This window comes from Halictus rubicundus, unplaced genomic scaffold, assembly GCF_050948215.1.
Source record: "Halictus rubicundus isolate RS-2024b unplaced genomic scaffold, iyHalRubi1_principal scaffold0019, whole genome shotgun sequence".
NCBI lineage: Eukaryota > Metazoa > Arthropoda > Insecta > Hymenoptera > Halictidae > Halictus > Halictus rubicundus.
The window spans coordinates 8,043-80,131 of record NW_027488560.1 but is presented as its reverse complement, the minus strand read 5'-3'; the positions used below and the strand labels follow the sequence as shown (position 1 = coordinate 80,131).

Genomic DNA, 72,089 nt, shown 5'->3' with positions numbered 1-72,089 from the left:
GGAGGGGAAAATGAAGATGAGGGAAAAGGGAAAGGGAGTAGGAAATCCAAAGATAAGAAGATAAATGCAGAAGGAAGGAGGTTGTGCGGGTATTTAGAGGAGAGGGGTGGAGGATACTAAATGGGAACGTAAAGGGAGATGAGTTAGGGGAGTGGACGTTCATAGGAAAGAGGGGGAATTCGGTGATAGATTATATATTGGGAGATGAAGATACGAGGGATGGGGTGAAAAGGATGGAGGTTGGGGAAAGGGTGGACTAAGATCACCTGCCCCTGACGGTATGGCTTAAGGGAGAAAGGGTAGGGGGGAAAAGGAGGGGTGAGGGAGGGAGGAGAAGGCTGATGGGGTGTTGGACGGAAGAAGGGGTGGAGGAGTTCAGGGGGAAATTTGGGAAGAAGGATGGGGAAGAGAAGGGAGTAGAGGAGGATTGGAGAGAATTGAAGGGTAGAGTAAAGGAGGCATTAGAGGGAATGGGGAAGAAGAAAAGAGGGGAGAGGAAAGGTTGGTGGGATGAGGAATGTAAAGAAGAAAAAAAGAAGGTGAGGGAGGAGTTGAGGAGATGGAAAAAGAGGGGAGGAGAGGGGATAGAAGTAAAGGAGAAGAAGTTAGCGTACAAGAAACTATGCGAGGAGAAGAAGAAAAAGGAGAGGGAAAAGTGGGAAAGAGAGGTGGAGGGCATAAAAACGGAAAGGCAGGTATGGCAGCTGATAAGGAAGGAAAGGAGGAAAGGGCCACGGGTGGATGAAAGAATAAGGATGGACGAGTGGGATAAGCATTTTAGGGAATTATTGGGGGGAGTAGAGTGGAGGGTGAGGAAGGGAGAGGCAAAAAGGAGAGGTGAGGATGGAGAAGAGGAAATAGAAAGGGGAGAGATCAGCAGGGTGGTGAAGGGTTTGAAAGAGGGAAAAGCGGCAGGTGGGGATGGGATACCGAACGAGGTGTGGAAGTATGGAGGGGAAGAAGTGGAGGAGTGGCTATGGAGGGTGTGCAATAGGGTATGGAAAGGGGAAGGATGGGCGGATGACTGGACGGAGGGGGTAGTGGTACCAATAGCGAAGAAAAGGAAAAGTAGAAAGGTGGGGGACTACAGGGGAGTAACGCTAACGCAAACGGCATATAAGGTGTATGCAGCGATTTTGGCAGAAAGATTAAGAAAAGAAGTGGAGGGGAAGAGGATACTGCCAGACAGTCATACGGGTTTCAGGAAAGGGTTGGGATGTATGGATAATATTTACGTGCTTAATCATATAGTGAATAGGCAGGTGAGGAGGAAGGAAAGAAAGTTGGTAGTGTTGTTTGTAGACCTGAAAGCGGCGTTTGACTCGGTGGATAGGGATGTATTGGTGGGGGAGTTGAGGAGAAAGGGGGTGAGGGAAGGGTTAATAGGGAGATGTGAGGAGATTCTAAGGGAAACGAGAGGCAAGGTAAGAGTAGGGGACGAAGAAGGGGAAATGTTTTGGACAGCAAGAGGGGTGAGGCAGGGGTGTCCGCTAAGTCCTCTGCTGTTCACGCTGTTATTGGCGGACATAGACGAGGAACTCGAAAGGGGTGGATGGGGAGGGGTGAAAGTGGGAGGAAGAAGAGTATACACCTTAGCGTATGCGGACGATATAGCGATGCTGGCGGAAGAGGAGGAAGGGATGAAAGGGATGATAGGGGTGCTGGAGCGCTATATGGATAGGAAAAGGCTGCAGCTAAACGCGGAAAAGTCAAAGATAATGAGGTGTAGGAGGGGAGGGGGAAGGTGGAAGAAGGTGACGTGGATGTGGAAAGTTAAGGCACTAGAGGAGGTCAGTAGGTATAGGTATCTAGGATATGTAATAAAGAGGGATGGGGGTCAGGAAGAGCAAGTGGCGGAAAGGATAAGGAAGGGGGCGGCAGTGATGGGACAAGTGTGGGGAATAGGGAAGAGGAGGTTTGGAAAGGACTGGGGTAGGAGGATTTGGCTTTTTGATAAATTAGTGTGGCCAGTGATGAGTTACGGAGTAGAAATATGGGGGTGGAAGGAAAGGGAGGGTATGGAAAGGATGCAGGAGAGATACCTAAAGTGGGTGTTAGAAGTAGAAAAGTGTACGCCAGGGTACATGGTTAGGGAAGAATTGCAAAGAGAGTTAATGAGGGGCAGGGCGGGGTTGAGGGCATGGGGGTATGAAAAGAAGTTAAGAGAGGGCAAAGGAGGGGAATTAGCGAGATTGTGTTGGGAAGAGATGAGAGGGAGGGAAAGGAGGGGAGTAGTAAGAGAAGGGTGGGAGAAGGAAAGACGGGATTTCTTTGAGGATAAGGGGTCGACAATACAGGAGATGGAGGAAATGATGGAGGAGAGGAGAGAGGAGGTAAGTGGGGAGCTGGTAAAAAGAGAGAAGGAAAGGCAGAGGGAGGAAAGGTGGGAAAAGATAAAGAAATCAAGGTATAATAAGTGGTATGGGATGGTAAAGGGGGAGGGTCTGCCGGGCTACTTAAAGAAAGGATGGGGGGAGAGTAGATGGCAGAGGGTGGCAAAGTTTAGGTTAGGAAATGGTATGAAAGAGGGAAAATATTGGATGGATGAGGAGGAGAGAAAATGTAGAGTGTGTGGATGGATAAGTGAGACGTGGGAGCATGTATGGGAGGAATGTATGAGGGTGGATGAGGAAAGAGGTTGGGAGGAGATGATGGGGGAAGTGTTGGATGATGAGGGGGGAGGGGAGAAGTGGATGAGGAGGGTGGAGGAATGGAGGGAAGGTGCGAATGGAGGATTGGGATGAATGGTGAGCGACCGGAAGAGGTGGTCCGCGGGTTAGTGTGTGTGCGTGTGGGTGTGTGAGAGAAAAGAGTGGTATGCTATGTTTTATTTGTTTGTTTTTTTTTTGCTGATGACAAATTTACGGCAGTTATTTATTTTATTTATTTTACATAAATGTATTTTATTTTATTTTATTATATTGTATTTATGGCGAGCGTTATGGCGAGCGTTATGGTTGATTGGTTTTATTTCATTTTATTGTGATATATTGTTATTATTTTATATTTTTAAGTCTGTTTTTATTATGTTATTATACTTATTATATTGAAAAGCGACAGTAGCTCTCTCTCTCTCTATCGGTGTAATTAGTGGTCTGCGATTTTGCGAGTTGAAGGAGATGTGATGTAATGGGATTGTAACCCTGAGGGGAACAATAAATGAATACATACTAGAAGTAAGAAAATCGATTGATGATGGAACACTAATTGATTTAATTGCAACTAGCCTGCCTTTTGTAGCTGACAGGATTGATAGAGAAAAACTAAGAAAAACAGAAGACTTATATAACGAAATAGGTAAATTGGAACATTTAGTTCACAAGAGAAACTTTGAAATAAGAAAGAATAAGAATTATATTAATAAGGTGAAGACAGAAAGAACACCATGCGAGACTTGTAAAAATAAGGGCAAAGGCATACGCTTCCACCCTGCAGCTGAATTCTGGTTTAAGGATAAAGAGCACAAAACGAAACATATAAATAATTCAGTATTAGAAGTACAACTAAGTGATGAAGATCCAAAAAACTAATAATTCCACCATTAATCAAACTCAAAATAACATTAAACAACACTCTAGAAGTATCCGCTATTCATGATTCAGGCTCAAATGTCTCACTAATAAATTCAAAATTAGTATATTTAAAACAAAAAAGAATTAATCTGAGACAAAAAGTTAATTTAAGAACGAATAATGGTGTGTATAAATCAGAAGAATTGATAAAAATTAAAGCAAAAATATTGAATATAGAGGAATACATAGACGTATTCATAATTGATAATGAAAATTTCAATTATGACTTTCTAATGGGATTAGATTGCATAAAAAAATTTAAACTAATACAGAATGAAAAATTAGAGATAGAACAGAAAAACTCCCATTCAATGGAGAAACAAGAATATCGAATTAAGGGGAGGGAACCGAACCTGACCAGGGCAAGCTCCGAATGCCCCGACACAATAATGATCGTCACGCTATGAAAGAACGAACGGCCGCTAGAGGAAGCTAAATAGTAACATTTCTGTCCAGTAGGGGAGCTAGGAACGTTTTCCAAAGTTCAGTATCGAGCAACACACTGTATTGGTAAAACAGAGGAAGAGAGAATGCACGGACGTACGACAACGTGGATGGCGCTGTCGTAGCTTCGTTCGAATAGCCGTGCCGCGGCACACTCACACACCGCCTGATCAGCGTGTACGTGTGACGACGGCGATCGCAAGGGTCAGGGATGCCTGGAAATATTTCCCAATAATGCAGTCACGGGACTTGTCAATGGTGAAAAGAGCTAGATGAAAGTTCTATCTAGGGTGGAAAGGTCCTCAGAAGTCGTACTTTTGCATCATCGAGAAATGGTTAGCAATATTCGGTAGCACGTCGTTTCTCAGGGAGGCTATGGGAACTGACATGGCGACACACTCACACAGGGAGTGGATGCCTCTAACCATATCCCAATAATGCAGAGTCGGGACTATTTCATAGTGAAAAGCGCTTTAGCCAATTAGCATCTTGGAAGGTTGGATAATACAAGGATGTGAATTTTCAGTAATGGCACTAGATAAAAAGATCAACCTGACATACTGAATCCCTCAAAAATCCCTAAAAATTACTGTTCGCGAAATGTAACAAATAGTTGGACAAACTATATTTATCAATTGATTTTTTCTAGTTTTTATCTCCAGATAAAAATGAATATATTCTAAATATTTTCTGTGAAAATTTGATTTCAATATCTCTAATGGTTTGAGAGCAACCTGTTGCGAATTAGTATCTTGCGTCGATGGCCCGCTCCATAGCATTGACACTGGAGGGTGTCATAAAATAGCCCTCCCACGACACTGTCTCGCCGAAGACGAAAGGACTGTCCTGTAACCTCGGTGCAAAACATAGTCTTTCTCTAAAGTCTGAAACACCGCCGCTTCGCACGAATGTACGATTGCCTAGTAAATATGATCCAAATTATATCATGTTTGGTGTCAATTTTATCAGGAAAATGACACGAATGTGTTGAGAGAAGTTTCATGAACATATAATGAAAAACAAAAAAATTGTGACATTGCATTAGTATTGTCTCACCGATATACCTGACCTTGCACAATGTTACACCCTTCGGCAGTCTAGCTTCTGGGCCTTTCGACAGGTAGACACTTGAGGGTGTCATAAACTAGCCCTTCCAATATAACACCGCATAAAAGAGCTAAGGGGCACAGAATGCCTGTAGAATTAGGATGTTTGTTGCGTTCATTGAGAACGAACGAGCGGCAACCTGTCCTCTTGCCCTACTGTTACGACGTCGCTGCAGTGAAAGGTGAAGGGTTGTTTCAGGAGAGAGAGGGAGGGGGGGGAGGGAGAGAGACCACAACGATTTTTTTATTTTTACTGTTGCATTTATTCATAAGCAGAACGTAATACAATGGCAAATATATGGGAAAAGGGGATTTTTTATAAAGTGTGTGTGTGGGGGGGGGGCACATATTTGGGGCGCGTGAGGAGGGATTATGCTTTTCTTTCGCGGGGCGGCGTCGATGGGCGGCGTAGGAGCGTCCTCCTCGCTGTGGACATCGTAGAGATAGAGCTTGGTCGTCTTCGCTTGGCTGCTCCTTTTCTTTGTTGTTGTTGTTGCGGCTGTGAGGAAGGTTTGAGGACAGTCCTCTTCCTTCAGTCCACATGATTCGTTGCTAGAAGTGACACAAAAACAAAATAAACTAAATGCGAAAAAAATTGGAATTTACTCGATAATATAAAAGGTAAAAGTGGATTGCTCTGCTTACATTGTGAGCTGCTGCTCCATCCATTGTCGGCTCGAAATCTGCGTAGTGGGGGATGACAGTCGGCCAGAAAAAAAGAAAATAAACATAATGTTCAAAAAATTGGAATCCACCTTGAAATATAAAAAGTAAAATTGTGTTGATCTACTTACATTGGCAATGCTCCGTCTATTAGCGCCTTAGAATCTGCATGGTGTAGGACAACTCTCGGCCAGTATCGTCCATCATCGTGTCGACGAACAAACAGCCCACATGGTTCGAGATACATGAAAATAAACAAAATTTGACAAAAATTAGTTAGTATTTATACTGCTTGAGAATATAAAATCTGAAATTTCATTCCCGTACTTACATTGGGAGCTGATGCCCCATCCATTGTTGTTTCGGAATATTTTGAATATTTTTCATTTCATTCAATCGCTGATACATACCAGCGATTCTGCACACTTATCTGCAAGTGTGCACCCGATGTCGGACAGCAATTTTCTTCTTCCAACTGATCGAGTCAGTGGCGTTGCACCAGTAGGTGTATCTCGACGTGGCGTAATACTCTTCTAACACTTTGTCCTTTCTCTGGCTTCGAGAATATATTGAGGTTCCCGAATGGGCATGCCTCTTGTTACTTTGTTACTTTATTCCTCCGTGTTACGTTGCCAAAATTCGTCGTCTCTCTCAACTTTAATTGTCTTGATTCCTTTCTTCGTCCACAGGCAAAACAGGCAGTATTTTCTACCAGTTGCGTGTAGCTGCCCTTGTACTTGGTAGAAGTACTCGTGGGTTTTATTCAATGCACTACCTGCACTGTCTGCAAATATTTTCTTGACAGCTGGCACTGTGCTTATTGCCTCTTCTGGCGTTAAATTCTCTGCGGTTTGTGGGCATTTTATTTCTACAATACCGTCGTTATCTATCACACCGTCTGGCGATGCTCCCAAGTAGGGAATCGATGGATCGATGAAAAGGCCACATCGTCGAATTTGAATGTTTTCTTTTCTCGCTAATTCTTCACGAGCAACATCTTCATTCTCCCTTCCATACTGTAGAGCGGGAACAGTTAGCAGGCGTGGGTACAGCAACGTCTTCACCAGCTTCGAACACAACGTGGTTTTTTCCGGTGGCACACGGCGCGGTAGTGGGACGCAGTCAAAAGCTTCGACCTGTACGTCATCCAATTTGTGTTTGCGCTCTGTCCAATGGTATCCTGCTCGATGTTTTCTCGGTCCTTCTGCCAATTGTTTAGCATTTCCATATGCTTTTCTGTCTGCAGATCAAACATGCATTTGTCCATGTCTTCCTTCTGCGCGTTTGGTCCATAATCCGAATCTTGGACTGCGCGGAACGGCTTCTTCGTGCTCTTCGTGGTCCTCTTCTTTTCGACATTTTCCGAGACTTTCTTTTTGCGTCGTTCTTCCATATTTTTCAAAGCTTGTGGCGGCTCTTTTCCCATAGCTTTGCATAAGCGAGACAATGCTTCGCCTGTATTATATTGTACCACGGCAGCGGCACATCTTGCGAAGTACGATCCTCTTTGACCGAAATGTAGTCTCTTTCCGCCAATATGTTTTGCAACAACGGAGTTGAAGCTCTCCACCGCGTTGTTGTTGGTTCGGTAGAGGAGGCTTTCGGAATACGCCGATAGTATCCGGATGATGTCCTTGATGGTTCCGTAGACACCAACGGTTGATACTTGCGGAACAATATTCGCTTCGTCCATCTTCGGTGTTCCATCGCAGAAGTATCCTAATTCTCTGCATTTCTCGTGTTCGCCAAAAACGTGGCTGGGTACATTCCTGATATCTGCAACCAAACACACTTTCTGAGGCATCGGCAGGTTCGGCTGCTGGAATCTGTATTCTGCAGCTTTCATGATGTCTGTGCGCATCCGCAGAATATTGTTCTCCACGGTTTTCCTCAGCTTTCCGGGCGGAGTCTTCTTCGCAACATCTTTCATCGTGTTGCAGAAGTTGCGCATCAAATGATTCGTGCATTCAATTTTCTTGACACGAACTAAATTTTTGTATGGATCGCAGTCTATTATTTTTTTGTATACGCTGCTGTCGCCGTCAGCAATCAGTGTCGAATATACATGTCCTCGTTTTTCGACACTGGTGTTGAATCCCTCTGCAATGGCTTCGCTCTCCATTCTGGTGGATGTCCAGTTTGCGCCCCAATTCTTGAAGCACTGGTGTTGCCTTGCTTCTTTTCCCATTTTCGCCGCAGCTTGGCAAATGCAGCAAGTCTTGTTCTTGACTGCAATGAAGAGCACTTTCTTCGTGTGGTAGCCCATGATAGCGCCCACACCAGACATCGAGTCGTATTTCCCTGTCCGGTACGACCGCTTCATCCAGCTTCCGTCAGCCACGACGGGAATGTGTGGAATTCTACATGGGAGGACGTCGCCTCTTTCAACGGCTAGCCTCCTCTCCTCTTCAGCCGCTGCCATCATTTCCTCTTCCGCAGCAGCGCCGAATCCGTTGACGATGTAGTCGTGACAGTTGCGGTACTGCCTGTTCGACATGCACGGAACGTTTATCGCTGGGAGAAATTCTTCCATTTTCCCGTATCCGCCTCCGGTTGTCATTATTCCGGCGACCGCGCTTCGGTTGATGTCCATGGTCTCAGCATCTCCAGGCTGACTATGGACCTCGGTTCTGTAATTGCACATCTTGCATTCTATGAATCTCTTGAGATTTTTTATTTCCAAATGTCTGGTCGAACACTCGAATGTTCCCGAATGTTCGCCTATCAGCTTCATTTGCTGAAACACGTGGTGCATGTTCACGATGCTCAAACCGTCAGAGAGGCACAATGTTTCCTCGACTGTCGTTTCTCTTTCCACGACAAGGTTCTCATTTTCGCCGGTTTTTTGCGCCTCTTCTTTTTTTGCGCCTCTCGCTTTTTGCACCCTGAAGTCTCTTCTGCAGAACTTCTCGAACAATTCTCTCTTCGCCCTCTTGTATTCGTTCTTCGGCCCCTTGCTGTGTTTCTTCGGCTTTGTGTGCCATTTCTTCATGTTCTGCTATTTCTTCATCCTGTTCCATTTCTTCAGAGTGTTCGGTGTTACTCTGGGGAGGGTCGCACAACATTTCCTCTTGTAATGCACTCGATGACGGCACTACATTGTCTGCTGCCCCTGTGTCTTCATGTCCGGGGAGACGGCGTGAAGCTTCCTCCTGCGCGAGCTCCGCCAACTTCCGCAGTCTGAAAACATAATTGAAAAAAACCGATTAACTACTGTTACGAATGTGTCGGAGATTATTATTCCATCACATCTACAGAGATTTAAATAAGTAATGAAACTTGACTGAACTATAATAAAACTGTACCTGTTCAGCTGGGCTCTCCTTCTGCTGTAACGTCTCGCAGAAGCACGAAGTTTTTTTCGGATCCTGCTCCTTTGGCCGAACGCTTCTTCTGCATTCGTCCTGTGTCCACCGACGAAGTGGTAGGCTTCATTTTCAGTGACACAATAAACCTTACTGCACGGCTATTCGAACGAAGCTACGACAGCGCCATCCACGTTGTCGCGCCGCTCATACTCCTACAGGCCTCTCTGGCGGACAACATGCTGCCGAATATTGCTAATCATTTCTCGATGACGCAAAAGTAGGACTTCTGAGGACCTTTTCACCCTAGATAGAACTTTTATCTAGCTCTTTTCACTATGGAAAAGTCCCGTCACTGCATTATTGGGAAATATTTCCAGGCATCCCGGACCCTTGCGATCGCCGTCGCACACGTACTCGCCGACCAGGCGGTGTGTGAGTGTGCCGTCATGCCAGTTCCCATAGCCTCCCTGAGAAACGACGTGCTGCCGAATATTGCTAACCATTTCTCGATGATGCAAAAGTACGACTTCTGAGGACCTTTCCACCCTAGATAGAACTTTCATCTAGCTCTTTTCACCATTGACAAGTCCCGTGACTGCATTATTGGGAAATATTTCCAGGCATCCCTGACCCTTGCGATCGCCGTCGGCAGAGTTGGGCAAAATATTTATCTAAATAAAAATTTCGAATAACGAATAAAAGATAAAAATATTTTTATTCGTTATTCGAAGGTTCGAATAAAAAAAGTATCTTTATCCGACGAGTATCGGATAAATACTTTTATTCGACGAGAATTTATCCGACGAATAAAGATAATTTTTTTTATTCGAAGCGGATTTATTCGAACTTCGAATAATTTTTTCATCTTTTATCTGTATCTTTTATTCGAAGGCTTCGAATAAATCTTCGAATAACTTTTGCCGAGCGCCGAGCATCAAAGACCCAGCGACAACAGACGACATACAATGTAAGCGGATGGAGAATCGCGCACGAATGAAAGTTTAAACTTTTAGATTTTTCTACATACCCTCATAAAATTGTGACGAGCGAATGCAGGGGATTTTTCTGATTAAAATGAGGTCAAATTCGAGTGTAATCGAACAAGTTTCACTGATACCTAATTTTACGATACAAATTACAGTCTCATTAAAGACAGTCCAAATGATGTCGTGTTTGGACTCATTTCGATCGGAACAAGCTCTACAACTCGTTCGTCTTAACAATATTGTTCTGATTAAAAACATACAAGCATAAATTGCCAATAATGCGCGATTCTCCATCCGCTTACATTGTGTGCCGTTTGGCAGTCGCTGGGTCTTCGACGTTCGGCGCTCGTCGGTCCTCGTCGGCCGTCGTCGCCGTTTATTCGTCGAGCTGGCAAAAGTTATCCGAAGATTTATTCGAAGCCTTCGAATAAATCTACGGATAAAAATGCTAAATACAGTCCAATTTGTACCGTGTTTAGTGTCATTTTAATCAGAAGAATGCCACGAATTAGTTGGCGCAAGTTTCACAAAAATCATGAAAAACAATGAAGTTTTGCAATTGGATTGGTAGTTGTTTCACACCGATATCGCGCGCCCTGCGAGCTCGGAACTTCAAAGACCAGCGACCGACCAACAGCCTACAATGTAAGCAGATGGAGAATCGCGCATTATTGGCAATTTATGCTTGTATGTTTTTAATCAGAACAATATTGTTAAGACGAACGAGTTGTAGAGCTTGTTCCGATCGAAATGAGTCCAAACACGACATCATTTGGACTGTCTTTAATGAGACTGTAATTTGTATCGTAAAATTAGGTATCAGTGAAACTTGTTCGATTACACTCGAATTTGACCTCATTTTAATCAGAAAAATCCCCTGCATTCGCTCGTCACAATTTTATGAGGGTATGTAGAAAAATCTAAAAGTTTAAACTTTCATTCGTGCGCGATTCTCCATCCGCTGACATTGTATGTCGTCTGTTGTCGCTGGGTCTTTGATGCTCGGCGCTCGGCAAAAGTTATTCGAAGATTTATTCGAAGCCTTCGAATAAAAGATACAGATAAAAGATGAAAAAATTATTCGAAGTTCGAATAAATCCGCTTCGAATAAAAAAAATTATCTTTATTCGTCGGATAAATTCTCGTCGAATAAAAGTATTTATCCGATACTCGTAGGATAAAGATACTTTTTTTATTCGAACCTTCGAGTAACGAATAAAGATAAAGTATCTTTCATTCGAATCGTTATTTAAATAATTTTTTATCTAAATAATGCCGAACTCTGCTCTCTAGGATAGAAGACCTTGCGGTAGAAGACAACCGCATTTTTCGAGCTACACATTCTCCCGTAAGGCTGGTTGTCTTTATATATATCTCGTCGGTGACGGGGGCTCTAGAGCCCCCCGAGCGTGAGACAGAAAAATACATTGGGTGATTGGTCTACTCCTATACCTCGTCTGTGGTGATAGCTATTTTTAATTTTAATTCCTACCACTAACGACGCTGTGAGCAGATTTTAGTTCCAGTTGGTAATACAGGATGTGACACGAAAATGGTAATGGGGTTACGTGACCCCACAAAAGTGGGCCACGAAAAAACATTGGATGATAGATCTATCCTATACCTCGTCTGTGGTAAAAGTTCTGTAAAAAATTAATAAAAAATAAAAAACTTTCTTATTTGCATTGACATTGCAATTGATACGTAGCCTTTTAAACTTGTGCCGGCCGCCTCAACCCTTAGTCCCTCTTTGTAGTCTCCATGTTCTTCTCTACGTTTGGCAAACTTCAAATCACATAGTGCCTTCACGATTGTTGATTTCATAGCTCCGGGGTTTGATCATTCTCTGAGAGAAGACTATATGTTGTAGTCCTTAGCGATATATGAACAGAGCTCGAAGGATTTTTAAAAATTTTCAAAATTGTTAATTTCACAGGTCTGCAAAATAAAATGTCAACCTTTTTCATTAAATCATTTCTATAGAACTACCAAGCCGATGAAAATGAGCTTCTAAGTTCTTACAGTAGAAACATGAGAGTGGTGTTAATAAAAATAATTTTAGTTGACAAAAAATATTTTGTCACTACCCATTTTTATTAGACTTTGGTAGTTCAGTAGTTATGATTTTTATGTAGTTTATGATTCATACTTTATTTTACAGACGACAATTTTGAAAATTTTGAAAAATTCTTCGAAATACGGTCTTCTCACCGAGAATGATGAAACCTCGGGGCTGTGAGTATCAATGATCGCATCGTGGATGTATGTATACCCCGAAGTGGTGTGGGTAGTTCTAATGACTCCCAATCGCGAAGCTGGCACTGACTTACAACGGGAATTCACTGTAGTGTGAACAGTTCCATTTAAAACTTATGTTTCAATGTTTTGTTGTGCCGGGGCTCGCCGGTTCGTTCCGTTGACGGTACGTGCCAGTCCGTGTTGTATAGTGTAAATTGACCTTTAGGACCGGTATGTGAGTGCATTGTTTGCAGCCAAACTTCCATGCCAAATCGAAAGCAAATTGAGACCAAACCTTGGCCCGCTTATAGAGGGCAGGTCAGTCGCACTAAAAGTAAATATCGGGCAAAATCGGAGGAAATCTTGCTGTAAAAGGGAAAACACACTACAATTTTAAGATCTGTAAATATTTCAATCTTAAAAACGAAATAAAACTTATAATTATTTAATTTCGAATTCTATTTTCCCTTCTACAGAAACATTTCCTGATTTTCGATTTTGCCCGATACTTACTCTTAGTGCGACCAATCTACCTTCTATAAGGAGGTCAAGGTTTGGTCTCCGTTGGCTCTCTGTTTGGCATGGAATTTTGCATGCAAACTTTGCACTCAAATACCGAATCATCTATTTCCGCATTAGGCTCGGTATTTGTCGACAAATTTTGGTGGCAAATTATTTGCAAATAGGGACCAAATTCGGCTTCAAGCGTGCTTTTTTCGCGAAAATGGCCGGCTTTTGCTCGCAAAGTACGATTATACAAACATTAATCAAGATATGCTCGAAGCAAGTTTGTCTGACTTGGTTAAAGTATAGTATACTTCAATACAATACATTAACTTCAAATGATTTTTTCTCTTTTTATTACGAAGAGATTAAATATAAAAATTATCATGAAAAATGTCAGCTAAAATACAATTCAACTTTTATAATAGACCACAGTATATTTTAATAGAAATATCATTAATTATCTTACCATTTTACCGTTATTATAATTTCATTTACGTATTACAAAGAGAGTTCAAATATAAAAATTGTTGTCACGAAAAATGGTGTCGGCTAAATCAGAACTCAACTCGTAATAGACTATAGTATATTTCAATACAATACAGTATCGAATGCATTTACAATTGATTTCCTTCGGCGGTAACAGTTACAAAATACAGGACAGAGAATATCAAGCGGGTGTAATAAAACCAACATTTTATTTTGAAAAATTGAGACAATACACAGATGCGAAAACAATGGTAGCACATTCGTAGCACCAATAAATAGACGTTGAAACGAATTAACGTTAGATTTTTTTTTGTTCAGAGAGACTACACACCAGGCTAACGTCGCTCGTCCGATCGAGCAGCCGATCGCCGACGACAAGAAATCGATCGTGATAAAAAGTAATCCCGCGAATCTGTTCGTGTCGCTACATATGCTTGGCTGTAACAGCGTTTTTTTTCTTTTTTTTTTAAAGGTTATCTTTGACTTCTTTCTCCTCCCATTCCTTTCTTTTGATAAATAGATCGAAGCATTTTTTCCCCCGAACTCTCATTCGCCTCTGTTCGCAAGAGGCAAAGGAAACGGTTGATGATCAAGAGCGCGCTTGTCCTTTCAATCATCACGATGACGTTACACAATATCTAACTGGGAAAGGAGGCAATATAGAAAGGTTATACTTCGCCTTGGCAACCCAGAAGTTTTTAACTTTTCACTACATAATCCTGTACATCTTGACAAGAAAATGCCAAAAATCGAAGTTTCAAACTCCGTGTTTAACATGTTAAAATCTCTCAACTTTAAACATGCATAACTTTTGAATCAGTGAATTCCTCGCCTTAAAACTTTGATTTTTTGCATTTTCTCGCCAAGATGTACAGGATTGTCTAGGAAAATGTTAAAAATTTCTGAATTGCCATGGTGAAGTTAAGCCCATAGAAATATTCGTATCGATCCGCGAGTTAATGTTTTCGCTTACACACGTCACCGAACGATTCTCGCTGTTGATAATTTTCATCACTGACGCAACTTCTTTTATCATTCGAACCGATTCGTTCCCTCGTCGACATCATTGTTTTTTGTTTTTTTTTTTTTTTTGTTTAGAACATGCGAAGAGCGAGACGAGGTAACAATTGTCCTACGTCGTCATTCTTTTCTTTTTCCATAAGACACTATATTAAATGACTTTAGAAACACGTTAGAAGGACGAAATAACCACGATCGAAATAACCACGTTCTTGTCGTAACACGGTTAGGTAAAAGGAACTATCGGCAATTTGGTGGACTAACCGTTCGTGGCATGATGCTGACTCATCGACTACGGACATGGATTTTATGCAACTATGACGCAAAGGATTCCCTAAAATTCGGTACGCTGTCTAATGAAGTGTCTAAAATTCAGTACAGTCCAATGAAAGTTTCGTTTAGAATCTGAAAAAATTTCTTATTTGACACCAGTTCCTTTATGATCAGTGCCGCGTTTATACTTCTGCCGCTTGGGGGCTACCTTTACGCCTCAACACTCCTTAATGGGCCAACTCCCTCCTCCCTCGCTCCCTTTTACGCTTCCTCCCCATAAGTTTATCAATAGTACAAAGCACAAAATCATTAGTACTACCCTAATTGTGTTCAACTTATTTCTCAGATATGAGGGAGACAGGTACCTGCATTCTACATTCTCCTCCCGTAAGCTTTAAATGATTTCTTGTAATTTCATACAATGCCATTCAAACATGTTATTTTTATTTTTAGATCGGTTAACATTTTCGTTTCTTTGTTTCTATCGTTGTAACTTGTGACTTTGGTATTTTCCCAAAAATTTGCCTGAGCTATAGCCCCTATAGCCCCTCTCCACTAAATCCGCCACTGTTTATGATAATCTAGAACAATCTACGTTTGTATACATACACGCAGTTTGTAGCAAATACATCTAAAATTTAAACTTGTTAGAACAATACATTGTCCAACGAATTCATTGTTCCAATGAATCAGACTGTTAGTTTGTTAAAAACACCTATCGTCTCTTGTCGTCTTCGAGTTCTAATCGTCGGGGGGCCATAAACACGCAGTACTGTGTACATTATTCCAGTTTTACATTTAAAACGTGTTTAAAACGCGTTTGTACTTAAAAAAGTACACTACGTCATCAGTTGCTAGTTACAAGAGTTAACATCGAGTCGTCGACCACGGAGATATTGAATAAAAGTTTTGTCGAAGGATCAAAGAACAGTAACGTAACGAAGAAATATCAGATTCATATTAAATATCAAAAATTTGCAATCACGCTTAATTTGTTTTTAACACTCGGAGTTCTTGTCAGCGTTGGAACGATTTATTTGATTACAGTACGAACGCTTCTAGATTAACCTAAAGTCAAATCAGACTTTAACACGTTAATTCTTTAACATTAGCGTATTAAACGATTAACATCAGTTTTAAATTAGAGAATGTTAGACCTATTGTCGATAAAGGCAGTAGTCTTGAGATCATTCTGTGCCCTAAATAGTCTATTCTTGATAAAGGGAGTCCGCCATATTGAACGAATGCTGTCAAGTAAAATTAACCATCTCGTATAGAACGTTTCTTCAAAATGTTTTAAACAATAACAGCTGCTTAATAATTTCTAAAGTATTTTATTATAATTATCTTTAAACGTTTAGTACTCTCGTCAGCAGTCTATTAATTTTTTTTTAATTTGACGTTCGTTTTGATTATTCGTATTTTTTATTAATCTAACACGATGTCGATGGAATGAAGTATAAAAAATCACTACCGTTGGCACTAAAATCTACTTCGCGGTGTTCTCCTTTTTTTCGACCAAAATGGCGGCGAAGCAGCAGTGTGCATCAGAGCCTAATATAGTACAATAATTACGGAACGAATTTTGATCAATTGTTTCGAGAAAGTTTGTCGATTTCGATAGTAAAAAAATTGTTTAATCGAGATACACGTATTTAAAACGACACCGTGAGTAGGAATTCTTTTGAGCGATAAGTTCTTCACAGTTTCATAATTGGCACTATCGTTCTTTATCCTGAATAAGTCAGCCTTTCGCGTTCGTATTTGACAAAACTATGTTACGTTATAGTTATCATTATTAATTCTTGAAAGGGAATCAATGAGTCTAGGAAAGCACGAACGTTTAAAATTCTTCTTAATTATATTTTAAGGAACCTTAAAAGGACGTTATATGATTTTGCATTTACGATGTTATTATTATTATTATCCTATATGAATTCACTTGCTGAATCGGTAAATATGATTCATCACCATTATTCTAATTTCAAATTGAAAATATTAACTATTAATTTATTGTAAATAAAAAAAGATTGATTTCGAACTTATTAAGAGTAAACCTATATTCTGAAGAATCCAAAAAGAGGAATTGGTTTTGTAATATTTTTAGAGTTTTTCGTCTTCGAAACTATACAAAATAGGGAAAAATTAACTGGCAAAATATAGAACGTATTAAGTATAAACAATTATAATTGTATAACTTCAAAAATTTTTCTGTATATTTCCATTTCATTTGAGAAAAGATGGCGACAGTGTGTCATAGAATTTGTTATTTTCGAGAAATCCTCAATAAAGTTCGTCTTACACTTTAATTACAAATTCCAAGCGAATTAGTTCTTATAGATTCCGCAGACTGTTCAAAGATCCGTCGACTTTTCAAACCAGAATACATTACGATCCGTTAATAGTTCTAAAAAAAAAAGTCAAATCATTTAGAAAGATTAAAAATAATCTAGTCGTTCGCCGTCACAATTAACGAAAAAGAATTATCTACATATTGTACTATATGTATAGATACAATTTTTTATAATCATTAATTCAATCCTTCTTCGCGAACAAGCGTAAAGCGTAATATTTCAGTATGTATCCAAGAGGGAGATTTTTTATATAAATTATATTTCGCTAAAACTATCCCTGAATTGAAAGCATCACTGGTTAATAGTATTCTGAAATTGAAATTAGTGAACTGATTAAATAACCGGTTTGGCGTCGACTCATTTAAACGAAATAATAATTTATTCTCAAATAGCTATGCTTGTATTTAAAAAACGGAAATGAGCAAAGCAAGTGGATTTTATTTATTATATCAGCATTAATTTCTAAATAGTTAAACTAATAATTTATTCTCATATGGCATCATATTTATATAAGAAACATAAAATGAGCAAAATAAGTAGTTTTTCCTTATTATATTCGATTAATTTCTAAACGATTAAAATAATAATTGAGTAGGTGTCCAGTAGAAGAGCATATGTTACATTTTGTAAAACAATAAGACATCTTACAAGAGGAGATCAAAACAATTCGTTGCTCCACGTACTAATAAAAGCTAGTAACATTATATGATATAGAACCTAGTGTCCATTTCTTTCCTCCGAAAAGTTCATTCCAGAAAATTTGTAACATATACCTTTCTTCTAGACATTCATTCAATTTATTCTGAAATGTCTACATATTCGTTTTTATTATTCGAACAGGAGTCTCATTCTTACAGAGCTAAAATAATATTCGTGTCAGAGGGCCACTAAAAATTTCCTGAGGAGGAGAGTTACGGATCGTAATGCGTTAATAATAAAATATTTGCGATGGAGCCACGAGGTTAGTCCACGAGATCAGACATTCGAAGTGTTTCCTAAATAGAAAAATTCGCTCCTTCTAGCGCGATTCGCGCAAGATTACTTTCTCGACGCCGAGCAGTATACGGTCTACGCTTTGGCACAAAGATCGCGTCTGTGAAAACGATAGTTTCTTTTTTTCTTCTTTTTTTTTTTAAATTGGATTTGAGCTCGACGGTTATTCAGTAGAAACTCTACTTTCGGAGACACTGGGCGCTAGTTTAGGGGTTACAGACCAAAAATCTGTTCGGGTTTTCGGGTTTCTGGTGTCTTATTATTTTTTTTTTTGTTTATTTCACACAACGAGGTTTCCCGAAAACAGCCGGGAACTGGTCGCGTTTCGCGCTCCCCGCCATTGTTGTCGGCGTCGTCGGACTGACTCGATACCCTACTACAATAGATCTCTAGAACACTCGCGATCGAGCCAATCTGACGACGCGTCCTTTTAAGACTTTTCATCTTTTCATATAATATATATATATATATATATATATATATATATATATATATGATAAAATTCAAAATATACAACCGTAACTACGTTAAACCGAACGAAAGGACAACAAGATATTTATTCGTCATTACTTTCGAAAACGATCGGTCGAGTTCTGAGCGTTTGATTCGTATTCACACGGCCTAGCGGTTACCTCCTTCGTGGGATCGATTTCGCATCTTCAAAAAAAAAAAAAAAATTATAATAATCGTGAGCAAATGTTCACGTAAAAATTATTGAGCTAATAACTCCGATAAACAGGGAAAATCTTTTCCTTGAAAGAATTGCACGACTCTGTTGCGGATCTACTAATAAATGCAGATTATTTGTTAATATCATTATAACATTCTTAAAAAAAAAAAAAAAGAAATGATTTGTAACGCAATAAAGTTTCTCATTTTAAATCCACAGTCCAGTATCTAGATTGCAGGTTTTTTTCTTATAAAAATCACAGTGATGGAGAAAGCGATTGAATGAATGAGAGAATTAAAAACGATGTTAATGTTTGACAATATAAATGCATAAAGATCCGCAGTCTACCAGTGAAATATTTCGTTAGAATGTCCACCTTACTTCGATACAGGACCTCTCTCAATAAACATTACGCGAAAGGATGTTTTCCAAAATTAAGCTTCCGCAAGACTTCTGTGAACTTTGAAAAGGTCAGAAAACATACGATAGAAAACAGTGATCATATGTTGAGCATTAAACCGAGGAACCGCCGCGCCGGCCTGCTGTACAGCCTCGCTGACCGTGGTAATCAATAAACATCTGACAGAGCAACAACCAAACCGAGGAATTTCCTTTCGATCTATGTATAAGCAATCAGAGGAGTACTCTAAAAGTCCCGCGGGCGAGGTCTACGAACGGAACGGGTAGACGACGCCGGGATACGCGTTCGTCGAATGCCCACGAAAACCGACGGTCGCGTTGATCGACCATAATCGAGAGGAGAGTATCGTCGTGAACGAGCAGCGAAGCCGTTTTATCGAGCCGATAGAAATGTACGATCTCCCCACGCGACTCAAACGTGTATGAACTCTCACCGAGCGAAACTACAAGTACACAATTTAGACCCATCGGGGGGATTGAGTCGAGGCGCGAGAGAATCGGCGACCGACAGTCTGTTCCGCAGACTAGTATAATCCTCGTTCGTTGGTCCACCTTGAATCCCGTGGATTATCGGATCGTTGAACGGGTCTCCTGTCGATCCCGTTCGACGCGCGTCGAAGCATCGTCCCTCTTCAGCTGTTTCGCACACAGACTGCGACAGCAGACTCGACGCCGCGCCGCGAAAGGACTTCCTCTCTCAAGAACACTTTTCACCATTACTCTCGGGCCAGGCAAAATCTTACTGAATATAGTAAAAAAGTCGTTCAAGCGGATACGGTGCATCTAATCAACGTTCATTCCTGCTCGATGCTAATGTCGACCGTTCTAACCCTAGACGAATCTGTCGGAAGCAGCTGAAGACGCTCGGGCTCCACGTCCAGCATGATGATGCACATGAAGCTCTTCCCGGACGCTTGGTCTCGCGGATAGATGGTGACCGCCGCGAATTTGTCCACGGTCCCGTCAACATAGGCTCGCAGCTTCTTGTAGACTTGCGGGAAGTGTCTCCTGAGGGACACACCCCTCAGCTTCAGTTGCCTCTGTATGTTCGCGAAGCTGATCTCCCGGATCCTCTGCGGCGTGTTCTGCCCATTGTTGCCGGGCATGGAGGTCAACACCAGCATCTCCGGGGACTCCATCTCCCTGGTGATGTTGCAGGGCGACGCGGACTGCTGTCTGCCCTGTGGCGACGCGGACGACGAGGACGTGTGGTGTCTGCTGGCCGAGTCCAAGTGGATCTTCGCGCACCTCGACACCAGCTGCCTTTCCCATTTGACAGCTCCGCTGGTGGGCACCTCGCTGACCACGCAGACAGCCACGTAGAGCACCAGCCTGGTGTCCGGATTGTAGGACTTGCACAGTCTGATCACCTCCGCGTACAGGTCCGCGCCCATCTCGCTGGCCAGCAGGTCCGACCATCTGATGTAGGTCGGCTTGCCCAAATCCACGAAGCCGTTCGCGATGAACTTCTCCGCAGCCTCCGGGCTGGAGAAGAAACACTTGACGGCACCGCGACCGTGAGAAGCATGGCCACGCTTCGCCAAGGCCGAGATGTGCTTCAACGTGATCGGATCCTCCTTCGCTGACGACAACACCTGCTTGCACAGGCTGCCGGCTCGCGAGTGCAGACAGGTCCGACGGTGACGCTGCCAGTGAGCCTTCCTGCACTCCCTCGAACAGTACAGGCAGGTGCAGTTGTGACAGCTCTTGTAGGTTTTCCTCGCCTCGGCCAGGGTAGCCGTGTTGTGGCATTTGTTGTTTCGGCAACGGACGACCTTCTCCGCGGCATTTCCCGCCACCAAACCGTTCGCGTCCTGGTTGCTGTCGAACGAGACCCGTCGGTGACGCCCACCTTTCGACTGCATCGTCGACATCTTCGATGGAATCGTGTCACTGCCCTCGCTCTTCCGTCGCACCAGCTCACCCACGTAGTGCGCCGCACGATCCTCCGTGGCGCCCTGCACGTCCATCACGCTCCTAGCGGACTCTGCGACAGGCGGACAATCACGCGGATCGTCAATATTATCGAGGCCTCATCGGTAGAAGATTTGTGCTCGCGATCCTCGCACCGGTTCGTTATCGTTTGCAATTGCTAATTTTGATGCGTGCCATTCAGCTGCTAGACTGCGGACCCTTTACGCGATTCGTGATGAATGTTATTGAGCACGATCCAGCGAGATGTCAATGCTTTTTCTGTACAGTAAAACTGCGTTTGATACTGCGTGTTTCTTTATCATTTTCAGCAAATATTTTCGAAGAAAATGATTTTGCACGGTGGTCTTCTTCTGGTCATTTCTTGTGTATTGGGCTTGGCTGCTTAAAGACGAACGCAGACTTTGGATGGAAGATTCATTCAAAGTGAGGGAACTAGGATCAGCGTTTCTTTCTGAAGAATCGATTGCATGATTCATCCACAATGAAACAATGAAACGGCAGTGATAAGTTTAAACCTGTTCAAACGAATGACCTTTTCATTATCATTTTATAATGAATTGAATTTCCATTATCGAAGGAGTATAAATACTTCGGTTTTCATCTTTCAAGAAGTGTAAGTACGATTACTAGACTGCGGATTTTATGTGTTGTGCATTGTTATACTATTGCCCACTTATTAACCCTTTGCCCTACAACCACGTGTGAGACTCGCAGTCAGGTAATCGGGCCAAAAATGAGTAACACGAGCCTGGCCCGTGGTGCCTCGGTGTTTCGTTGATGCGCCTCGCCGTAAACAGCACGGGCCAGGCTCGAGGTAGATTCTTATTGTTATTATTTTGTCTCAATAAAAAGATTAAATACTCAAAAATTTTACAGGGGTCTGCTCCACAAACAAATAAACACTTTTCTCGAATTGTATTTTTCTAATAGGTACGAGACCTTTCTTGTTCACTGACGATTTGTTTGTAATTATTTATCAAATATCTTACAAAATTAAACCAGTTGTACCTTACACATGTATTTACATTCCGTAAGTCGTATGCGATTGGCACAACTTAGAACGCTTTGCCGAACCGTGGAATGGCACTATGCATGGGCGCTCTTGTTTTTGTTTCTGGCACACGCTATTACAGCTTAAATCGAAGGGCAATGTTATTAAGAAGAGAGATCCTATTCAATTCTCGTTTTTTCTTTGTTTTTTGTGCACAACATTTTTATTTTGCACAAAAATCCGCAGTCTAACGATTTCTCATTGCTAGGCCGCCGGTATTGGAAATGAAAACTCTGGCAATCGACACGTTCAGTGCCTGTACAATGATGCTTTAAAAACACAGCAACTCATTTAACCTTTCCATCAATAGTATCCACTTTATTCTTACCAATACCAACTTCTTTAATATTCTTATTGGAAAATAGCAAAATTGTAGATTTTTATGTTCCCAGATGATCACAGATTAATTTATGAAACTATGAAGTGCAACGTCATTGAATATCCTAGAAAATTTCGGTTATTGATATAAGGGTTAAAGCTTTTGAAATAAGATCTCAATAATTATTTGTTAGACCTTCTTCGATTCGATATTATGAACATTCTTTGATTCATTTTATTCAATGTCGAAAGTAGTTTTCGTGATTCACTGGATTGTTATACGTATAAGCAGTCTAAACAAATTAATGCGTGCAAAGTGCGTAAAGCTCAATTAATTCGAACATAAAACCTACCACAACAATTATAATATTATTTATTTTTCATCCACGGCACTGCATAAGATTTTATCAAAGGTTGATGATCATCAGCATTTTCATAGAAAACGATAAGACAATTCGACCATCCTGTCTAATATCTTGAATGTATTTACAACAGCAGAGAGCAGCCAAGCACAATAATACGAACATTTGATTAGTAACTCGACGAACGGACACGTTCGATCGAAGTGTCATAATTATAGCAATGGGTTTCCAATTTTTGCGCAAACGATACCGGTACGATGGACCGTACAAAAGCGAAATGGAACGTGACGATGTAAGCAATGTCGTGTATATGGAATGAGAATGATTACCGTGACAGTTCCCAGTGACAGCAGTGTCAGTAATTCCGTTAAATTACCCAAATTTCTACCAACGGTGGTCGTGAATCAGTTAACGTGCGTGAAAAACGGAAACGGATTTCTCTTCGTTCCATCTTGAACAATCACCCTCCCAAGTGGCTTTAAGCTCGTTGGTGCAAAATCAAAACCCCAAGTACGAATTTAACGAGAAAACGAAAAATAAAATAGACACATACGTGTACAAAAAATGAGTTGTAAACCGTACATGTTAAATGGTTCCAGAAAAAAGAAAAAAAAAAGTGAACTAAGAAGAATATAAAGAACAGACTGAAACGAAGGACGAGAACTTTGAAAAATGCCTTACGAATGTGCTTGGACTTTTAAATCGTTCGCGTCTTCGGAGTTTTGCGGCGGTTCTCGGTCGTCATAAATGTAATTAGCTCTCCGGGTCCCAGAACGGCTAGTATATCGGCACCGCTAAATTCGTCTTTGATCGATAAGCCTCGGATCGAGACGTCTGTATTCGGAGGAGGCGAGATACCGCTACGATTCCGCCTCCCCGAACTTCAGACGCCGTGACTCTTCTCTGGAAAGGTGTAAAACAACGTAAGTGGAACTGAATAGATCAACAAAATTATGGAACGGGGGAAACATGTCGCGAGACGCGGTTTTCTTTCTTCTTCGTCGACCGACGACACGTTTCACGCTCTTTCCTCTCGATTTTTTCGCTTTTCTCTTTTGTGTCGATCGTCGATCGTGGCTGACGTATATGAGGTAAGGCGATGGCCGAGGAAGGAGACTCGAGATCGCAAAATGGCGTCCGTGTGATCGGAAATACGTTTCAACCCTCTCGGATCTAGCCCTCAAGATGTCTGCCGAATGAATTTTCATCTCTCAATTTCGTCGACAAGGCACAGTGACATATGTGGAAAATTCACTATTTCTTAATCTCTTATCGCTGGCATATCGGCGAGAAAATACTAATTCAATGACAAAACTATGTTTTCTAAAATTATTTCTCTTTGGAACCTGCACTAATGTATTTGTGACATTTTTCTGATTAAAATGATACCAAACACGACACCATTCCTATTTACTTATTTAATTCGCGACACAGTAGAACCTCCATTCGAACTAATCAGTGGAACATGAATGTTTTTACAACCTTAGATTATGATTGTATATATATTTACAATCTTAGATTAAATCCTTGTGTATAATAAATCGCGGTGTATATGGATCGCTTTCGATGAAACTCTTCGCATGAGTATTCGTATATCACCGGTTCGGATAATCGAGGTTCCACCGTATCGCGGATTAAACAAGCAAATATGATCCAAATGGTGTCGTGTTTGGTTTCATTTTAATCAAAAAAATCTCCCAAATGTGTTGGTCAAAATTTAATAAGAAAATAATCAAGAAGTTGTGTCACCTTTCCGCAAATATCAGGCACATCTCTTCCGCATCTACCGTGATATGTCACTCAAGATATGTCGCGTCTACGGATGCGAGAAGGTCGAACGAAATTTCCTGGCCCATCATTCCATGCAACGGTGTCAACGTTTCAGTGTTCTATTTTTGAATTTCTGTGTATGGTGTTCTGATCTGCTGCAAGTGGATTGCGGACTTCGTGCAGTCAAAAAATAAACGTAGAATATTGTGAAATCATTTTATAGTAATGTCATAGTATTTGCAATGTAAGCATTTATTTCTAATGTAAATGTATCAGGATAGACGAATGTTTTGTTTATATTTACGAACGACTCTCAAAAATGTTTGCACAAAAACCCGCAATGTGGTTGTCTGTGTCCGACAAACTAAACCAATACGCTGTATTCAAATGCAAATTTGGTTACAGTGAACGAACGAATTTATTTGAATGGATTTTCTACTGTATATATATATCCATTCCAAATTTCTGTTTTCTCCTATTCTATAAATCGTAAATGTTTTACTGCTCTTGCGATAAAACCGATTTGTAAAAATCGACTTTTACACATTAAACTACATATACAGTGTTTACTCGATATATGTCCAAAACACGAGTCTAGCCACGGACATATCTCGGTCAGGAGATACTATACTTTGAACCACGCGACCTTACACTCCTCGGCGACCGAGGTCTCTCAAACTTCTTGGCCCCTCACGGGGTATACCTCGCGGCAGTGGGGATAGTTCTGGGCCTTTTATCGGCTAGCTATTAGGGACATATATAGAGTAAACACTGTACATACTAAACGTAGTTATTTGTGCACGTAGATATTTGGAATAAAAGTCTCAATCCTTTACTAACATTTAATATTTTGCATAAGTATGCTTAACATTTTGTTCCATGTTTCTAGTACTTAAGGGTGCAGTATTCAATTTAGTCTCGTTTTCTACATCTAATCTGTTGTCAATGGAATGCTAGATGATGTGTTGTTTATTTGAAATGGATACTTTCTAAAAGTTTCATCACACGTAGCATGCAATTTACCTGAAATTGTGCGCGAAACACGGACACCGCCCTTTGCAATGACGAAATGAGAGGAAACCGAACGATCGTTGAATATAATAGGCGCTAGGAAAACTCGGACGACGTAAGAGAGAGGTAGAGAGAGAGAGAGAGAGAGAGAGGGAGAGAGAGAGAGAGAGAGAGAGAGAGTGAGAGAGAGCGGGAGAGAGAGACAGAGAGAGAGAGAGAGAGAGAGAGAGAGAGAGAGAGAGAGAGAGAGAGAGAGAGAGAGAGAGAGAGCGGGAGAGAGCGGGAGAGAGAGAGAGAGAGCGGGAGAGAGAGACAGACAGAGAGAGAGAGAGAGAGAGAGAGAGAGAGAGAGAGAGAGAGAGAGAGAGAGAGAGAGAGAGAGAGAGAGAGAGAGAGAGAAAAGGGGTGCTTGTGAGGGATGAGTGCCAAGGCAAAGTGAAACATAATCGGAGCGCATAAATTGGGAACGACAAAGATGCATGGCGATTCTACGATTCGGATGTTAACATGGAAATGTCACTTTTACAGATCAGCGAAATTACGTGACAAAGTACCCGCGCAACATGGCACAAAATTTCTTTTGAACTCTTGAATTGGTACGCGTCCACTGCAGCGGCTGAAAAATGCTGTCGAATCGCAGCGCGAAAACAACTGAGATTCTTTGGGGGTTTTAAAAGCAGACACTTCCGCAGATTATCATCGCGCGGTTGTATTCAAATTGCATCTTATGAATTTTCAACGAACGCTCTAGATCTATTTCATTCATGAATTATTAATTTCCCTTGCGAGACTGTTGCATGTATATTAAATTTTAGTCCATTCCGTGCGGACGCGAAGAACAATTACCTAATCGCTGCGGTTCATTGACCGTCTCAATGGCTATTTCACGTACACGTTTGTGTAATTAGCAGACTGCGGATCTCTAAACGTTTATGGCTTCCGAAGATATTCGAGTAACAATAAAATGGACATTTCAATTCATTTTTGCTTATATTTTCCACTGTGTAACGAAGTTATCAGTTTAGTTAAGAAAATTCTATTTTCATTTTAAATTGCCAATTTAACTAAGAAAAATCTATTTCGTTTCGTAATTTGCACACTTGATTGTCCGATCGTTGTGCTAATATGGATTTTCAAGACTTAATGTACACAGAAACTGGAATCAAAGAGAAAGTGTAACCTATCTAGGGTTCTAAATATTATACATTCGCAACTTCATTCAAACTTTTATATTGTATTCCTATTGGTCCATCTTAGGAAGTCGAAGCGTTGCAGACACTCATTTAGAATGTACGATAAACTGTTCCACTATTTATACACGCTGATAATCAATTAAGTTTGTCCTTACACTATTTCGTATTCTGCATGCAACAACATTTTATGTAATAATCAACTTAGAAATGCGTTTTCAGAATTTGCTTAAACTCAGTGAATTTTTTTTTAACTAACAATCATAAAAGTTGCACAAAATCGCAGTAATTTATTTAAAGAGAGAAAATTAAAAAGTGCAGATTCAGTGAGTCCTGATATACTTCATATATCAGTATAAGAATATTAATATTTGAAACTGGACAACTGAAAGATCAGAAATCTGAGCTACAATCAACGTGCAAGCAATTTGTTAGAAAATATAATGAAAAATGAAGATGCCGATTTAATTGTAAGATTTGGTTGAATACAAACGACAAGTTTACCGGTCCTCAATTCAAATATTGAATCGACATTGCGTACTTCTCTTCTCTACTTCTCATTGTAATACCGAAAGAGATTGTTAATCTGCTAATTCAGGAGGTTGAGGTAACTTGTTGTTGGCAATCGCTAGTGTTTTTCAGTAATTTTCTTAATTCAACCATTAGTTCGTTCAATATTCATTGATCCTCGTATAAATACACGTGTATTGAACCATTTCAACACGGCTTTCAACATTGGGTGTATTTATATCCCAGCAATTATAATTATTGCCCCTCGTAAAAGATAACAGGAAATACGTTAGCCAAACTGTGATAAAAAAATTAGAAACATTTATACATCTGTTAACCCTTAAAATTTCATACCAATAATCTGACTATTGAAATAATAAAATTTACATGACTTCATTATTATATAAAAGAATTATTATAGAAAATATTTATAACTGTTATAGAAAAGAATTCATTATTATAGAAGTAACAAAAAATTTTTATTTATGATGAATCTCCCCAAGCATAATATATTTTATTTCAAACAATGATACTTCGCGAAGGATTTTACATTATAAAAATTACTGAACTACAGATTTTATGCATTTATGGCCATAAATGACTAGTTATAATTTGAAACATATTTTTATCTTCATTTTAAGAGTTACAAAGTAATCTATAAAAATTGCAGTTTACATAAAGATCCGCAATGTAATAATCGATAACAGAATCATCAAAAAGTAAAACTTAGCCACCTGTTTTTCAAACACAATGTCATGTTGAAAGGGTTAACTGTATATGTAATAGTAGATACACGTGTACTCAAATGAACACATCCTGAGATACGTATACTGTGCGTGACTGTAAAGAAGACAGCTGGAAGATCTGATTTGTTACTAGTAGACTGCGTATTTTATGCATCTATGACAAAAATGAATTGGTGTAATTTAAAATGGCGCAATGATTAGAAGGATTTAAAAATATCAATATATCATTTTCACCTTATCAACACTGCAACGTTATCCTAGGGTATCTCATGATCCCAGTAAAATTTATTGTACACTGATTCAACTTCTTTCGAACATTTGGTTGTTGTGATCTTTGAACTATACATCTAGATCTAAATATATTTTAGTAAATTTTAACCGAATTTTTGGGGGAAATCCCTGTCCAGTACTTCTTGGACCGAGGGAACAGTATACCACTTCAGGGTTAAGATTGATAAAGAAACAGAGAAGCTTCTATACGGCTGCTGTTTCCTGCAATTTTTATTTTGCACAAAGATTCGCAGTCCAGTTATTAGGCATATACATATAATTTTGTTATTGGTCGAAGTAACTCAAGTCTTCTTTTCGGCCACAGATAGTACACGTAGAAGAAATAGGGATCTCTAGTTTGTCCATTCAAAAAGTCACCAATTAAAGTTGTTGGCTCACACAGAGTGACTCCTTGTTAACATCTGACAGGGGTGGGAAAGGGTGGGGCTGAGGGGTAACCGACGAGTTGTAGACGCGAGGATGTAGACACGCGAGCGGGAAAGATACATACACATAATAGAGCTCGTGGGAGAGTAAATATTAGGTTTTTTTGTTATCGCACTCTCGAGTCCCTCGAGAGGATCCGCCTCAGAACGAAAACTTACATAGTCCTCCTACCTTGGAGGTCTTGGCGTAGGTCGCTGCAGCTCTTCCCGGCTTTCGCATTCGCCTGTCCAACGTTCGTTCGATGCCGCATGGTGGCGGATGCGCCAGTCGTAACTGGTCCTGGCCCAGGACTCGGGGTTCGCGACGCGGATGGCAGCCCGAGGAGGGAATCAAGGACGTCCTCCAGGGTCGTGGAGCCGGGGCTCGGCTTGTTCCGCAGAAGAGCTGCCGTCGCCATCGCCTCGTCCGTATCGCTCTGGCCCGATCCTAATCGGTTTCATGCAGGGATCAAGAAAGTGACAGAGACGTCCGCGTCATCCTCTTGGCCTCGAACGTTCGTTTCTTTGGATAGTTTCTGCCAGAGTTGGGCAGTATCCGATGAAAAATTTATTTGAACGGCTTCCGGATACAAATTCTCTGTTCTTTTGTTTCTATTCGAAGTCGGATGAATAGCGAGAAGTTATTTGTATCTTTATTCGTCGAGCGTCTGGTTTCGAGATTTGTATTCGACGTGTCTCCGGATGATTTTCTGGCTATCTTCAGGATTTATTCGGATGGTCGGATACAACGCCCCCATTTATTCGACGGGTTTATTTGTAGATACTCGGCGTCGCCGACCATCCGAACGATTTTAGGCGTCGAATAAAAATTAATGTCAGAATGTATTCGAAGGCAGATGTCGCGGCGAAATTTATTCGTAACTTTTATTCGATATCCGAAGCTCGATTTGGCCAGACGATTTATTTGAGGATTTATTCGGGACGAGTATTTGGCAGAGATGAAAATGAAATGTATCTTTTATTCGAAATTGTATTCGAAGTTCGGATGGCGGACTTTTTTATCCGACGTTGCCAAGCCATAATACGTAAATACGTACCACGGTACAGTGACTACCATTAATAATCGAACACTTTTTATCGGTTAAACTTTAAACGCTAACTTACACAAATAAATTTTTATTATTTAAACAATTGTTTAAACAAATAAATTTTTATTGAAACAAATGTTTGCACCAGTACATTTTTACTAGTTAAACGCTAGTTTACACAAATAAATTTTTATTATTTAAACAATTGTTTAAACAAATAAATTTTTATTATTAAAACAAATGTTTGCACCAGTGAATTTTTAATAGTTAAACGCTAGTTTACACAAATAAATTTTTATTATTTAAACGATTGTTTAAACAAATAAATTTTTATTATTAAAACAAATGTTTGAACCAGTACATTTGTATTATTGAAATAAATGTTTAAACCAGTACATTTTTATTACTTAAAATATTGTTTAAACAAACACATTTTTATAACTTAAACAATTTACGTCACGTTTTGCAGTGAGTAAAACTCTTTATAAGAAAAGGAAATGTCATTGGGTTTCACCATTGGTACTCTGCTGGATGTTAAATTATTAAGACAATTTTATAGAGAACTCTTTAGATTATGTATTATGTACAGGTACACGTACATAGGCATTGCATGCAATGGCATTTTTCTGTCTACGGTTCTGAATTACCGACTCTGTAGAACATGCTCTGGTACGGCAGCGGACTCTATCGAAATGGAACGGTCAGCTAGTGAAATAAAATTCGTTGATGAACTTCGAAGGAAACGTTTCAATACTGGCACCGTCTAACTTATCGGATTTGTGACGTGTTTAGACTTGTTTTCATCAGCAAACTATTTGCAATCGATTAATAATGTTCCCATGGCAGAATTATGAATTGTAACAAACATTTTATTGTTATTAAGAAGTGATGGTGAAACGCTTACATTGTTGTCTCCAGGCGGCACATGACGCGACGCTCCATATGGTTGTGATTCAGTATCAGAGGCAACATTGTAACCAGTAGCGTATTGGCGTTTACCAACTAAATCTAATATTGTTTCTTATTAACGTTACCATAATGATATCATTACCTACCGATTGAAAATGTTTTCCTGAACAAAATAAGCCCAAACACGGTACAAATCGAATAATAATATCATCGGGTTCTGCTGCCTTTTTCTTGCGCCTTCGGCCACGCGGCATATACAGGGTGGCCCACATAACTCTGAACAGCTCAATATCTCGAAAACTATGCGATCGATTTTAAAGTTCTTAGTCTTAAATTGCATGGAACTGAAGGGCCTTTCTGACTACATAAACATGAAGTGGCCACCCTTCCCCTTTAACGGGGGAGGGGAGGTACCTTTGTAATTTTAAATGGAACCTCCTATAAAATGTTACATACTTAGATTCTACCGGAAAAAACAAGTCAATTTTGTCTGAAACATTTTTTTGTCAGATACTTCCATGATGAGATATAACAGTTTGAAGTTTCGAGTTGTAGGTACTTGAAGTGCTCGGAAATAGCGTTATGGAATTATACGCGCTTGAGTCCTTTGCTTATTTGTGAAGAAACACAAACAATAATATTTACAATTCTTGAGTTTGATTCACTTATCTATGAAAACGTTTTCAGTTTAAAGCTGTTATTCAAGCAGTAACATTGTGATTATGGCTACTTTTGACACAGAAGTGAATATGTTATTAACGTTAGGTGAATGCCAAAAAAAATTATCGGCGCGCAGCAGTGATGTTTTTTGAACGTTATGGGATCAAAAAATGTCATGCAACATTTCATAATTTAGAAAAGCGGCTTAGTAAAGCTGTCACTAATGAAAATAATAGTGCCAGTATTCTTGCTGCAAATTACATTAAATCCTCATATTAGTCGACGTACACTTGCACAAACATCACATATTAGTCGTTCATCAATTCAACGAATTTTGAAACGGCAAAAGTATCATCCATATCACATGGTTTTATCACAAGAGCTTTCGATAGCAGATTACGATCACCGTGTAAGATTTTGTAAGTGGCTGCAGGGTGTTGTGGAAAACGACTTTTTGTGCAAAATACATTTTTCCGATGAGGCCACTTTTATGAATTCAGTGCATGTAAATAGACATAATCTGCATTATTGGGCCGTGGAAAACCCAAATTGGATGCGATGTGTTCCCTTTCAACATCGATGGTCTTTAAATGTTTGGTGTGGCCTAATAGGAGATTTTGTGATTGGACCTTATTTTTTTCAAGAAACTGTAACATCTGCAAGTTATTGTGATTTCTTAAGAAATCATTTTCCTGCGCTTTTGGAAGATGTGCCACTGCACGTTAGAAGAGAAATGTGGTTCCAACAAGACGGCGCTCCTCCACATTTTGCAATCATCACCAGGCAATTTTTGAACGAAAAATTTGGGAACAAATGGATAGGTCGTGGGGGACCTCGTCAATGGCCTCCTCGATCCCCCGATCTAACACCATTAGATTTTTTCTTATGGGGATATGTAAAAGACAAAGTTATGTTTGAACCACCGACGACAAAAGAGGATATGAAACAAAGAATACGTGACGCTTGCGCTTCAGTGACTCCCGAAATGTTAAAAAATGTTAGAACAACTTTGATGTTTCGAGTAAATAAATGTTTACAAGCCCGTGGTAGACATTCTGAACATTTAATTTAAAGTACATTTTATTTCTTCACGAATAAGTATAATTCCATAACGCTATTTCCGAGCGCTTCAAGTACCTACAACTCGAAACTTCAAACTGTTATATCTCATCATGGAAGTATCTGACAAAAAATGTTTCAGACAAAATCGACTTGGTTTTTGCGGTAGAATCTAAATATGTAACATTTTATAGGGGGTTCCATTTAAAATTACAAAGGTACCTCCCCTCCCCCGTTAAAGGGGAAGGGAGGCCACTTCACGTTTATGTACTCAGAAAGGCCCTTCAGTTCCATGCAATTTAAGGCTAAGAACTTTAAAATCGATGGCATAGTTTTCGAGATATTGAGCTGTTCAGAGTTATGTGGGCCACCCTGTTTATGTGCAATCACAGACAACGATATACATATGCATATGTGTGCAACGACAGACGTCGATCCCTGCCGAATGATTCCGAGAGTAGAAGAACGAAACATGTGTTACTTTCTTTTTGGCTGAAGGTGTGCGTTGTTTTCAACAAATGCAATCTTTTCATAGAAGGGAACTTTTTAAAAATTTGCAAAAAAATGAGGATATAGCCCCAAGTGTCCTCTTTACAGACCTGTTTTTTTAAAAAGATGAACATTTTAAAATTAACGAAATTAAAATTATCTGAAGCGAATGCTGCATCGCGATACACAACCTTGGACGGCCGGACACTGTGCTGGGTCGAGAAATTTCGTGACATTTTACAATAAATGTTGAACCGTAAGAGATATCAGGATGAAATTTGCAGTAAACTTCATTAAAAAATTATGCCTATCCACTGATAATTGTCGTCATAAATATATATTTTCAGTAATAATTTTTTAATTCATTGTTCCAATGGTTAACTTGTTATTTATTTAGTACTGTTCCAGATAATTTAAATCATCGATGTCTTTGATTCTAAATTTCTGCATTTTTTACAGAGTCAGTAATTCAGAACCGTAGGCAGAAAAATGCATTCATTACATGCAATGCCTATGTACATGTATCTATACATAATGTAAAGAGTTCTTTATAAAATTGTCTTAATACCTTAATATCCAGCAGAGTACCGATGGTGAAACCCAATGACATTTTCTTTTATTATAGACTTTTACTCATTGCAAAAGGTGACGTAAATTGTTTAAGTAATAAAAACTTGTTTGTTTAAACAATCGTTTAAGTAATAAAAATGTACTGGTTTAAACATTTGTTTCAATAATAAAAATTTATTTGTTTAAACAATTGCTCAAATAATAAAAATTTATTTGTTTAAACAACCGTGTCAGTAATAAAAATGTATTGGTTTAAACATTTGTTTCAATAATAAAAATTTATTTGTTTAAACAATTGTTTAAATAATACAAATTTATTTGTTTAAACAACCGTTTAAGTAATAAAAATGTATTTGTTTAAACAATTGTTTAAATAATAAAAATTTATTTGTTTAAACAACCGTTTAAGTAATAAAAATGTATTTGTTTAAACAATTGTTTAAATAATAAAAATTGATTTGTTTAAACAATTGTTTAAATAATAAAAATGTATTGGTTTAAACATTTGTTTCAATAATAAAAATTTATTTGTTTAAACAATCGTTTAAGTAATAAGAAAATGTATCGGTTGAAAGATCTGATTAAATAATAAAAATTCATTTATTAAACAGTCATTTAAATAATAAACATTTACCTATGTAAACATCTGTTTAAATAATACAAATCTATTTGCTTAAACAATCGTTTAAATAATGAACATGTATGTGTTTAAACATTCGTTTAAATAATACAAATTCATTGGTTTAAACAATCGTTTAATTAATAAATAGTGTTTGAATATTAATGGGAGTCACTATACCATAGTACGTACTTGCATATTACAACGTAAGTATTATGACTTGGCAACGTCGCTCGGTCTTTTATCCGAAATTCGAATACAATTTCGAATAAAAGATACATTTGATTTTCATTTATTCCTCATGCTCGTCTCGAATAAAAAATCGAATAAATCATCTTCCCTACGTCGACCATCCGAATAAATCTCAAGGCCACGCAAAAATCGTACGTCGAAAATCAAAGATACATTCTGAGTTGCGAGTATCTGCCGAAATTGACCGTCGAATACATGGGGGCGCTGCTAAAAACTATCGAATAAAAATCAAAGATACTTTGCAACTCATCAGCTGTATCTTCGAATAAATTCTCTCAAATAAAAAATCTCGCCGCTAGAGGCGTCGAATACGCATAGCCGTTGCTTCGCGATTCGGATGACCCACGGACGACAAATGAAAATCGTGAAAAGCATCCGACGGATAAACTGTGGTGAATATGTATCCGAGAGAAACGAGTTCGAATAAAAGATAGATTTCATTTATTTGTATTCGAAATTTTAAAATAAATTTTTGCCCAACTCTGGTTTCTGGTCGTCGCGTTTCTCGTGCGTGGCGTTTCGTCTGATTTTTGTGTCTCGTCCTCAGTTTTTTTCTTTTTCTTTTTTTTTTCTCTCTCTCGTAATTAGGTATGAACCATTTAAACGTGTTTCAAGTAGCTGTCGATTTTTCCCGATTTTTCCAGATTTTCTGCCGATTTATGCTAACACGTAGCTTGTGGAATTTTAGTTGGTACCTTTGGCTCTGCCGTCCCGATGTTTCGTTACCAGAGATTCGTGTCGGAACACTAAATTTTGTACGACGCTACTCTGATAGTGCGAAATTAAGTTGCTCTGATAATTACGAAATCAACACTTTGCCGACCGGAAACGTATTAATGGGCTTCTAAATGACTGTGTTATATCAACAAAAGCTTTGAAATCTATTTTTAAATAATGATCCCAGGAGAAATTACTAGATTAGTTAACGCAATTCATTAATTAGCGATTGAAATTGTTACTATTATTAAAAAATTCATTATGAAATTCTAAGCTATGAATCGTAGATTTTTTAAATACTGTGAAGTAATCACCGGTAAGTAACGTGTTAAAAATGGTTGTAAGAAATTCAGGATACTAAACTAGATTCTAAGAAGGTAATATATTGTAATGGTAAGGTATTATAATATTAACCAAGATCCAAGAACTCATAGTGAAATTACGAGTCCAGTATCAGTGATCTGAAATTTCTAACGCAACTACATGTCTCTGAACTTCGTGCATAGGAATTTTGCAATGAATGATGGTCTACACAGTCTAAGGAATGTAACCTTTAACATATCAATGGGTTTAAGCATTATTAACCTTCTGTGTTGGATTAATGTTTTTTACAAGTTAGAATATCCTTGGAAGATCTCAACCCTCCTATTAAATTGTTTCGAGATTGAACTTTCCATACTATAAGAAGACATGAATATAATTGAGGTTTGTAAAATTTTTTAATGGAATTCATAATTTATGGAAATCGGATTCAAAGAAATTTTTGTTTTGTATATTAAAAGATTAGTGGTGTTAAAAATAAAAGTAAGCGATTACCGACTATGAACAATAAATATGTGAGATGAATGAATGGATGTGTGTGTGTGGATGAATGAAGGGTGAGCGGCGGGGACGCGAGAGCCGCGAAATGTTTAAAGGTATCAGGCGTTGCCCCGCAACCTTCGCGGCGCGAATCACCTGAGCGAACGGAAAAACAGCGCAAGGGATGCGATGTTTTGACGTTCGCTCGAAAAACGCTAGGACAAGCGGCCGTTGCCCCGGGAAGTAAACAAATAAAATAAATAAGACGAACGCTATATAAAAACGGGGCAGACGGGCATCGGAGTGAGTTAACGATTGAAATAGATGGTGAAAGTCGTATAGTCGGGTTTCTTTTGTGTCGAAAAAATAATAGTCGAATCGGTAAAGTTTTAGAATTTAAGTCGTGATTGTGAATTATATTGCCAATAAATATCTGCGTGACCAGTCAGCCGGCTTTATTCCTACAAATATTAAATGTATCGATCTTTATATAAATAATTTGTACCTTAAAATTTCTATAATCTAGGATTCCCCGTGCTTCAGAATAATTTTAATGTTAGTTAATCTTGGAGTTTCAAGAAGCTTGGATTTATATTTGTTAATAGAGTTTCATCAATTTTTTAATATCATATTTAACTATTTCTTTGAACAATAGTATAATTTTAACTACATAGTTAGTCACCAACACAGGAGATAAAATATTTCCGTACCCAATTACTAATTACGTGTATTTGCCAACCAATAAAAAGCAGTTAATAAACAGACCTGATCATTTGAAAAACGAGAATTTTCGTTTACTGAAAATTGTTTACCTATTTTAACGAATCCCTTATTTTCACAGTATTTATCTCTACATTTATAGTATCGTTACTTAGTTCAGTTTAGTTATTTACAAACTAACAGTCAAGACTCAATAATTTAAAATTTGAAAGAATAATTTCGTCGAAGTTTTTCTTACTGCCAGTTCAAAATAGATAACTTGAAGTCGTAACGTTCTATTTGATAGATATTCACCGATTCAAAGTCATCGAGTGGCACGATCAATAATAGAAGTTACGCAATGTTCACGCGGCGCACGGAACAATGTGTGTTTTGTCTATTCAATGTTCGAGTATCACGTAACACTGGCTACAAAATGGACATCGATTGCTACTTGAAGCACGTTCACTGAAAGCGCGCGAGGTGTATATGCGAAAAGGTCAAAAAACCTCTCAGCCGACCATCAAAGTTCTAGGGTGCTCGTCACGTGTTTCGTTGGGGTGTCTGCCAAGGGCCCTTTTAAACGCCACATTTTTCGGTAGACGTCCATTGCAAAATATTCTACACTTTCACCGTGTGAAAAATAACAAAAAAATCTTGATACAAGTTTTCAAATATTTTTACATCGTCCAATAGAGCAGTTGTTAACAAATTGCGCACGGCGTTCTGTCCCATCAATTTTTCAAACACCAATACCTTCTATTCGGTTAAAAAATATTAGCATTTGTCTTACTGAATTCCTATTGAAGAGTGCAATTCTCTTTTATTCTTTAGAATTTGTGAAGAAGACATAATATATTCAAAATATTTAAGGATTGGTTGTAACAGAAACAGAAAATGTAAAACACTCGATTTTTAAAATGCATCAAGGAAAACGAAGAGTATTATCAATCACTGATCAAAAGCATAAGATTAGTGATCACCAGACTGCGGATGTTACGCATTTATGACAAAAATGAGTGCCCTTTAAACCAGGAGAACCATTACGAAAATTGTGGAGTACGGATGTATTACTTTCAACTTGTAACAATGTTTAAAATAAGAAATAAATGTCTACGCATCTCACAAGCAATTGTGACAATTTTGATTTCGCGTAAACATCCACAATCTAGTAATTAGAAAGTGAAATGAAAACGAAAATTGGTTTCGCGCTTTCCATCTCCATTCATCCTTTTCTGGCGAGTTTGTTGGCAAAGCGGAACTTGAGAACGAGATAGCCGGACGTTAACAAACAGCAATGCCGAAGACTCACAGCAACTTCGACGTTTTGTCATCAAACAATAAGTCTCCTTACCTCGATCAAGTCGAAGAGAAGCCACGGCTCGCCCCGGAGTCTCTTTCGAACGTCGACTATTTGCTACAAGGATCCCTTCGAGCCCGACGTTTCTTCCAGACGAACTCGTAACGAGCACCACGGAGTTTTCGTCTCAGCGAAAGTTTTTACAAACTTCGAACCAACTCGAACAACTGAGAGAACTTCCGAGCGGACTCTGCACACGCGGACAGAACTCTCTCGCGGGAAGAGAGGGAGAGAGAGAGGCAGAGAGAGAGAGAGAGAGAGAGAGAGAGAGAGAAAGAGAGAGAGGGAGAGAGAGGGAGAGAGAGAGAGCAGACTAAACTCCGCGGGCACAAACGTTCGATGAGACGCACTTGTAAGATGGGCTCTTTGCGTTGTACAGAGACCGGCAGCGATTCTTGTCCAAGGGGGATGTCACCCCCTCAGTCAGAAAATAACCGAACCAGTCCACTGTGGACCTGGAAATTAAACTTTCCCCACTTCTGCGTCTCTTAGATCTCTGAGATGATCTCTTATACTTGCATTTACTGTTGGTTCAGGACTTGCAAATCAAATTGTTAGAACCACTTACACAAGTGGATAATTTTAGTTTGATTTCGTATATTGTATGTAAAGGATTACTCTATTCTATGTCCACTCTAAATATCCTGAATAGATTCGGATAATATCTTTTAACAGATGCTCCTTCGATATTTAAACATTAATTCCTAAATATGTACACCATATTATTTCGTATTGTCCAACTAATCTAGTAATACTTTCGAATATTTCATAAAAATTCGATCAATATTTATTAAATTCGCAGATCACATTCTCTAATATTCTTTAATTATTCGAATAATACGTTCCAATATTTTTAAAAATGTTTAAGCAATAGTTTTGTAATATGCAAAGTACAAATAAATTTTAAACATCAAAACAGTATATTCTAATGTCCTCTAAGTATTCGAACCTCGGAACGAACTGAACAAAAGCTCAAACAATTCTCGAATGTTCGATTACGTGACGAAGTAACTCATAGAGGGGGAGGGGTTTGGTTCGACAATCGCAGCCACTTATCGATGACCCCTGGCAAAAAGAATCGCTGCCGGAAGCTGTAAAAGTCGGATACGGGGAAAGAGTGAGGACGGTGTACTTTCCGAGCCTCCTCGTGCGTATATTCTGAATGTACGGGCAGAGCAGGGGCGTAGCTAATCACGAGTACAGAAAAAAAGAAAAACAAGAAGAAGAAGAAGAGATATAGAGGGTGTGGGACGGAGGTGGTTGCTTGTAGGGTGTATTGCAGACGCCTACGATTTTTTTTTCACCCGTCATCTACGCTTCTACGTTGGTCTACAGTGTGCTCTCTACTTGCACTGCTTCTACAACTAAATACCAGACACACGCAGGCTAGCCTAAGTTCTATAGCTGGAACGCTCTATTCTCTTCGGACGGGGCTCCGCGGAAAAGCACACAAGGCGAAAACGAAGCTGAAAATACAGGGTTCCTTTTTCGAACCGCCGTTTACCAGATATTTACGTGGCAACCTCGTTCTCTTTCTGCCGGAACAAACGGCGGAACTGTTTTTCTTGTTCTTTTATATTTTCCTTTGTGCTCTATTTTTAGCTAGAAGTACATCGAGCGCGCGCGAACACACAAATCACGCGGATGCAAGAACAAGTCGTGAAACAATTTAAAAAAAAAGAAAAACTAGATTGAGAGAATGAGAGAGAGAGAGAGAGAGAGAGAGAGAGAGAGAGAGAGAGAGAGAAATAAAATAGAAAAGAACAAAAGACGAAAGCGATGTTGCGGCGAAACAAATACAGCACTTACCGTGACGACACAAGCAGAGCGCATCAACCAAATTAATCGATACACGTTTATAGATTGTATGTACATATTTTGGATAATTCGTAAAATGTTGGTACAAACATCGTAAAGGTTGCGAGTAAAATTTCTTGTACGCTACAACTACTACAACAGCAACAATGCTAGCTACAGTTGCCGCTGACGGACACAAGTTTATATCCATTATCTTAATATAATTACTTATATTTTATATATAATAAATTAATTAATTAAATTAAAAAAATATATAAATATTATATATTCATTTAATATGTATGTAATTACATATATGCGGCGACTGCAGCTGGCGTTGTTGCTGTTGTAGTAGTTGCAGCGTATACGAAATTTTACTCGCAACCTTCATGATTGTTGTACCAACATTATACGAATTATCCAAAATATATGTATGCAATCTATGTATACATATGTGTGTGTGTATATACATATACGTATACTCAAGTAAAGATATTGCAAACGGGGATCCGGTGTTTGGCCGAGATACTCGAATCGATGAAAAAGTAGAAAATAGAAACTGGGAGGAGTGAATCGGGGATTGAGAGTTTACCACTAATGACAGGGTTTCTCTAAATGAGTCTGAAGAAATCGTTATTATCGTTGAACTAATTATAAACTGGAGACAATAGTATTACTAGTATCTAAAAATTAATATTAAAATTAAACAACATTAAAATTTTTGTCGAAGCAAAAGTATGTAATAAATCTACTGGTCAAATCACCGGCTTTAGATTTGTTATTCCACAATTATTAAAATTAAAAAGATGCTTCTACGAAAAATAAATGAATGCGTTTCTTTATTCAATCACACGCTATAATACAGCTCGCAGAGAATGCAAATAAGTGGACTCTTTTAATTTTTATTTCGAGGTTGATGATTTTACATGTAAGAATAAGCCGAAAGAGAAGAATAACATTTTTTCGTTCGACACCTCGTTTTCGAGAAAATCAAATTTAAAGATCCCTCGAGTTGGCGCGATTTAGTATATGCAGGAAGTAGAATTGGTTGGTCATGATCAGACGCGTCAGACGATTCGTATCTAACAGCACGCATATTCGTTGCATTTTAAAACTTGATTTTCTCGAAAACGTGGCGTCAAACGAAAAAATGTTATTCCTCTTTTTTCGACTTATTTTTACGTGTAGAATCAACCCGTGTCCAATTGTACCACCCATTCGGCGACACCCTGTATAAGTCAATTTGAACGAATATGATGTTCATAGGTTTAGCGTTAAGTATGTTGATATTTATACGAATTCAAATTTGAAAAATTTGTTCAGCTAAAAATGAAGGAAAATTGGATTTAATTATCTTTGGTATTATTAACGAAATATTTTTGCAATGTCACACACTGATCATAATAGCTTTATCAATTTTTGTCTGACCTCAAAGATGAATAGAAATCATTTTTAGAACAGACCCGCTTCATTTTATGAAGCACATATTGAAACGACTGCACGATTGAATTGAACGCTTTTTAAAAATAAACTGTTTTGTTATCTCTGTAGATTGCACAAATATTTCCACGAGTGACTGTATTTTTAACGATTTATTGGATATCTGTCACAAGGAGAGTCCTTCCTTTAGTAGAATCATACGTTTTAATAGAAAATATTATTTCTTTGCACTTTAACCTTGAGATGCAGTGATCTGGAGCTGGAAGTAACACCAGTAGCGTAAGTTTATATAGTAAGAAACGCGTCAATCACTTCCCGGCTAACAAGTGGACTTTGCGTAAAAGAAATTTGAAGCCACATTGGAAACTGTAGACACTGATAGCTTTCATCGTTTCTTTAACAACTGTTGTTCAAGCAGATATTTCGAAATTTCGATATTTATTTTTTCTGGTAGAAATCAGGTTTTCTATCATAGAAACACTTTATAGAAAATCCGACAAATATAAAAATTGACTTTCCGCTTTGCATTACAGTCTGTTGTCATTTCTATTGATGAGACAATAATTCACTAAAAAGCTTTTTCGAATTTCTTTACGGTAATTTGGATTGCACATTTTTAGACGTTCTTACGTGTTCGATATGTCTGATCATTTTCTAGGCTTGGCAAAAAGTTAAATTATTTAAATTACCAATAGAAAAGTACCATTAGCAAGAGTAGGAAATTTTCTTCGCATGCGTAACAATTTTAGTCAGAAAATGTTCATACAAAAGTTTAAATTTTTCCTACTACTTGCTTCTGGACTATTTCAAACATTGTCGAACGACTCGAAACATTTTCTGATGACAATATATTTGTATTCATTTATGAAGAAGTTGGCTAAGCAAATTATAAAACAGTAAAAGATTAGAGAAGCTTAATAATATTGTTATGATGTTTTCAATGTATCAAAATGATTAACGCGTGAAATCAATTTTTATTTAACTTCCTCTCACAAACGATGCAAAACATTTTTATTTTACACAAAGATCCGCGGTCTAATTATTAACATATACGAATCTCTTTTGTGAAAATTCTTTGCTGCATATACATATCATTGTTAAATGGAAATCAATAATAACGGTTCCTTGAAATCGATTGAATAAAATCTATTCTATCTACGAATCTCCGATTCATGCGGAGAGGGGGCGGGGGTAAGAAAAAGAAGAGAGAAAAATAGACGAGAGAGAAAGAGAGAGAGAGAGAGAGAGAGAGAGAGAGAGAGAGAGAGACTGCAGAAGAATACTGAACGTAGGAGTATAGGAGCATCAACGCAAACAACACAAAGGGTGTAAATGACAATAATTTATTGTTGTCAAAGGGTAATTACGCTCTACAAAGAAATGATAAATCGTTGGTGTGTCCGAACAATAAGTACGGAATTACTTAAGAAAGGCAGAAGCACCGGCACGCAGAACTGTTCGGTATAAGAGAGATAGATAGATATAGGGAAAAAGAGAGAAAGATAGACAGAGACAGAGAGAGAGAGAGAGAGAGAGAGAGAGAGAGAGAGAGAGAGAGAGACAGACAGACAGACAGAGATAGAAATCGCTCGCGATATAATCGGTATTTCTAGCGTGGAGCTGAATTTTCTTTCCTCCAAACTCGCGGCAAGCAAGAGGGAACGAAAGAAAACACAGAGAAACAAATAAAGTACATATTCATCGTTAAATAATACATGATTACCGACGGTTCTGCGAACACTGCACTCGTAATTAAATGAGTAACAATAATAATGGCATAATAATAATAATCAATAATAATAATAATAATAATAATAATAATAATAATAATAATAATAATAATAATAATAGTAATCAATAATAATAATAATAATAATATCAACGCGTTTGCAAGTAATAATGAACGGTGTATACGAATCCATACGTGTTTCCTTCGTAGGTATACATATATATATACATCCGGACAGATTGTTATATATATGTATAAGAACCGAGATAGCTAGAGATAAAATATAAACGTGTGGACAACTTTACAGTAAACATACATGAACGCAAAAAAGTAGACTACTGGTAAAAGTAAAGGAGAGAGACTAACGCGTCTGAGAGAGACGGGAGAGTGTTTTTTTAGCGCAACGAATGCGTATTACAAGGTGAGTAAAGATTGTACGGTTCTGGAGAACAAAATAGCGGGGTTATAAGGTGGGGAGGAGGAGGAGGAGGAGGAGAAGGTGGGGGGATGCAATTACTCGTGGAGCAAACGTGGCAGAGGGAGTGGGTCTACGCGGGGTTGGTTCTTCCAACGACGAGGGGGGGGGGGAGGGGTGCGCGGTCGTAACAAAGTAACAAATTTTTACTACAAAATATTCTTGTGACCAAAATAAAAAAACACGGTTTTCTCCTGGTTTTGTAAAAACGAACGAGGCTTATAAAAAGTCTACCAGCGGGTCTGTCGACGAGCCTCGAGTCGAGGCGGGGGGTGGTGCCTCGAGTCGAGAGACCGCCTCTGGAATGACGAAATATACGCTGGGAACGTCGGCGAGAATCAAGAAAGATCCTTTTCACAAAAATCATCTCTGTTATCCGAGAGTCACAGCACTCCCTCGTTATAAGCGCACTTCCTCCCCTATAACGCCACCCTTGACCGTACAGGTCATTCTCGTTCTTTCAGCGTTCCTATCCAGTAAAACCAGAAACAATTCCGGAGGATTTCCGAAGGTGTGCTTATACAGAGGGAATACTGTGAAATCGAACGTCAACGTTGCTTCGCAGACTCTTGAGAAGTGTTCACGGTTTCTCTAGACTCGTCGACGTTCGACAGAAAATTTCCAAAGAAAGAGCATGTGTAGAAAGAGAGTGGATTCTCGGGATTAGAATCGTCGTGTGTGTGCTTGAATTTCGTTTGAAGTGTACGGGAGATTGATCCAGATCCTCGAGCAGTTCCGATTTTACGGTTCAACGTTCACGAGCGGCAAGCTGACGAAAACGATAAACGAGAAAGCGGTGTTGATAACGGTAATCGACATGGGCGTTTATTGCTCTAATCTCGGCTCCTGCGATCGCTAAATTGAGGCGACTGAATGGAAGTCTCTGCCCCCTTCAGCTAGCCCACGAGCTTTTGCACCTAGATATTGACAATGAAAGCACTGGGAGTGAACGATTCCCATCGAGTGGGCCTACCATAAGCGATACAAAATCCTAGGCTATACAATTAAGCGAATCGTATGCGGCTCAAGCGGAACGAGATTCTTCTTCCTTTTGCTCGCAGATGATCTAGAATCGTCTGCAAGATCTACGATTCATTCATCAATCTGCAATAAGTGTCTTGCACCGTTTGCCATTATGTTCTTTCCGTTGAATTACCGATCTAGACATCGATTTAAATTATGAGAATCTACTAATTGTATTGCTAATGAAGATAAAACGATTGATATCTCCATACGTTTCTATCGACAATTTTCAAAGTAATTTTTAATATCTCTTCACATCTTTTAATATTTCTTTTGGATACAGTTATAGAAGGTGTTCCAAAGGTGTGCATGATCCATAGTAACATGTTCCATGAGTAAAATAGTGTTTCTGTCATTTATTTGCGCACTCGTGCGTACATTTTTGTTTTTTACAGATTAGTACAATTTTTAGACATTGCGTTCGATGATTGTCTAGAATACGCATAATTAAGTAATTATTACAAGTATTTAACAAATAAATTACGTGTCAAAATCATCTTATTCCTCATCAATAGAGTATAATTGAAATACCCTCTATAAATGTACACACTTTCTCCTAATCACTTAAAACTAAACATTTTAACGTTGAAAAGTAATTTCCGAGTACAAAAGTGAGTTACTCCTCCAAAATTTAGAATCATAACTTTTTTATAACTATTTTCATACGTATGTCCAGCGAACGAACTTTCCAGTTGCATAACTTTTAGCATACAAGCTTTTCGTTAAATAGAATACAAAAATAAAATTTTAATTCGTTGTAAGCTTGATTATACATTTATAGTTCGTGTGGTTCACGTAACATTCTTTATACAAATAGAGATTTATAGCCGTAAACAATTCGGAAATAATCCTCGAACCATACGAAAGACTCAATAATTCATTGATAATCCAAAATATCGTGCGTATTTCCCGAAAATATTTAAGTTTACCGAATCTACACATTCTTTGCATACTAATAGAAATTTACGCGTTATCGAACACAGTTAACAAAGCGATACAACGATCAACTAATTACAAACTGTCCTTTCTTCGTCACTTTTGCTAATTTTCTAATTCCAAGAACACTTGATCCGACGCTACGAACCTCTTCCTCGTCAGAATACGATGTACGAGCAACAAAACGATTTTTCATAGCCTCGAGTATCATTCTAAATACAAGATAACCGCCGTTAGCATAGTTAACAGACTAAAAGCTACCTACATGTACCAACGGAATAAAAAACTTCTCCAAAAATATCTACTCTGTCCCCACAACAATAACACCGTTGCGTAACGAATCACGTATGTACCATTCAACGTCGTCGACTTAATCCTACGATTCTGAACACTCCATCGTGCCTTGGACCAGAGGACACGCGCGAAGATTCGAGCGGAACAGAATTTTCAATAAATTTCCAATCACTTAATATGCAATGTGAAACAACAAAAAACAAAAAGAACGACACATACGACGTGCAAAAAGTGGAGCACAGATTGTGATACAAAACGAAGAAGCAGTTCGAAAGCTACGTAGAATATACAAAAGAGCGTGACTGTGCGACTCGTTCGATCTATTCCTCGATCGGGCAGCGATTTCGCGTGATCGATGGAGAGATCGTCGGCAAATTATATACAAAAGAGAAACCGGAAGTCTCGGTGTCGTTTGCAGCGAGGAGCGCGCGATCGTCCTCGATCGTCGACAAATTCGTTTCACGCAAGTTGCGACAAGATACAAAAATAATTTCCCCTTCCGACATCGAAACACGCTGCCGCGCCGACGAGAAAAATAGTACGCATTGTAGTGATCACGTGGACACCGTGAGATCACAATGACGAAACGAGGCTTCGATTGGAGAGCGTCCCAAACGCTCCCGAGGACGTTGACGATAGCGCGATCGTCGAAGCTTCGCTCGCAGACAGGTCTCGAAACTACGTCAGACAAAGCGGTTCCAAGAAGATCGTTCACCGATCCCTGCCAACTGCCGAGAAAAGTTCTGAACAGGCCCAGAGAGGAACACGCGGAAACGCTGACAATTCGTCGGAACAACGAATTCGTCGCGTGACGACGACGATATACCCTATCCCCCCGTTCGCTCGACTTTGAAGGCGAAAAGACATCAGAAAATGCGAAACTATGTTCGGAAATTGGTGTTCCCTGGCACCCAGAGTTTTCGTTGTTCCTTGACAAGCACTAGAAGCGTTTCGAATCGCTGATAACGAGGATCGCTAGCCTTCTACAGGTCCGAGAACGTTTTCGTAGAGACACCATACAGTAAAAAGACACGAATAAGCTATGTCCCTAGCGACTACGCCTAAACCCCACTGCGAATGCTACCTCTGGCGAAAGGCGTCCGATTGGATACAATTTAATATATGTTCATTAGTCATCCATTAGTTGATTGAATAAACTGTTACTTGGTGTAAAAGTTGTTTATGTATTCGCCATAGAAAATCCCTCAATTGAATGCTAATTTTAGTTTGACACTTGGATGACGAGAGGTGGGTCCACTTTGACCCAGACTAAATTCTAATCCATTCGTACCTTCTCTTGTGCCTACATTTACTGTTGCTTCAGGTATTAATTGGTGTAAAAGTTGTTAATATATTGGGCATAGAAAATCCTCCAACTGATGCTAAGGGAACTGGTGGTACGGTCCTGAAAGGTCTTTTAAAAGAATGTGGAAACTGGAGAATAACAATTTTTCATGAATTTTTATGTGTTCGTAAGAATTTGTCTGGAATTTTGCCTAATAAATGTAGCTTGTCAGACAATGGCTGTATTCAAGACTCCGATCGTACGATACTCAGAACACTGTCCCTTTCCAGTCTAGCGTGGAAAACGTGAACGCTACTTTGAACCTCGTCAACGCTACAATACTCTGAACCTGATCGATGCTACGATACCATGAATCACTCGTGTCTCTTTCGACTCGAGGGTGGAAAACGTGAACGGGCAAGCGTTTTCCAGGGGTAGCATTCCTCCGGGGACTAGTGAATCGTCTTCGTCAGCTTATGTCTATCGAAGCGGCAGAGCAACGGACCGTCGAGGGTTCGTCTGGCGCGTTGTTATCGCGATGATAGAACGGCAACATGGTATTCCGGTGGTTCGCGGCGACTGTACGTGTTCTCTCGTTCGGTTTCTTTCGTTTTTGGCTTTCCGCTAGGCGAGCAGCAACTCACCACGGTGATGTCGTTGCTGTTGCTGCGGTTGCTGCTGGTGATGATGCTGACGGTGATGGTGATGGGTATGGTGGTGATGGTAATTGAGCGACGAGGACGGTGACGGGCAAAGGCTGCCGCCGCCGCCGCCGCTACCGCCCAGCTGGTGTTGCTGTTGTTGCTGGCCGTCGTCGCGGGTTGGTGTCAGGTCCAAGAACAGACCGGAAGTCGCGGAGTCGACGCAACTGCAGGATTCAGTGGCCGTGGCGTTGCATCCGGGACAGCAATCGGTCTCCGTGGCCAAACTCATCGGCGTCTCCGGCGAGTCCACGGGTCTCGTGCCAACGAACGAGCTCTCCATCCAACACAGCTTCACGCTCCCTTTGCAGCAGAACAGGTTCAATAGATTAGACAGATCGCGATCAATAGATCAGACACCGGCTGACTCCTTCAAAATCAGGCTCTTTTTTTCGAGATTTTTCTTTCTTTCTTTTTGTTTTTTTTTTTTTTGCTTTTTTTTTTGTTTTGGTTTCTTAGAACGGGAAGGAACGGTGACTATTGCTACAAACTTTCGCAAACTTTCTCGGTCGGTGAGTATGTTTGTTGCTGTTTGTAGTGAGGTAGACCTCGGGATTGTCTCATTCCCGATCGTACTGTTTTTTGTCTCTAGTTTATCACGTCACGTGATCTTTCTCGGCTGTCTACTCCAAGACGGAAAGCTTCTTCAAACGACACTCTTTAGTTCATTCGTATTAGTGAAGCGTCTAATACGGAAATATTAATTACAACGCAGACAAGCGCACGGCGTGCGGAAGTTATGGTCGTGGAAAATGTTATTGGGTTCGTTACGTTGGTTGCTCTTGAAGTATCGAGTCACAAAATGGTTGGGAGTTTGCTGGATAATTGGTAAACAATTATATTGGCTCTGCGATGTATATAAATTGATATGATTTATACAACGGTAGCTTGAAAAATGTATTTCAGCTCGTTGTTACAATTATAAGTGAATTTAAAGAATTCGATTGAGTACGAGTAATTTGTGTAAGCGGAAATAGAAGTACAGTGTTTACTTGATATATGTCGAAAACACGGATCTAGCCAGGGACATATATCGGCCAGGAGATACTATTCTTTGACCCACGCCGTGCGTAGAAAAGGACAACGAAGTTCTACAGGCCTCGGTTCATGGCCCCTCACAGGGTATACCCCGCGGCAGTAGGGCTAGGCATTAGGGACACATATAAAGTAAACAATGTATTCGCACAAAATGGTTTCTTTAATATTTTTATCGAAAGTGACAATATAGATAAATAAGTATTAATAAAACATTAATAATTTTTCGATTCTCCCCTGGACCATGAAAAAGAAAGTGAAAAGACTGATCGTAGAAATGATAAAGGATCACAAAATGCAAGGGACACTACAGAAATTATTTAGAAAAATATAAACAAAGTTAATTTATTAAAACATTACAAAATATCCTTGGTTTTCCATTTGAGATCGTCGAAAGTACCCCATAAGTCGGAAGATATTTATTTTTCTAGGAAAAGGTTAACGAAAGAAGAAGACGCGAACAGGACAGAACATTCTCATCGAACAAAACGGGAATGAATAAGTAACCACCAAAATCCCACGACCATTACTCTTTCCACACCGCGGTACATATTCTCAACGACCCAACGCAGAGTAGGAGTTATTGACACAAGTTGCACGTCACAGAAGTTAGTAAGTACGATCGTCACAGCAGCGGAACGAAGCGTTCGCACACAGATCCGAGCAACACAATGACGCAGAATCGAACGAGCCCGCGTTTCGGTTGCTGTAGTCAGTTTTCGAAAGAAGACACACCTGGAGTTCAGAGCTAGCTAGCTGTCGCATAAATTCCCAGACCTGTGACAGTGATCCGTGTATTACAACTGTCAGCGCGCCTTGGGTTTAATCTTTCGAAAAGCAGGCTGTACAGTAGTATCTCGATATATGTGAAGAGAGAGATGCGAATCCAATGACGAACTTTTTTATTTTTAATAACTTTACCAACGACAAACACACCAATATATTCTTGAAATCTTTCTGATTAAAATGAGACCACGCATAATTGTGAGCATATTTGTCTGTTCAATCGACGATTTAATAGAACAACTGATTAGTTCGGATAATCGAGGTTCTACTATATCATGGATAAAACGAGTAAAAATGATCCGAACTGTGTCGCGTTTCGTGTCATTTTAATCAGAAAAATGTCATAAATACGATGGTAAAAGTTTCATGAAAAAAAAATGATCAAAAACGGTAAAGTTTTGTCACGGTTTGTCTACGTTCTTCGTTCGACACTAGCATTACTTCCGTGGCGTGTAGATTACGAAAACCTCAAATAAATCATCTGTGCCATGTTTTTGTCGCGTGACTGGCATATCGGTCCCGAGTTCTTGGCATATATCGAGGCACTACTGTAGTACGCACACCACCGTGGCGGACTCTGTCCACGTTGTAAACGTACGAAAGGTGCGAGACTGCATCGGAGACGACCACGTGTTATCTCGAACGTTGCCGCTCTCTGGTGTTTGTTTTAATTTCGTCTTAAGGTCATACGAGTGCCGGATAAGTTCGGCCGCACCGAAAAGCGTTTGCGGCGACAGAGCGGGGTGGACTTAAACTTCAGGGTGATCTATTTCGGTGGCCTGTCGGGCCACAGGTCTGCGAGAGGCCGTCGAAATAGCAACACCGGTCGCATCTGCATACTTTCGGCGAGACTCTCGTGATTAAAGGCCGACGCTGGACTTCGACGAGGCACGACAGAGGTCGCGCGATCGACAGGAAGACCACCAAAGACCATCTTCCCTTCCGTGTCTTTCCTTCGCTGCTTTGTCTCGTTTTCACTCGATCAAGGTTATGACCGTTTCAACGCATTCCGGAATTCTCGCGCGCGTCTCGCCGCGCGTGCCGATGATTTTTCTCGTTGGAACTCCTGCCACGATGTCCTTTCCGCTGACGTTTCTAACATAGAACCTCCTTTTTCTCTCTCCCTCTCTCTTACATTCTCTCTCTTCCTAATGGGTTTGGTCAGTGTGCGAGGTCAGAAGATGAGGAATCAGCTGATCGTACCTTGCGAAGAGTGTACAGGGTGTATAAAAAGGAATTGTCATCCGTCCTAGGGGTGAATCTGTACCTCTGGATCGGTCGACATTTGTAAAAGAAACTTGCCGCAAAATTGTTTATAACAAAGAAAATTGTTTTTAAAGTTATTTTACATCAACACCTTCTTCTCATCGAGAAGAGAAAAAGCTTGAAAGGAACCATGTGTCGCCAACAAATAGTTATTGAGATATAAGCTGTTAAAATTTTTGCAAAATTTGATTGTGTGGAGTTATACGCACACAATTCTGTTCCGTCTCATCGACACGGCCAGGTGGACTGTAGTAGTAGGCTTTCTTTCTTAGGCAATTTTCTTTGTTATAAACAATTTGACGGCAAGTTTCTTTTACAAATGTCCACCGATCCACAAGTGTAGATTCACCCCTACAACGAATAACTATTACTTTTTACACATCCTGTACAGTAATGCTTCGAAGATCGGTTGGCTTTTGAAAAGTTTCAGAGCCATTTTGTGCGAGAATGGTAAGTAGGGTATGAAATAATCCTTCAAAAAGAGGATGCAAGGTTCGCTAAGCGAGAAAAGAATGGGAAGAATGTGAGAACCGAACTTGATGAAGACTTTTAGAGGAAGAATTTCATTTGCTGAATTAGATTACGAATTTTTATGTAAATTGGCGGTCTTACAGTCTGTTTCAGAAAAGATTGAATGCTGGCTTCCAGGTTGAGACATTTGATGAACCCAGAAATCATCATCGCTGTATTGAGCTACTTTAAAGTTGTACTTTACTGTACTGCATTCATTTCGGTACTTCAAGAATGTGTTTTCTTATAAATCTTACCGAAGTCAATTTTAATGAACCTGTCCCAATTTAAAATAAATCTTGCCGCAGTTAATTTTAACGGATTTGTTCCAATATAATCTCTTTTCTCAAACCATAATGGTAAATAAATTTTCAAATAATTCAAAGTCTTCAAGATGGTAGCCCTCAACAATTTAGAACCGGCGATGAAACGATGATCAATCAGATTCGAAGCATTACTGCATCACGAAGACGGTTCTGGGCCGCGTTTGAGTTGTAGAACGACTACTCGGAAAGTGGACTCTGTCCGCAGAGTGTTTCTGGGGTACGAGCACACGTCCCGAACGAACAGAATCGGGACCGTGCGACTTGAAACGATTCCGCCTAGGAAAACGACATTCCGGCAAGGATGAGCAGCGGTTTGCATGTTAACCAATGAACAGCGACGCCATGAAAAGATCGGTAGCGATATTGCGAGCGCGTTCAAGCGCAGTACACGCTCTATGAATAGAATAGTCGACTAGACACTGGCGCGAGGATGCTGCTTCTCCTGCCGTCGAAGGCTTGTTTTGTTGAATGGCTTCGAAAGCAATTTTCGTTAGTAAACAGGACATGACGAGCAAGAGAGGCAGCGAACTGGTAGTGCTTTTAGGCTGGTAGACAGAGAGAGAGAGAGAGACGAGTAGAGAACAACAGACCAAACCAGATTCAAAGATAACATACAATACACCGCGCGCGCGCATGTGTGTGTGTGTGTGTGTGTGTGTGTGTACGCGCGATGTTCGGTTAGACCGGACAAAAATGTACAAGATGAGGAACAAGAAGAACACGAAGAACAAGTAGAAGAAGAAAGGCATCTAGGCCGCAGAAGTTGGATGCAGAGACACGGAGAGAACACATCAAGGTGGAAAACTCAAAATTACCTTTCTCGTAGAGAGTAAAAGTGGTGATGGTTGTGGTGGTGGTGGTGAGATGGTTTTTGGCATGGGTTGTTTAGTGCTCACCTCTGGGGCTGGTTGACCTTGCTCCGCCCCTGTCGTCCCAGTCTTCGGGTCGAGGTCGAGGCGAGAGCCTGCCACCTCCAGCAACCTCCTGACCGCTTTGCACGTAGTGCACAATGGCCGAGGTTACCTCCTTTATCGAGTTTCTTACTTCTAGCTGCTGATTCGTTGTCTGCTGCTGTGGCTGCTGTGGCTGTTGTTGCTGCTGTTGCTGCTGTTGCTGCTGTTGCTGCTGCGGAGACAAAATCGCTCTCTCAATTACTTCGTTCACGTATTAGGTACACTGGACCGAATATACATTGTACAGTAATGCCTCGATATATGTCACAACTTGGCGATTCGAAGTGTCACTTATATCGTGCATAGACATGATTCCTTGATTTCTTGCAGCTAGGCGTTCAATGCAGAGGACTAGTAAACGAAACAATGTATCGGCGAGATAATGGAGATGATCTCCACATTTTGTAAAAACAATATCTTAATTTTGAATGAATCCAAGTTTTTTGATGAATGTTATTTGTTCTTTCCTTTTTATTCGTTATGAACATTCGTCTCATTCACAAGACAATACTTAAGTTTTGTTCAAAATAAAGATTTTTTAAAGATGGATGTTGCATTTTATGAAACACGTAATTTTTCTATAGCATAAAGAATTTGAGGAAATGATACAAAATTACATAAACTTTCCTAATTCGCCGATATAATAAACGAACCAAATAATTATCGTTTGCAACTGGATTTCTGAAGAAATCTATTTCTTAACATAGTTCAGCTACAGAATTTGACTGAAGAAATCAGGATTACTTTTAATTCGTCGATGTATTGGTTGATTGCGAGTGCGAAGTATACACTGTTTTTTGTTTCTTTTTTTTTTTGCTTTTCTCCGGGCGTGTTAGCATTTCGGAAAGCAAAACTTGGCCTCGAACCGTAGGAACGGCCATTTGCTGACCCTCGCTCCGCCCACGTTCTCTTCGCTTTCCTCTTTGTCCAATTTATTTTTAATTTGTGCAGACAGCGCGCAAATGCGACGAGGTTTCTATAATTAGAAATTCTGGCAGAAATCCTCGTCCTGGCGTCTCGTGGCCTTTGAATCCCGCGACAAATTGACTGTTACACGAAACGCCCTTCTGTATGCTTCGAACCGTTCATTTCGGATTTCATTCGGCTCCATGGATTTCGTTTACCAACCGAATTTACCAACTGAGACTACCCGTGTCACGATCGCTTGAGCATTCCCATTTTTCCATTCTCGTTGCCAGCAAACCCTCGGGGCAGAGTGTTTTGTATAATTATTACAATACTTTCGGTAAGCCGTCGAAATTTCTTCGTGCCAATTGGATGGATTTGATAGTTTTAGTACGTTAGAGTACTTTATAACGTTCAAGAAATATGTTTTGTTGGAAGCTAGAGATTTGGAAAGACCTGTAGAAACTGAGACTTACGGCAGCAAACACTTGGAGCAGAGTGTTTCGTATAAATTATTATGATAGTTTGAGTACCTTATTGAAATATCGAATCCTGCTGCCAATTGGATGGATTTGATAGTTTTAATATACAGGGTTCCAAAGATGTTGTACTTTCTTGAAAGGAGACGTTATTAGGGTCGTTTGAAGTAACTTTTTCCTTTGCGAAAATGTTCTCCGCGGCTTTGTTAAAGAGTTATTAACGAAAAACACGGACCAATCAGCGCGCGGCTACAGCGGACAAATTCCGGCTCGGCGAATGCCAACGTCGCGATCAGTGAGTTCCGTCGCCGGGCCAGAATCCCTTCGCCATAGCCGCGCTCTGATTGGTCCATGTTTTTCGTTAATAACTTCTAAACAAAACCGCGGAGAATATTTTCGCAAAGGAAAAAATTACTTCAAATGACCCCAATATTCCTCCCCTTTCAACGAAGTACAACATTTTTGGGACACCCTATATTATAGCCCTTTTGAAATGTTCAAGATAGAAGTTCTATTGGAAGCTAGAGACTTGGAAAGACCTGTAGAAACTAAAACGTCAGCAACGAAAATCGTTAACAAGTCATCGAAACGTCAAATCTCATTTTATCTGATTTTTTATCTCATTACAATATCATTTTAATGCACTATAGTTTTCAATAATTTTTAAGAAATAGGTTCTATTGAAAGCAAGAGCTTTCAAAAAAACTTGTAGAAATTTAAATTTATCTAGATCCTAAATGTTAAATAGCAAAATATGTTTTTATCCAACACTATAATAGATTGGTAGAATCCTAATCGCATTTAGTTGCAACATATTTAACTGGAGATTTATAAGTTTTCTATTGATTTATTTGATATGTCTGAAGGATCAAGTTTGATGAATGTTTTTAAATAAAATCCAACAAGTACAACCCTTCTACGTACCTGTTGGCGTATGTACGTATAAAGTTTGAGGGAAACCTTAATATACGAAACTTACTTTCTGTTGGGCTGCAGAGACTTTACAATGTACTTCGAAGTTTCGAAAATTGATATTAAAAAGTTGTATGTAGATATTCTCGACCAAATTTAATAATATACGTATATATGTATGTGAACATGTGAATATCGAGCATAATTAAAACACGTCGATCAAAATGCGCGTTTATTTCACAATAGCAAAATATGTCAATGCGCAAAATTGTAACTAAATAGATATAAATAAATAAAGATGTTTTAAGAGCGTTGAGAGAATAGAGACGTGCGTTAAAATTCACAGAAAATATGTGTGTAATACATAATGTAAACAAAAATTAAGAACTTCAAAAAGAATCTTCTTAAATAATTAATAGTAATAGATAATTATGAATAATTATCAATGATAATTGATAATAATCATTGGTAATTTTTTTAAATTCGTGAAACTTATGAGTAGCTTATGCTCTGTGTATAACACTTCACAAAAAATGGTAAGTGTAGTGAACCTTCAATTCAAAAATTGATTGTATGAAGAACATCGATATTCCATGTAAAAAAAGTAATAAATATTCTGTGTAGCTAAATGTCAATTTAAGAATTGATTGTTTTAATATATTTGCTACACTAAGATTGAAATTTTCCAATCGATTCTGTTTCGTCCTTCGCGAAATTTTGTGTCCATTTTTAGCAGACGCTGCAAAACGTGTTCGCGTGGGTGCGACCGAGTACAATTCGATACAAACCTTGTTTGCTGCTTGCAACTGGGGAAGAATACCCTGAGCAAGACGTTCGGCCGGTGTTCGCGGGTTTGTTAATCGTTCCTGCGAACGCCATCCCAAGTACGGCTGTCGGTGATTGAAGGACGACCTCGCCGAACTTGCTGGCGAACTTCCGGCGCTGTTCAGCAGGCTGGTACTCCATCTCGAGAATGCAGGTGGTGTGGGACTTGGACTTAGAAGGGCACCTGTAGCACAGATTCACCAATTACATTTTACCAATAGCTTCGTTGGAGTTCGAATTTTTCCTTTTAAAATTAATTTCCCTAATAATTAATCTTAATATCATTGAATGACAAATGTCTCTACTTCTTATGACAAAGTTCTCTACTTCTTATGATTGTGGAATTGATCGATTTGGCAAATAAGCGGCTCATATTATACAGGGTGAATTCGATAAAGCAGGACACCTAAATATCGTTACTTTTCGTTGTACAAAAAAACTTCGTAGGACAAAGTTACACTGTTTGAAGGGCCACATATAACGGTGTAAGGGAAAAAAAATTTCAAGGTCATTTTTATGAGATCTCAAGGTTATCGATGTTCTTTTAAATGGAATGATATGTTTTCGTTAACGTAATGTTGTAGCTGACAAAATAACGAATTCATGCATGTAACACAATATGACCTTCAAATGACCTTCAACCCAGAAAAATGGTATAAATAAAATTCAACGTGTAAGATTCATTTGATGTATTTCTGTTACGCCAAATGTTCAAAAATACATCCCTTGAGCTGCTATACATTCATTCAGCCGTGAAGTTACAGAACGTACTGCTGTGTAATTCATTTCTGAGGAAATCGACGCACAAGCCTGGACGATTCTTTCTTTCATGTCGTCTATAGTCGTTGGTGGTTCACTATAAACATCGTCTTTCAGTTTTCCCCATAGATAAAAATCAAGGGGTGTAAGGTCTGATGAGCGAGCTGGCCATAATACGGGTCCGTTACGTCCAATCCAACGATTTGGAAACTTGTTATTTAAGAATTGTGTTACGACACGGGAAGAATGGGCCGGGCATCCGTCATGTTGATACCACATATTTTCACGAATGTTCAAGGGTGTATTTTCCAGGAGAATTGTTAACGATTCTCGTAAAAATGCAATGTATTTTTCTGCATTTAATGTTCCGGTAATAAAGTGATGCCCAATTATTTGGTTATCTAAAATTCCACACCAAACATTGACAGACCATGGTCTTTGTTTGTATTTTCAAATGACCAATAATGCAGGTTTTTTTAATTTATTTGCCCGTGATTTGTAAACGAAGCTTCATCGGTAAATAATACTTAATTAAAAAATGCTCTATCGTTTATCAATTGTCTCAATCCCCACTGGCAAAAGTTTACACGATTTACAAAGTCTCTACCATGAAGTTCTTGATGAATTGATAGGTGAAAGGGGTGAAATTTGTGTTCTTGGAGTATTTGCACTACACATTTTTTACTAATGCCACTTCCTCGTGCGATTTGCCTCGTAAATACTAGCATGAGGGTTTGTATTCACTGCTGCCAGAACATTAATTGTATTTGCTTCATTCCTTACAGTCCTCACCTTTGTACGTTTTTTATTTTCGACACTACCAGTTTCACGGAATTTATTTATCAAATTGGAATAAACGGAAACTGATGGACAATTACGATTAGGAAATCGGTCCTTGTACAACTGCACGGCTTCTCTTAAACACTGTCGACTTTCTCCATAAATGACAATCATATCAATCTTATCTTCCTTCGAGTAACGCATTGTGAAACGTTCATCGATAAACTGATCGAGAAATCTTAGAAACTGTGGAAATCTGATAGCAAGAAGGTCTTCTGAGTAATTAGTAGTGGATAAACACGATTCTGTACGAACGTATAGGTGAAGGTATATCATAATTGTCCTCCTGTCAACGCCGAATCTGTTATTATGTTATGTATTGCGATACATTTGAATGTATAGCAGCTCAAGGGATGTATTTTTGAACATTTGGCGTAACAGAAATACATCAAATGAATCTTACACATTGAATTTTATTTATACCATTTTTCTGGGTTGAAGGTCATTTGAAGGTCATATTGTGTTACATGCATGAATTCGTTATTTTATCAGCTACAACATTATGTTAACGAAAATATATCATTCCATTTTAAAAAACATCGATAACCTTGAGATCTCATAAAAATGACCTTGACATTTTTTTTCCCTTACACCGTTATATGTGGCCCTTCAAACATTGTAACGTTGTCCTACGAAGTTTTTTTGTACAACGAAAAGTAACGGAGATATTTAGGTGTCCTGCTTTATCGAATTCACCCTGTATTCCTTGACAGTAACAACAGGGTTGAAGTGGTTTTAATCAAATTTTTTATAGATAACGTTGCTGCTAGACAAGGAATCGCTTTACGTAAAGTATTCAATATGGCTGCCGTTGGTAACCATATACGACGTGTTATAATCAATCAATATAGCATAGGTCCCAGGTTTTGTTTTCTTTTTATACTATGCTGATACAGAATCTTATTTATTACTTGACTGATATAGAGAATACCACGAACTTTTCAAATATCTTCCGTGCTTTTATATTAATATGTAGGAATTGTATAAATAATTAATAGTCATACGAGGAAGACACAGAGAAGGATTAGTTGTTGAGGAGTAACATAATGAAATTGCAAGTTAAATATTGATGTCGTTTTAATTTTGTTCGATTTTATACTTGTATCGTCGTGCATTCTTTAGCAGCTCATACAGTTTGTTATTTAAAGCCCTTAATACAGAGGCAATACGTTGGAATCTTGACTCAATTTACAAAGAGTGTGTGTTACCTGATCTGTCTTTGAAATGGATTACAGCACTATGATCGACGGTTTTGTAAGCCGAGAATGCGATTGTAGGGAAGCTTTCAACGACGAAATAAAATCTCATAAGCTCTCTCGAATGACATAACCTTAAACATTCTTAGAGCGAACGCTAGTTATAAAAGTGTACTCTCGTGTTTTAAATACATACATTTTAGCTCGGAAAGTACATAGGGTAAGGGAGCCAATTACTGTAGAGGTACCAATTACTGTGCCTATATTAATCATACTTATTTTTAAAGCATAATGAATATTAAAAAAGAGATATAAAATTTTTCTCATTAAAATTATTTTATATATATATATATCCTTTTTAATATGCATTATGCTTTAAAAATAAATATATAATTAATGTAGGTACAGTATTTGGTACCCCCACGGTATCTGGGTCCCTTACTCTAGCCTTTGGAGTATTATGTTTGCAAAACGGAATGGCAAAATTCGTGAGACTTCTGTAATCTACTTAATTTATAACATATCCTTTTCTCAAGTCAATATGAATTACGGGAAAACAAGCTCGATAAGTATAAATGTTATAAGGAGGGTTATTGAGATCTCAATAATTTTATATTTATACAGACTTTGTGTTATGTCATCAACGATATAAAAGTTTACAAATATTGTCAATTATTTTACAACAGATAACACAGATTATGGCGCATCTTACATATCTTTCAGACATAACTATCTTTAATTTTTCGAAATATTTTAACCAAACTGTTTCGATCTTCAATGATTGTACCGTGAATAAATGTTTTCATGAAACGATAACTATCAACTAGGAATGCAAAGCTGACATAGCAATTCATTTAATATTAGATGAATATATATATATATATATATATATATATATATATATAATTATGTAATATATATAAATGTATTTGATAAATATAACATACAAAATTATGACAAGATCAATAAGACTTCAATAATTTACTACCTAGACATTTATATTTATGCAGGCTTTATGTTTCAAATAATAAATGATATTGACAAAGTCCACAAATATCGTCACTTATTTAATAAAAGATAACGTATTATGACACACCTAGAATAAATCGCGTTCAACTACATATGTACAAAGACACATACAGGGTGTTCCCGAAATCAGGGTATAAGCGACCAGATGGTTATTCTACATGCAGAAACGAGTCGAAAAGGAGTAACTTTTTTTGTTTAACGCTTCGTTTTCGAAAAAAATGAGTTTGAATGTCCGTCGGGCTCGCGCGCCCAACATTCTGAGAAAGTAGACTCGGCAGGTCATGATCAGACACGTCAGCCGATTCTCATCTAATAGCACTCGTATCCAGTGAATTTTCAAACTCGATTTTCTTGAAAACGAAGCGTCAAGCACAAAAAAAGTTACTCCTTCCTTTCGATTCGTTTCTTCATGAAGAATCCTCGACTTGTGCCATTCGACTGGTGTCGAAGATTTCGAGCAGAATCTACTAACTATATTATTAATTTCCTTTGAATCGAGATAAAATTCTATTTTGTTATCGTCAATATAAAGATTATCCCAGCATCGGTGTCACAAAAAAAAATTTTTTCAAAAAGCAACAAAAATTCTTTCATTTGAGGCTTCGTTCTCAAGAACATGTAATATCTAATATACCATAGTACTTATATATGATAATTTTTCACATTGTTCTTTAATTATTAGTGAATCACTCGGTGTAATACATAATAAGCAAAAAAAAAAAAATCAGTTCGTTTGGAATTTTGAGTTACGCCACTTTGATAGTCGCCGGCACAAATGTAAAATATTCCTCTAAAAAGTTATGAATAACAAAGAAATTGTAATAACTACAACCGTAGAATAAATCGTAATGCGAGAGGTTAATTCATGTCGACTGCATAAAGAGAAATCGTCGAGCGCTGCTCCCTTTGAACTCGTTTAGCCACCACCCCCTCCCCCTCCCTCCAGGATCCAATTAGAAATCGTCCCTGGCCACTTTCGACTAAATCCAGTCGGCGGAGCGTCTCGTCGCAGTGCCGACCCTTTAAATCCCGTAATTAGGGCTCTCCCTTAACAAATTGTGTTCTCCCGTTCTAAGCGTCCTTGAACGTTTCCGAGCCACCCCCGACGAGTCTCAACCCTCTTGTTGCGAGCAAGCAACCGCGTGGGGTTGGCTAACGGTGTAGGTTCCATGGCCCGGTAACAGACAACTGACAGGGTCGAATTAATCGAGTTAACGTGCCCTGCTAAATTTATTAGCCGCTTCCTATTAGCCGTTGCCCCGTCGCCGTCCTACCCGGGGACACTATCATCAGCGGGAGCATGAAGCCGGAGACGCGCATAAATGAAATTGGCCGACACCACGCTCGCCGCGCGCTAATTTCGGACACTCCTTGCCTTTTTACGAGAGGAAGCGCGCGATCCACGTTTGGGAACGATGTTGCGACATTCCCTGCAATTCGCTGCCGATCTTTCGATCAATCAATTTTTTTCCTTTGTCTCTGACGCGCACGATCGATCAAGAACGTTTCGTTGGGTCGAAATATTAATTCAAACACAAGACTGTGCGTGCGTGGTTTTGATTACAATGGCTAAATTGCTTCGATTCTCTGATACTTTCTAGAGACGATTCTTCGACAAATACTGACGTCAACAACGCGAACGTGACGATGTAAAACAATGCGTTAAAGCGGAAAACGGAATGGAATGGATGGAATTTCGAGGTAGTTAAGGGACGCGCTCGGCGTTATGAAGCGTCGGATATTCCGGGATTGCTAACTAGTCTCAGACGGTGGTGAGCGGAATGCTTGTTTACCTGTAGTCGGCTGTCTATTGGAAGACGACGATAGGGACGAGAGGGAAGTGGTTTTCGAGCCCAGAGCACGCCATCCTCCGTGCTGCGACGCGTCGGAGTGCCTCTTTAACCGGAAACCATCGCGAGCCGCGGGAGAGTTCTTGTACCAGTCCGGGACGTTCAGTCGCTGCAGAGATCTTTGTACGCGGAGCTCGTGCTCGCTCGGCACCCGTTCGCCAATTTTCTGCAACTCGTTCTCCGGCGGCTGCAAACAGATAAAACCATGGAGAATTTAAAACACGGTAGAGACCGGCCGCGGTTAAATGCTCCAATTGAACGGTAACACGGAACGGACTCGTTAAATGTTCGTCGCTTGAACGGAGCAACAATTCGGAATCCGCGAAACGAGAGGAATCACGATTAAACGGCTAGATTAACCGGATGGATAACTAAGACGCAGCTCGGGTTTAAATTGACAAATATTGGGTTCCAAATATTTTAATTTATGCTTCTAAACATTTTAAGAACGCATTCATGAGAAATTGATTTACGAATTTATTTCTTTAGATATTTATTGTAACAAAGGTGACTGAAAATCCGAATAAATATATTCTAGTTAGTTTTATGGAACAATATAAAGCAGATTTTAGTGCTTCGCCGATGTGGTATTAAAATAATCAATATTTATGTGAAATATTTTTATTAAGTAAATATTTTATGTAGTACTAAAATGCAAACATACGTTTAACAATTTTATAGCTCAAATAATTTGGTCGCTTACTGTGAGTACATAATTAAAGCCCTTTCACATTGCAGTCAGAGAAAATTGGTAGTCTATTGTATATATTCGTATCTAAACAATTGTCAATTTTAAGTACCAAATTAATTAATTCAGTACATCCTGTTCAATAATTACTATTTATCACGAGAAACAGTTTAATACCAGCATATATTTTGATCGAAATTTCATCATTTAATTGGCTCCATTGTCTAACTTTAATTGATACCTTCGATAATTATTATTAATAATATCATATCCAGAATATGATATTTGAAATATCTTTAACCACATAACAATAACAATTATTATTATTGCAGATCGATTTTACTTACGACTTAATTCCATGAATTTCATAACAGGTAACTAAACTTTGTTTGAAAGTTCCTAAGATTTTATAAAATCATTCATGAAAATATTAATTTGCGTAACATGTGCGGATTAATTATAGTAGAAGAAAAACGAGGCTCGTGCAGAGCGTAAATATTCCTGGGTCAGGTAAAATTTCCAATAAAGATTATTGGATAGAGCATTAATGAATTACATTATAACGTATAGAATGGTGAGTTATTGGATAATACTGAATGCGCCTAGGGTACACGAAGGACCTAGCAGGATAAGAATGGTCCAGCGGCCCCGGCAACGATTTTTATCGCTATTGTGGGGAAAACAATGGTTTTGGTTTTGTATATATTAAATAGGTAACAGAACATTGTTCTTGAAATTTTGGTAGGGGTCACTCGAAGGATTGCTTGCAACCCCCACCCCTAAAAAAGTAAATAATTTTTTTCTACCCTTAATAATTTGATCACAATTGTGAAAAAAAAAATATGACATGAAGGAGGTAAGTTCGAATATTTTTGTTTTTGTTCCATCTGAATATCTTAATTAACGACAGAGAAAAAAATGATACAGTTAAGGGTATTTACCGTCATATTATCCTTAAATGAAGGGTTAGCGACTTAAAACTTTGGCGGATTATCTTTCAACCTAAAACCATTGTTTTCCACACAATACCGATAAAAATCGTTGTCGGGGCCGCTGGACCATTCTTATCCTGCTAGGCCCTTTCTGTAACAAGAATCATTATACGAGGGCAGAATTGCAAATTTACATACAACGTTGAAATTACTTCCCGTAATATCCTGTTCGTCGTAAAACACTCATTAAAGATATCCCCGTGCATTAAACGTGAGAATCACGTTATAAAGTACCCATACGATCATCGCGTTACCCAATCGCATCGTACGTTTTACAACGTAATCGCCGATGGGATGCCTCTTCCATAATTGTTGTCAAACGCACGAAGGCATTCACCGAATGGAGCGGACGAACAGCTCGGTGACACGCTATCGTTGTTGATAATATTTTTAAAACGACATACCCCGTTTAAAATGCTCCATTAATGTCAGTCAATGATCTCGTTAATATTAGACAATGCCTCGTTAATATCGCGCGAAATCATCAAATAAAATGTGAGAAGGTTGCAAACTGATTACTCTGTAATTACTGAGATCACAAAGTAGCTCTTGCTGGTAATTGTACGATACATTAACCCTTAGCACTCGAATGGTGACTGTAAGGCACCAATAAAAATTGCTGTATCATTATATCAAAATATTTTTCACGTTATTAAATTTGTTTGTATTTAATAAATTATTAAACATTTCATTATTGTACGAGTGAAGGTCAATGCATCTCTCACCGGCCGGCCGGCCAGCCGTTTTTTCCCAGTTTATAAGCATTTTGGGGTCCGGGACGGCCATTAGAGAGGGTTCGAGAGGCTCGGAACAAAGGCACAGCGTGTCCTCTGCTACAAGAATCCCAGGGGTTCGCTGCCCAATGCTACAGCCGTACGAAGACAGAATGAACATGCTGTATTTATTTAAAAAGCTATCAACCAGAACTTTTCTGAGTTCCTCGTGGTAATAGATCTTGTTAAGGAATTTAAACGTTACAACAATCAAAATAACAATTTATTACTACGCTAACGAAAAAGAAAGAATATCATATGACAATCTGTGCGGTGAAACAATTCGTCATTATTTATTTCAAAAGCTGTTAACTAGAACATTTCAGAGTCCCTCGTGGTAATAGATGGGGAATACCTTGTTAAGGAATTTAAACATTATAACAAACAAAATAACAATTTATTACTATGCTAACAAACCTATTCCCACCTCAGGCGCGCCTGTAGGCCCAACTATAGACCCAACTACGCAAACATAGTAATGATTTCGGGGTTACCCTGAGATCGTCGACAACTCATTTCACCGACACTGTTTTCATCGACACGATTTGACGGACATTAACTTTTGTGGAAAGTATGTTTTCAACGACATGGTCAGATAGCCGAAAAATATTTTCATCTACACGGTTTGACCGACACTATGTTTTCATTGACACGGTCAAATCGTCAACAAATGTTTTCATCGACAGTCTATATTTAGCGACAGAATTAAGTTCATGTTGCTCACATGTAGCTGCTATCGTTTATTATTTATCTTATGCTCGATACGACACAGACATAGTTCGGCCAGCAGAGATACTCACTAGAATTTTCAATAGTGACCAAATAACACCGACAATTGACGGAAATAGCGACGAAGACTGAAAACGACATACATGTTTCCACCGCACACCAATCCACCTACAATTATTACAGATAAGTATTCCTAATAACACTTCATGTATATATTTTCTGTCACAAAAGTAATCAATCGCTTATTCCATATAAAAAAATGTTAAGTAGATAAGTAATACAGCCCATAGATGACTAAAGGCCGAAAGTACTCCAAAAATATTTTTCCGGAAAATTATTAAAAAATAGTTTAAACATAGTTAAAAAATGTTTTTACAACAGCGTAACAACACTCATACGGTTAGAAATCGAAAAAACATCTGATTAAAGAGAGAAAAAAATTGGACCGGGGCGAGAAACGAACCTGGTCCAAAAATTCTTCAGCGATTCCGCAGTCGGAGACCATAGCTATTGCACTAACCGGCGCAGTTGAAAATACCTTCGAAATATTGGAATATATCCTGCGTAGTATAATTGTCGTTTTTTGTATTACGCAATTTTTGAAGTCTGGACGATGTTTCTCTGAACTTAGGGATGTTTAATATTACATAATATATTTTTACGATAATTATAACTTAGTTTTTCACGGAAAAAACGCCGAAAAAAGTGGTTTTTATTTTTTCCTACTATGACGCACCAATCGCAGGTATTTGAAAAAAATTGAGCATAATACTTAGGACAATATCTCATTGCTAAATTAATTCTGTTCCAGTGTCTCTTCGATTTCCATATGAAATCTGCATTTTTTCGATTTTTTTCGTGTTTTTCGATTTTTACAGCCAGAGTTTGCAACGGAAAAATGTGAAAACGATTCAAAGTATGCGGTTTGGTGTCCGAAATGTGTCAGATTTTTTTCAGAATTTTAAATTGTCATTAAATGGGGAAAATGCGCCAAAAACTGGATTTTCGTTTTTCCTCTATAACTACCCTTACAGATGAGCTATAGGGCTAAAACTTGGTTGAAAGGTATCTTTTTTGGTAGGCTATCGAATGGCGCAAATTGGAATAAAATCCCTTCCAGGGCACATTTGACCCCCAAAACCGGCTATAGCCTTTATGTTATGGAAATCACCATGTGCTTGTGCTGTCGTCTAGCGGCTCCGCTCGTTAGACGACGAGCGACACTGAGTACATGCCAACATGGCGGCGCCATTATTTGTCAAAAGCACATAAAATCGCTCAACTCGCCAAAATCTACAGGATTACATAAAAAAAGGTAAAAATTTCTGGTTTCCTGAAGTAAAGTTTAACCATTAATATTCACAATTTTGTAGTGGAATGAAACGAGCAATATGCTTTGAAAAATGCATTAAGGATAAAATCATATAAAAATAAAATTAAGATACCGGTTCTCGATACGTCAGGATTATTAAATAATTTAAAATAACACGAACTCGTCGTTAATCATTAATGGACTGTGGATTTCATGCAGTTATGACAAAACTGATTTGGCGCAATTTGAAACAATAGAACGACTAAGAGAATTTAAAAACATCAGTATACTATTTTCAACTTATTAACATGACTAAAGGGGAAAAGGAAATTTTATGTGGCTCTTGACTCTTGTTATTGGTACAGAAAGATTTTATTTTGCACAAAAATCCACGGTTTATTTATTACTGAAAAATGTATCGATTAATCATCGCTTTAGAGACATAATGAGAGACATGATCAGCTTGTCTTTTAGTGCTGGATGTATCGTATGCATTATTTTTTTTACTAAGATTTGACGGTATTTTAGTGTAATCAAATTTTAAAAATTGATAAAAAAAGTTTCAAGCAAACGCAGAGTGTAGTGTATTGTGTACAGGAGTTGTTTTTTAATATTTCTCAATGCAAATATCATTTCGATATTCCTTATAATTCGAAAGTTATCTGTGCGAAGGCCGAATGAAAGGCAGAAGGAGATCGTTTGTTGCACTCGCGTAGGAAGCTCGCGGTAAATGGACAATTTTAATTTGAACCGAGCGAGCCGTGCTCTCTCTCTCTCTCTCTCTCTCTCTCTCTCTCTCATTCTGATGGCTTATCCGTATCATTACTGGTCTCCGAGATCTCCATATTGGTTCTGAATTCTGAGGCGAACAATTGTACGGCCTTTAACACGGAAAAATATTTTTGTTTTAAACATATTTGCTGCCATGACATGAACTTTTTTTTTAATTACAATTGGACTGTGTATTTTATGCATTTATGACAAAAATTAATATGTTTAATTTAAAACGAAAGTGTAAAGAATTTCAGAAGATAATAAGAAAGGCGTTGTGGAAGCAGAGTAAAAATTAAGGATTTTTAAACGGCTAAGGCATTAAATAATTGACTAATAGTACAGAGAATGTTTGAAAGTAAAAGGTCAACACATGGAGCCTAATATTTCGTTTCTAAATATCGACCGACATCTTCAAGGAATGGAACCTTTAGAGGATGTCCAAATTTAGTGGCTGGTTTATGTTACAGCGCGTAGAAGTAATCAAGGTTTGCTTTTCTTCTTGCGATACAGCTGGGAAAACGGTTTTTCTTACTGAAAAGAACGTCGTTTGCCAGGGTATCCAGACGACTGCCAATTTTGCATCTGCTCGTGGAAGAGGAACTTTGCAAATTTTATAGATTAAAAAATATCTGTTAACAATCTTGGAAAGCATAGGACAATTTTAACAGAATTGGCTTAAAAAAGGAGAAATCGATTGGGAATACAAGCAGCTATAGTAATTAAAAGCTGCTCTAAACCCACCACAGTCGAATGTTTCTTATTTCACAATTATTTGTACTTATAAAAATGCCGGTATATATTTCCTTATTCAAGCAAATTCAATATTGTGATTTTTGCAAGACAACTCATGCCAGTTACTTTCAACGTTCGGTAAGTTTAATGGTACGCAATATTTAATAATTTTAATGTTATACAATAATTATAGTGTGATATAGCCACAGAATTCCTCTATAAATACATGCAGTTTTTTCAGATTTTAGAGCACAGCAGGGAACTATAAATAAAAAACCTAGTTTAGAGGTTCACAACAGTCAATATGCTTTCATCTGCTATAAAACTGTCTTTACGTACAAACCTCTGACAACAAGACTACGTCCTCGACACAAGTTTGCAGCATAGTGGTTCCAAAAGTTGTCTCGATATTAAATGATGTGTGTAGTCATTAGTCAAATGAACTTCCAGCCTCGTTAATTATAACTCGATTGAAGTTACTCGATTTTCGTATAATCGATGCGCAAGAGCTGACACTCAAAGTGGAACAGACTGGACAAACTCCGAGAGTTTGATACCTTGATAGTTTCACGTTTGGATAATGTACGATTGGTTAGGTTGGTTTTACGAAATTTTACATATTTCTTTCGTTATTTTAACCGTTATTTTTCTTCGGTATATTGTACATGTGAGTATGCAATTAAAGAGTATGGAAAATGTAGATGTATAAAAAAGAGATATATAACATATATATTACCTGTTTTTAATGAAAAAAATTGAACATCTCTTTTTTTAATATTCATTCTGCTTCAAAAATAAGTATAACTAATATAAGCACAGTAATTGGTAGCTCCACAATACTTGGGTCCCTTACCCTATGTAATTTTATAGACATATGATATTTCTAATTCTTCAAACAGTCCACATAACCTGTACTTTTTTTTAAGCGTAAACATTGGTTTTATAATCAAGCATTAGACGGTCAATAATACTGTAGAGACGTTACACAATATTATCAAGTCTACGAGCCCTATGAATTCTCTAGAGAAAACATCAATAATATTGCACAATATGGTTGCACGATATTATACAATGGTTAGAGAAGACTATAAGAAAATTTTATTGATTTTGCAATTATCAAATAGCCAAGAAAATTCGTGCCAGGTTTTGTTATTACTAAATTGCGCATGCACACGTTGTATCAATCAACAGTGATCTTTTGTATGCTGAACCGATCAACTGACCTTGCACAACTATTGCCTCATTTAACAACACAATTATATACGCGTATTACGAAATCGTCGAAATAAGCTATTTCCGATTTGAAACGCTTATTTTTACACCAGAATTAATATTTTCTCTAAAGGCAATTAATGAAATCGACGTCAATAACATATTCCATAATATCCCGCAAGAATATTGCCTTGTGTGGGATCAGGACCCCCAGACCAAAAAGTATGTAGGAGATCGGGAAGAACGGGAGGGTTCCGTGGGTGAGCGCGTTAGTCGATCGGCTACCACCAGTGAGGCCGTGGGTTCGATTCCCGCGGCGGCGGTGCCCTCATTTTTCCCGAGATCCTACACTTGTGTATAGGCATCTCCGAGGGATTAATAAAAAAATGCAATTTCCAGAGGCAGACTTGTCATAGATCACGAATTTTTCGCGACGCACAGTGGTCTAAAACCGCCTAAACGTGGCCAAAATAGGAAGGAGTACTTCATTTTAGTTCAAAATTGATACTCGTAGGCTTCTCGGGTCGCTGATTATAAATCTGATGTCAAAATTACAAAAAACAAAATAGCGGATGCGTAACCAAAAAAATGATTGGACTTTCTTGAAAATTAGTATTCCCATATTTTTCGGCCCGGCGAATATGAATCTGATGTCAAAATTACAAAAAACAAAAATAAAATTTTTTAAACAATAAAAAAATTATTGTTAAAAAAAAATTGTTGTATCAGAAAATTCTACGAGTCGAACCATACAATGCTTATTTAACAAATTTTATTATAACTTCTAAATTTCTCGAGAAAACATGCTTGTAACTAGTACTATGACTACCTCTGCGTCACAAAAATGGATCGCATTACGAAAGGAGCAGTTTTGGGCAGCTACTTTTTCAAAATAATGTTAAATAACAGTATCTACTACAAGACTCGACAAGAATCTCCGTGGAACATTGTGGAATATACAACTTTTAGTATACATTTGTAAAATCTGTGCACAAAGTTTTATCGTTCACTTCATACAGTCCAAACATTAATTAATATAAATCCAATGTTATTATTATGCATAGTAATTACTTCCAGGAACAGCATCCATCGTACACGCACACAAAAAAAATTAAATTTCCGTAAAATTGTAAGTGTGACACCTTTTTTTTTCACAACGTAGTTCACTGTACGACAACTGCGAGACGACTGTATGGGATATTTGTACTGCCACTATTTAGCATAAATAAATGGTAAGACATTTTCTTATACAGTCATTACCTGAGTATCCAATACGGCAAGAGCCATACCCCTAACGTGAAGAAATTCATTGTTTGCATTTTGGCCACGTTTTGGCGCTTTTGGACCACTGTGCGACGGTCCAAACTCCGACATGCCTACCGCATAAAAGACGGTCCCCCAGTCGAAGTGCGTAGCGAGCAGACATTTTTCTCGACGTTCCCGGAAAGAAATATCGGATTTCATAAAATGGAATGGATTATTCAGCCGACACGCGCGATATATCTGCGAGAGATACATAAAGGGAATCGGAATCGCGTGGGCACACGCGTCCCGATGCCGTTCGCCGTACGCGAAGAAATGCATAACGATGAAGTTCAGAAGCCTCCTCGTCGTGCGATTTCCATACGGCATACAAAGATGTTAACGGGACCTAACGCCGAACGAAACACAAAGGTATAGACACGGAGGAACGCGAGGCTAGTCTACGCGCAATACGTTCCTTTGGTTATTAGCGTCCCAGCAACGGTTTCCAGAGCCAGATGCGTGCATACGTACGGGGAAACCGAGCCTCGGCGAATCGCAAAAACCATTCTCAGCTTGACGGACCGTCCGTTCGGTTAGGGGCTTCGTTCTTGGCGTAAACTCTCTTGGCGTAACTGCTCATAGAGATGCAATGAAGCACATTGTTAACAACATTCTATGCGGCTGTCGCGAACGCAAAAGAAACTCTTTGCTGAAGGACATTTTTATCTGCGATCATTTCTCATCCGACTGTAAAGTTAGTTCACCCTCCGACGACGGAGCCTGGGTCTATGTTGACCCGGACTGTCAAAATCGTTATTCAATTACTTATTTTCCGGCGAATTAATTACACAGCATTTGGGACAATAAAAGAATTAGCGTGTGTACAACTTCAAAATATTGTTTTAAAAAATTAATAAATACAGTAGCGAATGGTCCTAAACATCATCAACTCTAAGAATGTTCCGTCGTTCGAGGGTTGAGGACCCTCTGTTTATTATTGTTGTTTGACGAGTTTTATGCGGTCATAACAAAAATGTTATTATTATTGAAGCATTGTTGCTCATTGAAGCGAGGACGTAAAGAAAACTAACTAGAACGAAGATGTGAAGAAAAAGAAAGGCACAAAGTGGAGTAAGTGCTGCCTTTGTGGCTTTACATTGTTCTGGCTAGTGCAAAATAGAAAATCTGAAACGAGTCACTTTCACTACTTTGAAATATCAACAGTGTTTTATTCCATTTATTGTTAACACTAAATCTACACTAAAAATTACTGTGTCACATTACTTCACGTGTATAACAAGAAATACGTTTATTTAAATATTTATTAATTTTTATTATGATATATTATGGTCAAAAGATTAATGTAAATTATTATTTCATACTAAATAAAAATTATCTGTATTAGTTGCAAGATACCGAGGGGACATAGAATTTCTTTTTTTAATAATACATATTAGTGAATTAAATAGTAATGTTATTTTAAATTAAATAATAATGCAATAATGTCTTTAAATTCTTTAAATGATTTTACTGTTCTGCATTCGATGTACAATTTAGACCGTAGTTGAGAGATTCTCGGCGGTCTCAATAATCGTAAATTAACACTAGAACTACCGGACCAGTCACAATGACTGGTTCCTAATTTTTTCCTTTACAATTACCGAAATTGTAAAAATGTTTTCATCGGAAATTTTTTAATGAACCTCTTCATCGAAGCACATATTACAATAAAAGTTGTATGAAGTCTGAATGGGCACAGTCTTGTCACTGTTACAAAGCAATATACGTCAGTCGCATTTATTGCTCGGTAGTTCTAGTGTTAAAAAGTGAGACACTCGTCATTTTGACAGTAGTGTTAGCGTTAATGAAAAAATCGTGTGACGATGTCGAAATCATTTTTTTTTTTTCCAAGAGCTCGTACGACAATTTCGTTAAGAGAACGGTGGACAGGCCATCGGCGCGCGCGGCTCGTAAAGTTCAAATACCGAGAAAGCCCCCGTACACAAGTGAAACGCGAAAAATCTAGATAAAAATGTAAAAGAAGTGCATCGCTCTCGGGAAAGAGGGTCAAGGCGAGACGGGAGGATGGGAACCAGGTCTACGTAAATGTAAGAGGCTCTTTCACGTGATGTAGATAGGAAGAGTGACTCTGCATCGCTCGATGGAATCGATTTTAACACTTCGACTACCGCCGTCGCTTGCACTCTCCGATGATACACACACAGGTTGTTGGCCCAGAATGGGAAATCAATTTTTTTTTAACAAGCTACTTTATCGGACTCTTTTAACGCCCGTGAGATAACAGAAGCCTGTGTGTGTAATACTTTGAACCATACGGTTTACGGTCGAGAATATTTCAACAAATTTTTCAGGAGCCTCGTTAAACTTTTACTGCTGAAACAATGAGAACACAATCTGATACTTAAAGTTTAATCTCGTTTTGAAAGAAAAATTGTAGACCTCGTATC

General features: G+C 38.8%; 2 protein-coding genes across 2 annotated transcripts; both read right to left on the bottom strand.

Moving 5' to 3' along the window:
• Positions 1-13,393: 13,393 nt before the first annotated feature.
• On the bottom strand, positions 13,394-64,851 carry LOC143363081 (uncharacterized). The gene is made up of 6 exons (XM_076803702.1): positions 64,810-64,851; positions 61,108-61,351; positions 55,454-55,674; positions 52,312-52,540; positions 28,822-29,076; positions 13,394-21,027 (listed from the first exon to the last, which is right to left on the bottom strand). Exons 1-6 carry the CDS (start codon positions 64,849-64,851, stop codon positions 19,835-19,837), a joined length of 2,184 nt encoding a protein of 727 aa, XP_076659817.1. The 3' UTR covers positions 13,394-19,834.
• Positions 42,379-52,371, bottom strand: LOC143363088 (uncharacterized). Its single transcript, XM_076803708.1, has 2 exons — positions 52,231-52,371; positions 42,379-47,795 (listed from the first exon to the last, which is right to left on the bottom strand). Exon 2 carries the CDS (start codon positions 47,773-47,775, stop codon positions 47,416-47,418), a length of 360 nt encoding a protein of 119 aa, XP_076659823.1. The 5' UTR covers positions 47,776-47,795; positions 52,231-52,371; the 3' UTR covers positions 42,379-47,415.
• Positions 64,852-72,089: the final 7,238 nt, after the last annotated feature.

Coding starts and splice junctions, on each gene's coding strand:
- LOC143363088 (XM_076803708.1), bottom strand. CDS start 47,775: ATGGAGAGCTCGTTCGTTGGCACGAGACCCGTGGACTCGCCGGAGACG.
- LOC143363081 (XM_076803702.1), bottom strand. CDS start 64,851: ATGGTCTCCGACTGCGGAATCGCTGAAGAATTTTTGGACCAG. Junction 52,541..55,453: donor AGTTGCAAGCAGCAAACAAG/GTTTGTATCGAA, acceptor TTGTCTCCGCAG/CAGCAACAGCAGCAACAGCA. Junction 21,028..28,821: donor CCTACGCCAAGACCTCCAAG/GTAGGAGGACTA, acceptor CGCCTGTCGCAG/AGTCCGCTAGGAGCGTGATG.